Source organism: Xenopus laevis, chromosome 9_10L (genome assembly GCF_017654675.1).
Source record: "Xenopus laevis strain J_2021 chromosome 9_10L, Xenopus_laevis_v10.1, whole genome shotgun sequence".
NCBI classification, from domain to species: domain Eukaryota; kingdom Metazoa; phylum Chordata; class Amphibia; order Anura; family Pipidae; genus Xenopus; species Xenopus laevis.
Genome location: NC_054387.1, coordinates 37160154 through 37232242, shown reverse-complemented (window position 1 = coordinate 37232242; position 72089 = coordinate 37160154). Strand labels below are relative to the sequence as shown.

Sequence of the window (72089 nt, the reverse complement as noted above, 5' to 3'; positions counted from 1 at the left end):
AGCCATTTTATTGCATTAGCTCTGCATAGATGTTGTTCACTTGTTTCTCTCCCTAAAACCTATTTGGCCGACCTAAAATATTCAAAATATAATTCTGATGGCTGAATACACTAGTCTGAAAAAAAAGCATTGATTTTTGTGGTTTTGTTAAATTTCACACTGTTCTGTGTTACTTCATTTTACTCATGTAAATTGTATCTAATATATATCCATTTGGGGGTCTCTGTACATAGGTTTGGTAAATCTATGCATATTGGGCATCAAAGTGTTCAGTAGACCTGTGTCGTTCAAATTTAGGATGTTTTTTTTTTATTGACTTGATTTTTATTAGTCATAACAATGTTGTTTTACAGCAGATAAAAACAAGCATTGGTACATTGCAGTTGCTTTATGTATATGAAAAGAAAACAAACGAGTAAAAAATAAGGAAAAACATAGCATCACTATTATATATTTGACCTTAATAATCCAGGTCTACTGTTTATAGAGGAGGGACTGTCAAAGTTCAATATTCCAAGGTTAGTAGCTCCCAAGGTGCCCATACCTCTAAAGAGAGAGGGATATTATTGCGAATTTTGGCTATGCCATATTGGCTATGCCATAATTAAAAATCTTATGAGCCTTAACTCGGCGTTTAACTTCCCCCAGGGTTGGCAAAATATTAGATCTCCAATGGGACACTATTGATATTCGAGCAGCAGTCAAAATCTGATTTATCAAAGCTTGAATGCTTTTGCTCACTCTGGGTAATGGTCTGCCCAGCAGAAAGGTACACATGTCCATTGGGATGGGGATGCGTAAAATATTTTGCTCAATAGATCTGAGACCTCTGTCCAAAGTGGAGTCATTGCCGGACAAGTCCAAAATATATGTGGAAGGGTGCCTATTTCACTACAATTTCTCCAGCATAATGGTCCCGGTAAAGCGTATGGAGTTTGGTTGGAGTATGGTACCAGAACATTAATATTTTATAAATGTTTTTTGCCTTGAACATGTTGACATCTTCCTTGCAGCCCAGTCTTGGTCCAGTAACTGTTGGGTAAAATGAGCATCCCATTTGATCATATATTTCAGTCTGGGGGGTGGGTAAACCTGAGGTTCAGAAAGCAGTTGGTAGATTTTGGAAATTATATACATATTCAATGTCTCTGCCCCAATGTGTTTAAAACCTTTTGAAAAAAGACAAAGTCCATCAAGTTCAACCCCTCCAAATGAAAACCCAGCATCCATATACACCCCTCCCTACTTTTAATTAAATTCTATCTACCCATACCTATACTAACTATAGAGCTTAGTATCACAATAGCCTTTGATATTATGTCTTTCCAAAAAATCATCCAAGCCATTCCTAAAGGCATTAACTGAATCAGCCATCACAACATCACCCGGCAGTGCATTCCACAACCTCACTGTCCTGACTGTGAAGAACCCCCTACGTTGCTTCAAATTAAAGTTCTTTTCTTCTAGTCTAAAGGGGTGGCCTCTGGTACGGTGATCCACTTTATGGGTAAAAAGGTCCCCTGCTATTTGTCTATAATGTCCTCTAATGTACTTGTAAAGTGTAATCATGTCCCCTCGCAAGCGCCTTTTTTCCAGAGAAAACAACCCCAACCTTGACAGTCTACCCTCATAAGTCTTCTGTCTCTCTAACCAATTTAGTTGCACGTCTCCCTCTTAAGGACTGGAGTCCAAAACTGAACTGCATACTCCAGATGAGGCCTCACCAGGGACCTATAAAGAGGCATAATTATGTTTTCATCCCTTGAGTTAATGCACTTTTTTATGCAAGACAGAACTTTATTTGCTTTAGTAGCCACAGAATGACACTGCCCAGAATTAGACAACTTGTTATCTACAAAGACCCCTAGATCATTCTCATTTAAGGAAACTCCCAACACACTGCCATTTAGTGTATAACTTGCATTTATATTATTTTTGCCAAAGTGCATAACCTTGCATTTATCAACATTGAACCTCATTTTCCAGTTTGCTGCCCAGTTTTCCAGTTTAGACAAATCGCTCTGCAAAGTGGCAGCATCCTGCATGGAACCTATAGTTCTGCACAATTTAGTATCATCTGCAAAAATAGAAAAAGTACTTTCAATGCCCACCTCCAGGTCATTAATAAACAAGTTGAAAAGCAAGGGACCTAGTACAGAGCCCTGCGGTACTCCACTAACAACATTGGTCCAATTAGAAAATGTTCCATTTACCACCACTCTTTTTGTAGTCTTTCTAATCTTTTAGCCAGTTCTCTATCCAGGTACAAATACTATGTTCCAGGCCAACATTCCTTAATTTAACCAGTAACCTTTTGTGTGGCACTGTATCAAATGCTTTAGCAAAGTCTAAGTAAATCACATCCACTGCCATCCCAGAATCAAGGTCTCTACTTACATTCTCATAAAAAGAAATTAGGTTAGTCTGGCAAGATCTATTACGCATAAAACCATGCTGGCACAAAATCATAGTATTATGATTTGCTATGAAGTCCAGTATCTTATCCTTTATTAACCCTTCGAAAAGCTTTCCTACCACTGACGTCAGACTAACTGGCCTATAGTTTTGAGGCTGAGCACGGGATCCTTTTTTGAATAGAGGCACCACATTAGCAATTCGCCAGTCTCTTATGGAGGTTTGGAATGGAAATCAGAGGCTTAGTTAATGTTGGCAAAGCGTCATCCGCAAAAATGGATATCTTCAAGGTGAATTCTTGGACAGAGATCCTTGAGATGTCTCGGGAGTTACTAATAACAGCGGCAAGGGGTTCAATGCTTATTGCATACAAAAGGGGGAATAAAGGGCAACCCTGCCTGGTCCCATTTATTAATGTATATTAATGCCTTTAGAAGCTTTGCCAGGCAGTTTTTATTGTAGAAAAGCTGTATAGGCCTCTGATGGCTTTCAGAAAGGGACCCAAGAAGTTAAGATGTGACCGTTAGGAGAACAAGTAGGACCAACTCAGGTGGTCAAACACCTTTTTTGTGTCAAGGCTTAAAAGAATTGAAGTATGTGGGCAAGTCTATTCTCCTAAAACTTTTGAAAATGGTTTGAGATCCGAATTAAGAAGGGCTATAGGCCTGTAGCTAGAGCAATTGGTGAAGTGTTTCCCTTCTTTAGGAACAAGGGTGAGATAAGATCCCAAAATAGAGGGTGGAATAGGGGTCCCTTTAAGAAATTCATTGAAAAGGTTTACTAAATATGGATTAAGAATATGAACGAAGGTGTTATAATAAATAAGGGATACGTCAGGGCCCCAGGGATTTACCGATTGCCATATTTTTAAGCACAAAGGCCAATTCTTCTGTGGTGATGGCACTATTAAGGGCCTCGTTATCATCTTTCGATATTTTGGGTAGGTTAGCCTCCCACAAAAAAGCAGCTAATAAAGGAGAATCCTGAAGTGGAAAAGGGGTCCCTGGGTTTACCTTATGCAGGTTGTACAGATGGGAATAGTATTTATGGAAAGTGTCACCTATCGATTCTTGATTATATGTCATCTCACCTGTAGGAGTTTTTATGGAAGTAATCCTAGCTTGGGTCTGTTGTTCTTTGGTTTGCTAGCCTGAAGGTTGTGCTGTTTGTCGCCTTGTTCATAAAACTTTTGTTTCGTTTACATACCGTATATACTCGCGTATAAGCCGAGATTTTCAGCACCCAAAATGTGCTTGAAAATCCTACCTCGGCTTATACGCGGGTCAGCTGCCTTACCGGTGAATTTGTAGGCCCGCAACCCATCCATGGGACCCCGATCCTAAGGAGCCAACAAGGAACATCCCCCTCCCAGCCAGAAACACGCCGCGAAGAAAAGCGCAACAGCGCAAGGAGTGTGTGTCACGCTGCTGGTGGTGCGCACGCTGACGTCATCAGCTCAGCGACAACTCCGGGCCGTAACAACTCCGGGCCGGCCCCCCGCAAAAAATCTTGGAGGGGCCCGGCTGCAGTAAGCATGATCCCCGGCTCTCCCCTTCTGCCTGCCAGCATCTCCGGGCTGCCCCTACCCCAGCGATCGATTAAACTTTGAAGGGGCCCAGCAGCAGAGAGCAGCTTCCCCTCCCAGCCACTAACAACTCTTTGGAGGCGATCAGCGCCTACTACAGGGAGCAGCTTCCTGACTCTCCCCTCCCATTGGAGCAAATTTACCGGTAAGGCAGCTGTCTTCTTAATATATCTATTTCATCTACCAGAGGTTTTTTTTTTATCATTGTACTATGAATTAATGTTTTCAGCATCATGGCTTGATTTTTAACATTAAACCGACTGTTTGATATTTCTGAGACTTTTCTGAGTTGTGTCTAGGCTTATACTCGAGTCAATAAGTTTTTCTGGTTTTCATAGGTAAAATTAGGTACCTCGGCTTATACTCGGGTCGGCTTATACACGAGTATATACGGTAATAGCTTTTTCTGTGTCCTTATGTTTATGTTATGTAAGTTGTTTTCTTGTCTCTAAATTTGAGATAAAATTCTTTCAGAATAGGGTTTGTTATATTGGGATTCAAGGTTACTCAGTTGGGTTAGGAGGGTTGTATATCTAGTGCATGCCTGTCTTTTTGTACTAGAAGTTAGTGGTATGATACGGCCTCTTAATTGTGGCCTTATGTGCTTCCCATAAAGTTGAAAGAGATTAGACTGAGCCCTCATTAACTGCAAAGTTTCTATCTGTTTACATATGTCTGAGTCATGTAGAATTACTTCATTAAAGAACAAATACAGTTCTCTGGGAGGTCATTTGGCTTGGTCTAAAGGTAAAGTAATAGGGGAATGATCAGACCACGTTATTGGGTGAATTTCACTGGTATAGGTCAGACGGAGATAGGCTTGTGTCATTAAGTCTAAATGTAAATGTATTTTGTGTACTGGAGAGTAAAAGGTGTATTGGCTATGTGTTGGGTGATTCAATCTCTATCTGTCAACGAGAGAGCAAAATGATTTATTAGCTTCCTAAATTCCCAGGAGAGAATATGTGCCTGCTTGTCTAGGGAGGGGTGTGTATGATCCCTCGTTTGGGAGAAAATTAAATTAAAGTCACCTCCTAAAATTTGGTAAATGGGAGTTTGGATTGTGAACTTATTCAGTAGTGATCATAAAAAGCCTATATGGCGCCTTTTGGGGGCATAAACATTGCATAATGCTAATGGATTGTCCATATACTTAACTACCAAAATTATGTACTGTCCATTGGAATCACAGTGCACCTGGTTTATAGTCAATCGGCAATCTTTATGGATCAGTATTGCTACTCCTGCCATTTTAGAGGATGTAGAGGCATAATAAGCAGTAGCGTAATACCTTGATTGTAACTTATAAGGTTTATCTCTCTGAAAGTGGGTTTCTTGGATAAAAGCCACGTCTGCCTTAGGACTTCTAATTTCTTTTAGTACTGTATATCATTTAGTTATAGTATTCAGACCTATAGCGTTGATAGATATAATTCTAACCATGATATTTTAATTTATATTCAGCTAAGATTACCCCAGTTAGTCGATATGCCCACCAACCTGATACGTGGCTACTACCTGGTGCCCCGTGATTCCTTAAATAACAAACATCAAAAAAAAATTCTCCATAAAAATAAACCATAATAAGTATAGCCAAGTAAAGTTACTTTTGAACCATAAGAAAATTTGAAAAAAATAATGATGAAACAACAGTTTTTATATATAAGTTTTGGTTACTTTTGAGGGGAGGTGCTGGTAGACCCCTCATTGCCCAAGAATAAATATAAGAAATAACCAGATCCATTTACCGTGGTGATTTAGGCGAGTGGGTCTAAAAGGAGGCTCCAGACTCTCATGAGGAGGGGGTCATAAGTCGAGGCATAGAAAAAATTTCAACATGGAAATGAGAGGCTGAGCAGAAAGGCTCAAAACAGGAAAATTTGTAGAGGTATGGGCCAAATAGCCATATAATGTGAAGCACAGTAAGGAGGCCTGGTAGTCTTCATGGTGGCAAATCTTCCTGTTGTGGGGAGGGAGATAGAGCAAGGCCGGAAAGTTGAGGGGAACCCGGTACTCTGGACCATTGCGGCCTCGTCGCAGGTTTACAAGGTGATGTCAGACCTTTTCTGGTGGTTTCCTTAGGTTTTAATCTAAGGGCTAATAGTTTTGTACCATTATGTGGATGTGTCAGCATGTATTTGACACCTATGGGGTATAACCAATTTAAAGGAGAATCCCCAGTGATAGGGAATATTGCATTCTCTTAAAATATGAGTAACTGGCCTTAACCTCCTCCTCTTAGCCAGGGTAACTGGTGACCGATCAGAGTAGATTTGTATTTCATGGTTGTGAAAGTCCAGAGAATTCACTATGCATGTTTTAGCCAGTACTATTTCCTTGCCTTCATAGTAATGGAAGCAAACTATGATGTATGGAGGCTTAGTAGAGGGAGGTTTAGGGGCAATTGATCTGTGTGCTCTGTCTACTTTCCATAACTCAGTTGGGCTATCTGGGCCCCCAATATCCTCCAGGATTCCACTGTGACCTATTCTCTAGGTCTTCACATGTAACTTTAAGATGTTCCATTTCCTCTCTGTGAGAGTTCTGTTCCAAAGTGACCATTCTTTGGGCTATATTATCCGTGTGTTTCTAATTTATCCGTCTGTTCCCCTAGGTCAACCACATCTCTCTGGAGACTGCAGCAGCTATTGCTGTTGTAACAGACTGGGTTATGGATGTGTTAAGCTGAGCTTGTAGCAGAGCCAGCTGCTCCTGTAGTACCCTGGTTCTTACTGGGGCTTCATCTGGGGGATGTTCCTGGGTTGCTGCTCGGGTATTAAACTGACCTGGGGAGACTCTGGCCTCCGGTGTTATTTGGCTTGATCTGGATGAAGGCGTAACAGATCTGTATGGCGGAGATATGGATGGAGTGTGTTGGCTGCCACCATCCTGGCTATCGTCGCAGCTCTTCGCGCCCGCTGTTTTTATATGGAGAAAGTGTTGTTTTCTGGTCCCACTGCCTTTTCTATTCCATTGCGAATGAGCCACCGGAGTCCTCTTGTGAATGCAAAATTGTAGGCTTATGGAAGCTTAATATTGGGCTATTTTACAGCCGTTACCACAGAGTCTCTAGAAGTTGCATATGCTGGTTTCATGCCAAGCCATGCCCCCATTTAGGATGTTTTATGCTGATACATTACAAAATGTGGGGCATATGGGGTAAAATGTAAGCTTTGTGACGATTTTGATAAAAACCGTTACGTTCTGCATAGTTTTACGGTTTGGTAGTTTGCAGTAGAAAGATGTATTTACTCATTTTGCATTCACCAGAATGTGTACTTTCTGAAAATATATGGTTTTTATACAGTAAGGGGGTCTTATGGCACATAATACACAGCGGGTGCTTGTATTGCTGCAGCCAGAGTGACACTACTGTCATTTGGGTGCCTCTGTATGCCGCATAGAATGGTACATCTATGCATATTGGTTATAAAACTGTTCATTGGACCACTGGCATTCATATTTAGGATGTTCTCTCTTGGTACCTAATGCTATGTGAGAGAGAAGATACTAGAAATTGGAAGATTTGAGGGGATTTTCAGCCATTTCATCAAAACTGACCGTTTTCGGAAAACTTTCAACTCAGTAATTTAAAGTAGAAAGACATGTTACCCATTTTTGAATGTGTACTTTCCAAAAATATATGGTTTTTGGGGGTCAATATACCATTTTGTGTTTTTACCCTGCAAAAAATGTAAATGTGTTGCTTTTTTTTCAACTGACCTCCAGGACAATTTGCATGCGCTAACTTCATTTTCGGGGTCTCTAAACACCAGATACTTTGGTAATCCTATGCACAATGGGCATCAAACTGTTCAGTGGACCCTTGGTATTCATATTTAGGATGTTTTTTCTTGGTACCTTATGAGGGAGATAAGATGGTAGAACGTGAAAGCTTTGAGGTGATTTTCAGCTATTTCATCAAAACCAACAATTTTTGGAAAGCATTGCGACTCAGTAGTTTGAAATAGAAAGACGTGGTTAACCATTTTAGATTTTTCTGAATGTGTACTTTCCAAAAATTGTTGGTTTTGGGGGGTCAACAAATTTTTTGTGTTTTTACCCGGCAAAAAATGCAGTAAATGTGATGATTATTCCGAAGCTGAAGTCAATTCTGGGGCAAGTTGTATGCCTCGTGAGCCAAATGTGGGCGACTTCGGAAAACAAAGCACTCTGAGTGCAATCCCGCCGGCGATTCTCATTCTAACCGGTGGGAAGGAAGTTCGGGGAGATTAGTTGCCCCGAAGAAGAGGAGATTTGTCGCTGGGCGTCTAATCAACCCGAATCTGCCTGTGTGTCTAAAAATTGATCTGTTAACGGTCTAGTACCGGCTCATTATCTTACCATTACTTATTTCCATTGACACTAAAGCACTGACTGTTTGGAAAGCTGGTTGGCTTAAATAACTGCATTTATTACTTAATTCAGATGTGTCTGTGGCAGATATAAAACAAGCAAGTAATGACAGAGAAAACCAATGAGCATTTTAGGCCCACAACAGAGGTTTCAGGGAGTATATGAAAGAGACTTTAGGGAAAGTTTGTAATAACATTCGGTTATGAGTGTTGAGCACTGGATGACTGGTACATTTAGGGGACTATTTATTAAACCTCGTTTTTTTTCTGGTCAATTTTTTTTTTTTTTTTAATATTCTTTATTTTTTCCGTTTCTCATATTAAAAATATACAACAAATAGGGGGGAAAACTCAGTTTTCATTACACACATATTTTCAATATCCTTTACCCATTAACCTCTTATTGGTGTATAGAGAAGAAAAAAGGAAAGAAAAGAAAAAAACAAGAGAGAGAAAGGGAGAAAGAAAAAAGGTAAAGAATGTAGAGATGTAGCCATCCCATCTTGTGCAGCATGTTTCTGGCAGTATAGCATTTTTATATTCTGTTGTTTCTTTGTACATTATCCATGTTGTCCATATATCTGTATGTTTCTCTTTTGTTCCATTTGTTATTGAGACTTGTTCCTCCATTTTTCTCGTTACTTCTTTTTCCTTAATTCAGTCTGGAAGGTGGTTGTCTCAGTTTCCAGCACCTGGGTATTACAGCTCTTGCTGCTTGTAGTGCAAATCTTATAAAGCCTTTTTTGGCATTCTTCATGGATCCTGTACCATGGATAGTATCATTATTTCTGGTGTTGCGGGTAGATCTACCCCTGCAGCTTGTTTCAGATGTTTGATGATTTGTTCCCAAAATGATTTAATACATGGGCATGACCACCAGATGTGAAGTATAGTGCCTACTTCCCTTTTACATCTCCAGCATTGATCTGTGGGCTTTGTTGCTATACTCATCTTATGTGTAAGGGTATAGGCCTTTTGCCAGTCATTATCTGTAAAGGAGCGTCCGATTCTTTTCTCCCATGTTATGGTATATGCTGGTCGTGTTCTGAATTTTATTTCATTTATGATTTTGACCCCTAGTGCTACTGTATGTATTGGCGGAGTAGTAGCCTGAACCAACTTCTCAAAAGGCGTCACATTTAAATTTCAACCTTTCCTTTTAAAGCTCCATCATACCAATATATGAATTGGGCATATTGAAAGCTATGCATTGGCTTCAAATCTGGTAATAATATTATTTCATTTAGGGGTATCAGTCCATTCTCATTTAACACCTCATATGCTCTAATACATTTATTTTCTGTCCCATTTAGGAAATCTCTGGTTGTCATGCCCGGTAAGAACTGGGGATTTGCAGTTATTGGCATAAGTGGGCCATCTAGATTTATGATTTTCTTATGCTGTCTTCTTATTTGGTCCCAGTGCTTTAATATGCTCTGTGTTATCAGTGGATATTTGTCATGGGCCATACGGCTTGGCTTGGGTATCCATGGGAGCGCTGCCAACATTGTTTTAACCTTAGTTTGTTCAATCTGTACCCAGTCCTTGTTGTGTTGATGGTGTTGCCAGTCCACTATCCTGGCCATTGTTATGGCTTGAGCGTATGTTCTAATATCTGGGAGTCCTATTCCACATTTTGCTTGTGGTCTCACCAAGATTGTTCTCAAGACTCTGCTAGATCTGCTTCTTCCCAGAAATTTCGTAATCAATTTCTGCATTTCCACATAGAATACGTTTGGGATCTGGCATGGAAAACCTTGCATTATATATAGAAGCCTGGGAAGTATATTCATTTTAATTACACTTGCTTTTCCGAACCAGGAAAGCTGCAATTTTCCCCAGTCTTTGAAGTCTTTCTTTATTTGTTGCAACAACCTATTGTGGTTCAAAGCATACATGTCCGCTGCCTTCTTAGGGACCATGACTCCCAGATACTTCATGTATGTCTGTGACCATATAAAGAGGAAGTTCGTTTTTAGATCTGCCAGTGTTTTAGGTTGTAAGGTTATGGCCATTGCTTTTGATTTGGTGATGTTAACCTTAAAGTTGCTGTACGCCCCAAATCTTTCCAATTCTGTCATTATTTCTGGTAGTGAAGTTAGTGGTTTAGTTATTTATAATAACAAGTCATCTGCATAGCTTGCTGTCTTGTATTCTGCTCCTGTTTGAGGTATTACTCTGATGTTACGATTTCCTCTTATTGCATTGGATAGATGTTCCATTGTCATCACATATAGTAACGGCGAGAGAGGGCACCCCTGTCTAGTCCCATTTCTAATTTGGAGTCGTTCTGATAGGGTCCCATTAATTTTAAGCCTAGCTGATGGATTTTTATACAAAACAATAACTTTGCTAGTGCTATATTCCCCATGCCTATCATGTTTCAGTGTTGCTTCTAGAAAGGGCCACGATACCCTATCAAATCCCTTTTCGGCTTTCATGGACAGGATCATTGCTTCCTCTGTTCTTGAAGTCATCTGTTCTATCAATGTAAAGTTCTTTAGTATGTTGTCTCTCCCCTCTCTTGTGTGGACAAATCCAACTCGGTCCTTATGTATAATTCTTGGAAGTATTTCTTGGAGTCTGAGTGCTAAGATTTTTGCATACATTTTTAGATCCACATTTAATAGAGATATTGGCCGGTAGCTTGTTCATGTCTTTACCAGGCTTTGGTAGCACTGTAATATGAGCTTCTAGGAATGCATTTGTGGGGTTTGAGTTTGAACCAATCTCATTAAAAGCCTGCTGCATAAATAGTCTCAGATCTGTTATGTTTTTGTAGAATAGGGCTGTGTAACCATCCGGCCCTGGACTTTTAGCTAGAGGTGTTGTTTTGATTGCTTGATTAGCTCTTCGGCCGTAATTGGTGTTACTAGGTAATTAATTTCCTCTTGAGTTACTTGTGGGAGGCCTGTTTTTCTTATGTACTTATCTGTTTGTTCCGTTGAATTCTTTAAATTATATAAAGATGTGTAATATTTATGAAGAATTTGAGCGATTTCCATTGTAGTATGGCATAGTTGCCTGATGAATTCTTCATCATGGGTATATGTGTTAGAGCTTGTTTTGTTTTTAATGCCCTTGCTAACAATTTTCCACTCTTATTCCCATATTAGTAAAATTGTTTTCTGCACGTGCTATATAGTATTTGTTTTTTATCGAGTTACGTTTGGAGCTGTTGTCTCAAGTATGTGAGTTTCCCTAAAGTTGCTCTATCCCTCGTTGTCTTGTGTAATTGTTCCGCATCCTGTATTTTTTGAAGGAGGTTTGCTACTCTGTTGGCTCTTTCCTTCTTAAAGGGGACCCGTCACCCAAAGAAATGATTTAAAATTCTATTTTATCACATTAGTCAAGCCAAATGAACTTTAATTACACTATATAAACTATTTGAATCTTTTTTTCCTTCAGTTTGGGAATTCATAATTATAGCAAGCCGGCAGGAGCCATTTTGTGGACACTGTTAAAACAAGTCTTGCATCAGCTCAGAATGGTGGACCTGATGTCCATCCCCATGTCCTGGCTACACAATTAAACAGTGAAGAGAACAGGGGGAATCTCGGGAGAACAGTGACATCTAGGAATTGCTGAATGGAAAGTGAAAGTAATTGTCTGCCCCGCCTCTATGCCTAGGCATAGAGGAGGGGCAGACCATAATTGATTGACAGCTGAGATTTTTAAATGAGTTTACAACAGCTATGAATGCTTTAATAAAAAATAAAACATGGATTCCATGTTTAATTTGAAAAGGACTTTTATTATACAGCTTTTTGTGTCTGGGTGACAGTTCCACTTTAAGTCTTGCACCATGTTTGATTAGAGTCCCCCTCAACACACACTTTAGTGCCTCCCATTTGATAAACGTTGATGTAGTATCAGCCCCATGTGTAATTTTTTATTCCTTTATATCCTCTATTAGTTCTTTAGAGCAAAGTGGATCTGCTAGTAGGGAATCATTCAGTTTCCACTCCCATTGTTGTTTTTTTGCTTTGTTCATTTCTAAAGTAATATAAGTTGGTGCATGATCTGAGGTGGTTATGGTCCCAATCTCTGCTTGTGTTAACTTGTTCTAATGAGTAGTGTGAGACCAATAGATAGTCTATCCTACTATACGAATTATGGACTTGTGAGTAAAACATGTAATCCTTGACCAGGGAATGCTGTACTCTCCATACATCTATTAACTGTTCCTGATGTCGTCGCTTTTTCAGAGCCTTATGCAATCGATACGAAGTTGCTGATTTGCCTGTTGTTGTGTCCAGCAGGGGATCTAGGGCTATATTAAAGTCTCCTCCAAATATTATTAAAGGGATCCTGTCATCAGAAAACATGTTTTTTTTCAAAACGCATCAGTTAATAGTGCTACTCCAGCAGAATTCTGCACTGAAATCCATTTCTCAAAAGAACAAACAGATTTTTTTTATATTCAATTTTGAAATCTGAAATGGAGCTAGACATTTTGTCAATTTCCCAGCTGCCCCAGGTCATGTGACTTGTGCCTGCACTTTAGGAGAGAAATGCTTTCTGGCAGGCTGCTGTTTTTCCTTCTCAATGTAACTGAATATGTCTCAGAGAGACATGGGTTTTTACTATTAAGTGTTGTTCTTGGATCTACCAGGCAGCTGTTATCTTGTGTTAGGGAGCTGTTATCTGGTTACCTTCCCATTGTTCTTTTGTTTGGCTGCTGGGGGGGGGGGAAGGGAGGGGGTGATATCACTCCAACTTGCAGTACAGCAGTAAAGAGTGATTGAAGTTTATCAGAGCACAAGTTGTTCATTTGTTTAGTCTCTGTTTCTCTGCTTGGATGGGAAACTGTGTTCAAGATAAATGCACTTACTACAGTACTGTATGTTGAATAATATAGTAATATTTTATGCATGTAATGTATTGAGAATTTAGTACCACATATAACTTATCCAATTAGCTCCTCATGGGAGGTGTAAGCTCAGGCACTGCACTGGCCATGAGGAACATGTCTATTGCAGTGGGTACATTTTGTTTTTCATTTATCTTTCCACCACTGCTTTATCTGGTCTTTTCATGGTTGCTTCTTCAAATGCCATTTTCTTTGGTTTTTTCCCCTTGAATAACTCTTCCTATGTGCCCCTTCCATATCTCTTCCCTGCGGGTTTTCTTTTTAATGTTCCATTTTATGTGGCAATCTTTCTTTCTTTTACCAAATTGCCATTCTCTGTTACTTTTCCTCCTCTATCCATCATTCTATCCTCTTTTTTATATGTACCATTCTTTACACCTTTTCCATGTCTCCTTCTTCTCCCCTCTGTCCCCTCTCCTTATGTGCAAATCACTATGTCTGTATGCCCCGGTATCTCCTATGACCACTTCTCCATTTGCCAGTCTCTGCTTTCCGATCTTGAGTTCCAGTGAATCAGTCTAGCCATGTGCCAATCTCTCCCCTGTCTGATTCTCTCAACATTTAAAGGGCTGGTTAGCTTTGTGTTTTACAGTGGCTAATTCTAAATAACATTTAAATTGGTCTTCATTATTTATTTGTATATATATATTATTATTATTCATTCATTATTATTTCATTTGGCTCTTTCCAGCTTTCATATGGGGTCACTGATCTCATCTAAAAACAAATGCTCTGTAAGGCTACACATGTATTACTTTTAATTACTCATTGTTCTATGCAGGCCTCTTCTATTCATATTCCAGTCTTATTCAAATCAATGCATGGTTTCTAGGGTAATTAGAACCCTAGCAACCAGATTGGTAATTATCTGTGTTGACGATGAAGTTTGCAGTCCGATTTTTGTTTGAATCTGTGGAAAAGAATCAAGTCTGTGATCGCCATAGAGTGATGCAATCTCAAGTTTTTCCCGGGAAGATCAACTCTAGTTGGATTATCTGAGGAAGTAGTGAGACGCTACCGATTAAGTAGGGCAGCAATTTATGGCCTTTATGAGGAGTTGGAGCCTTGCCTACAGCCACTAACACACAGAAGTCATACTGTCCCTGGCATGGTGAAACTTCTATGCTCCCTTCATTTTTTCTCAAACAAACAAAAAACAAAAAGTTGGAGGAATATATGGTGGAGTGTCGCAGCCCACATTTTCACTGTGCCTTGGGCAGGTCCTGAATGCACTACATGCTGTGTTGGGAATTTTATCAAGATTCCCGGGAATAGGAGGCTAGAATACTGTAAAAAAGACTACTCTGTCAGTGGCATCCCAAATGTCTTAGGTGCTATAGATTGCACAAATAATACGTGACAATATTGCATGGTTTAAAAAAATGCACAAAATATTGGCATGCTATAAAACAATGCACACAGCTCATCCAAAATTAACAAAGAAATTGCTTCTTAAGTCAGACAAGTGAACTTCTACTGAATTGATTGTTAATTCTAAAAATATAAGAAGTGATAATTAACACCTTTTGTGAATCAGAGGAGGACATAACAATAGATATTAATTTTAAGAGAATAATATATGTCTGCCGAAAAAAAGCTGATCAATAGAAACAAAGGCAACGTATCAACCAAAGCTTTCAGTGTCAGACTTGTGCTCATAAAATCAGAATGAGCCTTCCTAGCCTGTGTGCCAACCAATACATATATGATAGGGTTTATGCAAATGTTGCTAAAGGCTATGCTGGACACAAGTGGCATCGCCCAGAACATTTTATACATCAGTATGACCTGCTCACTATAAAGAGTGGCCAGCAAAATAATCTGCGCTGTGATCAATGGGGTCCATGTTAAGAAAAAGAACAGGACTACCATAATTCTAATTCTATATAGTCTGAACTTTTCACAGATTGAGATTTCCCCTCTTGCTGAGCAATGATTAGTTTAGAAATTAGAATGATGGGCAATGGGATAAAGTAACCAAGATCTATTCACCGAATAACAATGCAGCTTGTTGAAAATGCCTGATCTCCCTGAGGTTAACAGTACAATATATCATTGTTGTACCATTCTGAATGATCGAAAAATATATCTACCATTAGAATTATATTTAGATTTTACAAAAGGTATATGCTTTCTGGAATTCACCTTTTGTTTCCGTGGCAATTTATATTATTTTCTGCACTTTAAGCGGCAGATTTATTAAGGGTCGAAGTGAAAATGTGATTTTGAATTAAAAAAATTTTGGTCAAAACTCCTAAATACGAATTGTGAATTATCCAAACTTGATTTGAGTTTTAATTAGAATTTCGAGATGTATCATACTCTGGCCCTTTAAGAACTCAAATTTGACTATTCGCCACCTTAAACCTGCCGAATTGCTGTATAAGTCAACGGGAGAGGTCCACGGATCAATTTGGTGATGTTTGCAGCCTTCTTGACACGCGTCCTTTTTGGAGAATAAAAAACTCAAATCAAGTTTTTTTTAAATTCGATTTGTGTTTTTCTAATTCGAATTGAATTTGATTCGAGTTTTCGGGTTGTTTCAATTTGTCCGAGCTGGGAAATTCGGTTTTATTAATACATTTCGATTGGTTTCGATACGGGCATTTTTAGTAGTTTTGGAAAACTCACATGAATTCGACCCTTGATAAATGTTCCTCAAAGAGTAGAGTCGGTTTCATTACCATTTACCACTCCATTGAAATTGGCTTTATTTAAAGCTACTGAGCCAGAGCCTTCTGTGTATCCCAGGCTGTTGTTCATTTCTCTTTTACTAATATTATGGGTAGCATAGGAAAGTTTAGCAATGACTTCTGCAATGCATTTTGTCACCGTACTGAATTTCATCACTTAATAGTAACACTGGAAGGCTGACCAGAGCTGTTAGTATCCAAATAGCCGCACAGGTCCAACAACAAACCCTTACAGAGAAATACTTATGGTGCTATATTGTTTTGGCCACTGATAAGACACAGTCAACAGTCAGAGCCGTGATGCTGAAAACACTTACATACATATTACACGTTGAAGCATAATTAGAGATTTTACATAAATACGATCCGAATTGCCAGTTTTCTCTAAAAATATGAGCATACAGCCCAAGAAGGAGGGAAAATGGAAAATCAGCTGCAGCCAAGTTCAGAAACCAGATTTTACTATTTTTCTTCATCTGATGACCGTAGCATTGCCCACTACTCCTAGGACACAGGAGAGCGTAATAAACATGAATGACGTGTAGCAAGTTGCTTCTAAGACTCCAGGTGAGTAAGGCCTGCAATTGCAAAGCTCTTCTGGGACTTCCATCACTTCCATTGGATCCAATACTTCCATAGTCTCTATTTATTCCATCACCTCCATTATCCGAACTCAAGCCCGGACTGGCAATCTGTGGGTTCTGGCAAATGCCAGAGGGGCTGCTATAAGGTGCCATAGAAAGTCAGTATTTAGTGGGCTGGTGGGGGCTGTTTGGGCCTCTGTGTACCTGAAATGCCAGGGCCTATTTTAATTCTCAGTCCGGACCTGTCCGAACTTGTATGAGATCAGAAATGAGTGGTGTGTGTGAGACCCAGTAACCTGCACTGGGTTTAATTCCATTTGTTCTACAGTATGTATTCAGAATTTATCTGGATAATTTTAATTGGTATTTTAACATTTCACATTGAATTATATAAACCAAAATTTTTATCCATACAGTAACATAACACAACAGATAATTAATCTTTATCTGAAATTGTATCTGAAAAAAGGAATCCCAAATATATACTGTACATTATTCTCGATTAACAGTCTGCTTTATGGGGGGATTCACCTCAGTATGTTATTGCATGGCCAATTGTAAGCAACATTTTTAATTGGTCTTCATTATTTTTTATAGTTTTTAATTTGCCTTCTTCTGACTAACAACTTTCAAATCGGAATCACTGTTCCTGAAAATGGCTTATTTTTCTATTCAGGCCCTTCCCATTTCAACAGTTTCCTATTTAAACCATTAAACCAGATGGCTACTGGAATTCTAAACTGGAGTTGCTGAGCAAAAAGTGAAATAATTCAAAAACTGCAAATAATAATAAAAAGTAGTGATGGGCGAATTTATTCGCCAGGCGCGAATTTGCGGCGAATTTGCACGGCTTTAAAAAAAATTGTCAAAAAAACGGATGCCAACGTCTCGGCAGTTTCGCAAATTTTTCACCGTTTTGCGAATTTCGAAGGGAATTTTTCGGCGAAGCGAAAAGGCGCAAATTTGCCCATCACTAATAAAAAGTAAAGACATTGCAAATTGAATATTATTCTCTTCATCATACTAAAAGCTAACTCAAATATGAACAACCCCTTTAAGAACTGAGAGGGAAGGAACAGAGGCATAACTGCTTCTAGTTTTTATTATAAATGATTTTATTAATTGCATAAATTAACTGATCATAAGATTTGGTTTGGGACAAGACAAAGGACCAGTGCATAGTATAAATTATAGATAGAAATAAAGAGAGGAATGGGAAGATATAAAATGTTCATGGTAGAGTGGCAATAAGCCCTGCATTAATCCTTTACCTGCCAAGAACGTAGGTACTAAGTTCTTACAGGGAAAAGCCCCAACTGCCAAGCATGTAGTACCTACGCTCTTGGCTGTAAAGGGCTCCTCTCTGCATTAGCAGTGATTTTGCAGAGGACTCTGGTGCTCTCCAAACCCCCTAGGCAACAAGCAGGGCAAGCAGAGGTGGAGGTCACGTGGGTCCTGAGACTCGCAGGACCACCCTTTGTTTATGCAGACTTGTCTGCTCCTCTGCTGCGTCTCTTTTCTGCTAGTTAAGCTAGCCTGCGACTTCCTGCTGTGTGGACTCGGCTTGAGGTTTCCAAGGACCCTGGCTTCCAAGGACCCTCCTGGATTTCAAAACGGCAAGTTGCCTTTATTTTTCACTTTTATTCACAATTACATTCTTTTCAGGCTTTTTTTTTTTTTTGCAGTTTTGCACATATGTGTGTGTGTATGCACACACTGTTGCGGTTTGTATAGCCAGGGTGCACAGTTAGGACATATATATCGTAGTATTCAAGAGAATAAAATTGTTTACATGGGAGTGCTGGTTCTCTTGTAGGGATGGGCGAATTTATTAGCCAGGCGCGAATTCGCGGCGAATTTGTGCAATTCACCGCCAGCGAATAAATTCGCGAAACGCCCGCGAAAATTCACCGGCGTCAAAAAAACGGGCGCCGGCATCAAAAACGGGCGCCGGTGTCAAAAACGAGACGCAAATTTGCCTATCACTATTCTCTTGAATACTACGTTATATATGTCCTAACTGTGCACCCCAGCTATACAAACCGCAACAGTGGGTGCCTTGGAGTGCGGATACTAACTGGACTGTGATACTCCACCATGTGGCAGTGAGTGCTTTTTCTGTAGAGGTAGGATTGTTGCATCCTCTGTTTATAGGAATACATTCCACATTCCAAATTTTAACACTTAATTCACGTAGCTTTCTACACAAACATGGTCCACCAAATGTTAGCAATTTGTCATATTCTCACTACCAGCCACTTTATTTTCATTATAATTTCCTCAAATTCATTAAAGGATAATACTATAAAATAAAATTGTTTTAAAGTAATGAAAATATCATGTAAGTTGCCCTACACTGGTAAAACGGATCTATTTGCTTCAGAAACAAACACTACTATAGTTCATATAAACAAGCTGCTGTGTAGCAATGACTGAAATTGAAAAAAGACTATATGGCGCAGGTTATATAGAGGATAACAAATAACACCATTATGTTCTACAGAGCTTTTCTGCTATCGGCTATGTAACCTGAGCCTTTTCTCCTTTGAATGGCTGCCCCCATTGCTACACAGCAGCTTATTTATATAAACAATAGTAGTGTTTCTGAAGCAAACACAGCAGTTTTACCAGTGCAGGGCAACACTGCATTATGTTTGTATTAGTTTAAAACACTTTTATTTTTTGATGTAACTGTTCCATTATGATCAGGTATTTTACCCTCTGGATCCTCCACATTTGATTCTTCCTCACTTATTTCCATGGTTCTTTAGAGTTCTGACACTAGCTGTTAATTTCCCCTTTTTTATAAAAGGGACTCGCTGTCTTCAATAAGGCAGATGTTTTTTATTGGGCCGAAGGTTTTAGTTGTTTCCTTCAAATTTTTTAAACTAACTTTCATTCTCTGTAGAATTCCTTTGCAATCAGTCTATTGGCTGCCACTGAGATTTGTCTTCTCTGTACCCTTCACATTAAAGGACCAGTAACATCAAAAAAAGTTTAAAAATTCGTTAGTGCACAACAAAAAATAAACACCAAGACAAATGAAACTTTTAAATAGCAAAGCCTTTATTAAGAAATAACTTACAGAAAGTCCACTTCCTGTCCTCTTCAGAAACGGCGAAAAGGCGACCATCCATACTGCAGTGATCGATTTCTCCTCCCTGGCTATTCCTCTCAGTCTCCTCCTTGCCCCGAAATCTAACTGATCCCCACACACACAGGGGCTGCTTATTTTGTGCTTATTTCAAGGGATGTTTCTTGTTTGCAGCAAAGGGTTAATCGGTCGCCCGACAAGGAAAAGCCAGAAGCAGCCAAAGTGCGCTGAACTGGAGCAACCCCTAGCGCAAGACGAGAAAGCAGGATGTGTATTTATTAGTTTATCATCTGCCTCTTCATTCATTAGGGACAAGAGAAAAAAAAATGAGGAGAGGCAGCAAAGGGGCTTCAGTAAAGGCTGACTGCGCCCGGCTGGAACTAAACTGCGCCCAGGGAAGTCTTGCGCTCTGTCCTGGCAGCACTATTATAGCTACTACAGCTACTAGCAGGAACAAGTGTGCGTCGGGAGACTCTAGTGGAAGGGAAGTGAGAGGACCCGCTGCTGTTAGTTGATCGCGCCAGCACAGGAACAAACTTGACGCCGCTGTCACACCAGGAGCCGGGAAATTGCAGGAGAGCCTGTGACACTGCTGCTGCTGGACACTGGGAGGAGGATGAAGGCGATGCCTTTTCAGTGAATAGCCAGGGAGGAGAAATCGATTGCTACAGTTTGGATGGTCGCCTTTTCGCCGTTTCTGAAGAGGACAGGAAGTGGACTTTCTGTAAGTTATTTCTTAATAAAGGCTTTGCTATTTAAAAGTTTCATTTGTCTTGGTGTTTATTTTTCGTTGTGCACTAACATATTTTTAAACATTTTTTTTTTTTTTATGTTACTGGTCCTTTAACACTTTTTCTCTTATACGCCTCTGCATTGGATCTTATTGCTTAAAGTATGTTTATTTATTGCTTTGTTTTTCATATATGCTGACATCTACTGAACTAGTCCTTGTTTCTTTCATGTTTCTTAACTGATGTGACTTTCTCAACTGTTCCAGTGATTGCTTTCATAAGTTGAGCCCAACTGTCTTCTATACGTATGACCATGCGTTCTTCCTAAAGTTTTTCATCAACTTTAATTTGGAACATTTCCATTAAAGGCATGGTTCACCTTTGAGTTAACTTTTAGTATGTCATAGAATGACAGTTCTAAGCAACTTTTCAACTGGCCTTAATTTTATCCTTTTATAGTTTTTAAATTATTTGCCTTTTTCACTGCCTCAATCTAAAACAAATGATCTGTAAGGCTACATATTTATTGTTATTGCTATTTATTTGCTTTTTATCACTTTCTATTCAGTCCATCTCTTACTCATATTCAACGCTCTTATTTAAACCAGGCTAAGTTGAACCCTAGCAATTCGATTGCTAAAATTGCAAACTGCAGAGTTTCTGAATAAAAGGATAACTCAAAACACATAAATAAAAAAATGAAAGCAAATTGGCTCAGAATATCACTCTCTACATCATAAAAAACGAATCAAAAGGTGAACAATCCCTTTTGATTTTGCTTCATCTTATTTCATCTCTTGCTTTTATTTAGTACTTTTGAGATTTGTTTTTCATTGCTGCTGTCAACAAAAAAAAAAATAATCTGAATTATGGTTTAGGATTTTTCATGTCCCTAAATGTATTCTCTTATATTCATAAAGTGCTGCTTATAGCTGGCCTTCAGTAAGTAAGTTAGGTTGGAGACATGTAGTAAGACATGTCCATTAGGTTCAACCTTTTCTGTCTTTATAAAACATGCCTCTCTGCTAGTTGATCCAGAGGAAAACAAAAAAAGCCTCTGAAGCCTCAGAGTAGGAAATAATTCTTTCCAGACTCCAAAATGACAGACTAGACTAGTCCCTGGATCAACTTATACTATGAGCTATTTTCAATAACCCTGTATTTCCTCACTAGCTAAAAAGCCATCCAACCCCTTCTTAAAGCTATCTAATGTATCAGCCAGTACCACGGTTTCAGGGAGAGAATTCCACAATTTCAAAGCTTTCACTGTAAAAAACTATTTCCAAATGGACATCATGCAATCCTTGCTGTCCTGCTATGTGATCATAATGATGTACCCACGTAAGCACTGAGTTTACCTAGAATTATAATAGCATCAATACTGTCATAAATTATGTCTAGATATTTGTAGAAGATGAATATAATCATCTCTCCTGAATCATCTGTGGGTGCCTATGTATAAATGCAAGTCATAATCAAGAACTTACCCATAATTCTTATTCTGCAAAAGCCAAACATAATCTTCTTTACTACTGGCACCAAATCCTGCTACATAATGGCTACAGCCACTCTAACTTAGGGTATGATAGTTTTTATTGATGGCCCTGCTACATTTCCAACAAGGCTTCAAATTGTACTTTATATTTCTATAATTCTGAAGCTATGTCTTGCATCTTGCCACATTTCAAAATTAGTACTAATCTCTTATCCTGGAAACCCTGGCTAAGTTTTGGCTTGGACATCCTTCCATCCTGCACCCCCAACTTGGATGACCAAGATTTAGCTTAAGGGTGTTCTTACATAGAGTATTATCTTTCACGTTCCTCCTCCTGTTCACAGTTGCCTAACTTGGCTATGTATGCCATTATGTTTACTTGGAAACACAACCTGCATCAACTATGTTCAGTCCTGCCAGACTAGTGCCTAAATTACCTTCAGCCACTCTGACAGGACACCCGTCTCCCATTAGCTTGCCAACCCATCCTGCTAAAGAGATTGGTTATCTGAAACTTAGGGTGCGCCTGTCTTCAATTAGGTGAGGTTGAAGTAGAAAGAACATAATATAAGACTCCTTGCTTCATGCTACAATGTTATCAAACATAAAAGTGGGGGTTCCTTTCAGGTAGTAATTTTTTCTACAACCCAAAACTGGATTTGCCTGTTTTTTTGATGCAATCACCAGATGAAAACAAAATAATACCCAACGCTAAGATTTTATAGTTAAGTATGAACTTTACCTAAAACTATTAAATAAAGGTGTAGTCTGGAAATTGTCACATTGACACATGTTTTATGATTTCCATTGGGTGGATTGTGAAATGTACAGCTCTTACCCAATGTACTGGTTAGAACCAGGATATAAGTTAATATGGACCAACCAAGAGCAGCACAGATTGATCTCATGATGATCACAGGACAAATCTGTGCACAGCTGTATTAAGCACATCAGTAGCAGGTATGTACCACCTGCCTGGGGTGGAGCAAGGTGCATATATGTAACCCTTTACTGGCCAACTATGTAGCTCCTACATGCTTGCATAAACAGATTGTAAGTGTCAAGCAGGTAGGAGCTACTTCATCTGCCAAAAGCTCCTGCTCTGCGCACGATCAGTTTTAACGCAGAGGAGCTTCCAGCACCACAACTCCCTAGGCAACAAGTATACTCAACTGTCAAGTCCCTCTATGCTGACGATCGTCCCCAGGGCGACTCCCGATGTCACTGCTGCACTCTTCTTTTCTGCGCACGATCGGTATCAACCGATACGCATAGGGCTGTCTGCCCCTAGGCAACGAGCATATCCCCTAGTCAATGAGCCTGATGTCTGATGTCACCACCATGTGCCTGCTGCAGGGGTACATAACCCAGATATTGCAGCACCTCCCTCTCACTTCCTTGTGCCAGTGGATGTTCATGGAGCCCTCCTGCTGGCAGCTGTGATCCTCCAGTATCCTGTGCCCATGAGATCTACCTTGCCTGCTCCCAAGTACCTCTTTTACACACCTATTATAAATACTCTATACACTTACTGTATATTTTCAATTTTTGTGTATTTTTATTTGCTGGTTTACACTTGTCTACTTATTGTGCACTCACATACATAGGCCCACTTGCACACACTTATACACACTCATACACACACAAACATCTTTGTAGGTGGACACACATACATATTTTTTACTTTGCCTTTATTTTTTATTTTCCAGTTTCTGCCTTGCTTTTGACGTAAAAAACTGTTTTTGTATTTTTTGTGATTTGTATTGAGTTTTCAGTTCTTGTTTCTTCTTGTTGCATTTGCTTATTCTTGCAGTTTCTTGATTGTAGACGCCATAATCTATTTTTCTGATTTCTGTTTTATCGCATATTCAGTTATTGCATTACAGTTTTAGTTATGTGCTGCTGTTTATTTACTGCCTTTTGCTTGTTCTGGATTGTTCTTAATCTTGCTTGATATTGATCTCTTGATTGTATTTACTGAATTTTCAGTTCTGTGTGGCTCTTTATTATTTTTTTTTATTGCTTGCTTTAGTTATATTTCGCTAGTGATCAGCACATTTTACAGCATATTCAGTTTGCTATTGCAGTTGATTACTTGTTTTTTGCCCATGAAATTGATGTTGCATATTGTGTGTTATACTGATCAGATATTCACAAGTCACACTAAATGATCACTGCTCAATCTGTTTTTAGATTAAAGTTGTTGGTTGATAAGAGTTGTATTTGGTAGTGATTGGTGGTTGATATGTAATAATTATTGTAAGTGCTATAGTGAGATAGGTGTGTGTTCCAGGGAGTTCAGTGTGTTGGGCTTTTTTTTTTCTTTGCCAGATTTGTTTATATTTATTGTTTTTTTTTCTAGTCTCCGCCTTGCTTGCATGGGTTACAGTAGATTAACAAGTGTGTGCATAGATGTCCGCTTTTTCTAACTACTGATTACATTGAAATCAGTGATTGTCAGCTCTTTGACTAGTGTGTGTGTGCGCATATATTTTGTTGGCAGCATGACAAAAAGGTTTTATTCAGTTAAAGAGTAGGCTGCTCTGTGCATCTAGCTCAGAGGACTTTAGCAACTCTGATTCTAAGTATGTGCCCCCTGCATCAGATAGTGACTTGTCTGCAGGCGAGTCACTGGGTGGTAGTAGCAGCCCCCTTACTACCCTTGAGGAGCCCATGGAGCTTGAGAGGATGTGGATGATCAGGGTGTTGATGTGCAGATATGCTCAAGCACACGTATAGCATCCCACAGATATTAACAAAATGAAGAAGTTTGTGGGCCTCTCTTGTCTTGACTGGGTCTTGTAAAAACAAGTTATTTGAAGTCCTACAAACTACAACTACAGTGTTTTCTATCCCTGTTTTTTCAGCCATGATGCCTAGAAACCAGTATCAGCTACTGCTCCAGTTTCTTCATATAAACAATAATGACATGGCTGTACCCCCTAATGAGCCGGGAAATGACAGGCTTCATAAATTGAGGCCCCTTATATATGGCCTGTCAGAGTGCATTTGAGAAGTGTACACCACCATCAAAAATATTTGTTTAGATGGTTCACTTATCCTTTTCAAAGGGCGCATAAAATTCCAGCAGTACATCCCAATCAAATGTGCCTTAAAAGGGATCAAATTTTATAAGCTCTGCGAAAGCAACTCAGGGTACACCAGCTTTTTCATGATATATGAGGGCAAGGACTCCTAATTAGACCCCCTGGTTGTCCCCTTGATTTGACTTGTCAGAGGCAAAATTGTATGGGAGTTCAAAACTCCACTTCTGGGCCAAGGTTACCACTTATATATGGATAAATTTTACAGAAGCATCCCCTTATTCAAAACCTTAAATTGTTTGGACACCCCAGCCTGTGGCATCATAAATCGTAACCGAAAAGGATTTCCCAGGGATCTTGTAAGCAGTAGAAAAATGTATGCCTGGAGACATGATGAGCTCTTTGACATCAAATACTGTGACACAAAAAATGTATTCATGCTAACCTCAATCCACAACGAGTCAGTAATTGCAGTATAGAGACCTGGTAGGCCCCCTAAAAATAAACCTCTCTGTTGCAAGGAGTACAGTAAGTACATGGGTGATGTTTATAGAACTGACCAACTGTAACAATGCCACCCGGCAAACAAAGGCCTGGTATAAGAAAGTTGGCATTTATTTGATTCAAATGGCCCTTCGAAATTCATATGCTGTATATAAGGCAGCAGTACCAAGCCCCAAATTATCCTATTATAAATATCAGCTGCAGATACTCCCTGCCCTGTTGTTTGGTGGCTCTGAGATTCCCTAGATGCCTGCTAGCGACAATGTGGCCTGTTTGATGGGGAACCATTTTATAGACACACTTCCACCCACTCCTGGCAAGCAATTCGCCCAAAAAGCTTGCAAAGTGTGCCACAAAAGTGGTGTCAGGCGAGCTACACAGTACTGTTGCCCAAAGTGCCCTCACAACCATGGGTTATGTTTCAAACCATGTTTTGAAATATACCATACGCAGCTACACTATTGAAATAATTATGTGCACTGATTTGATTTATAAGAATTGGTATCCCACTTTGCAAAATTTATATTGTACTTATGCTTTATGTGTTCAGGGCAATAATACAATTTTTATGTTAGTGTTTAGTTTGGATTTTTCTTTCCGCGCTGCTTTGGGAGGTGTAACAAAAGGGTCCAAAGAAGCTCCACTATACAGATATAGGTAAGTAGAATATTCAGTAAGTTTTTACTTGTCTTTGGGGAATTAGCTAGAAATGTAATGTTGAATCTGTTTTTTTTTCTCCTGTTCGGCTTTGGAAGCTATTCTTCACAGAAATGCACATTTCCTAAGTGAAGCTTTATATGTTCAGTACTTGTCCAATTTGTGGGTTATTTCACAGGTAAAAGGGGAAAATCTGCAGGGTGTGATCTGAGCCTCAAAAAGTGTTTGGTGGCTGCATCTTTAGGTGCTCCCATACATACAGGGTATCATAGTGTTCAGGAGAAGTTGCAGATTGATATTTGGCAGGTTTTCTTTAGTTTTTATGGCAATTTTGTGGAGAAATCTAACTTTGGAACTTTTTATTTCCTTGTTCAGGCCAAACTGCAAATTTCTATGGAGAACTGCGCCCACAGATCCGCATGCAGGAAAGCAAGGATGGCGCTGTTAAATAGCTGCAGGTGTGCACTTTCAAGGAATATATCATTTGTGAGGGTATTTAAGGTAAGAGGGTGTTTAAACTGAAGAACTGCAAGGTGTGCACCTAGAGCGCGGGGTATAGTTTTACTCAGGAGAACTTGTTCTTCTATATCGGGGCTCATTTGAATATTTTTATTAAAGTAATTTTGTCAAATTCACTTCTGACTTTATGTCTGTGATATTGTTTCAGAAAAAGAAAATCCCCAAAAATATTGCTGATCTGTATGATGTAAATTAGTAGCAGCAGGCAAACCAGAAGAATGCCCACCTGAGAGGTTCTTGGCAGAGACATTTTTGTCCCACAATAATAGATGTGAATCTGATGAAACAAGAAATGTTGCATGGACAATGGTGACAAATTCTGCAAACCTCCAGCACAAGGTGAGTTTGGGGCATATAGAAAGTCTTCGGGGTCTTTCCTTGCAGTGCATCTCTTCTTCACCTGCTGGACCTACAGACATTTGGCAATGTCCCCCTGATTTTTTTCTTCTTAGATGCCTGGGAGTATTAGTGATTTCCAACTACTGAGAACCTTGGCCCGGTAATAATGTTTTGGTCTGTATTGTAGAGGTTTCTTCACTTCCAGAGACTGTTTGCCATGGACCTCTTTTTACGGCTTTAAAGCAATCACAGCAGCCATATGTGGCTGGGATTATAAGAGTTTTGGGACTCTGAGAATACACTCGTGACAACAGGAGTCACAGAAGTGTGCAAGCCATTGTGGGAAATGGAGTCTTGTTCTAATGCATTGGGGAGGCACAATCTACAACAGGGCCCTCTTCTTCTATAAGGACAAAGCTGTGCTGTAACTCCTAATGCTGCTCTCTGCAGAAGATTGTACAGGTATGGGACCCATTATCCAAAATGGTCGGGACCTGGGGTTTGCCAGATAAGGTTTTATAATTTGGATCTTCATGCCTTAAATCTACTAGACAATCGTGTATTATTACATCCAATAGGCTGGCTTTGCTTCCAATAAGAATTCATTAGATCTTGGTTTGGATGAAGTATAAAGTACAGCGCTGTTTTATTGGAAAGGAAATCCATTTTTAAAATTTGGATAAAATTCTATGGGAGTCAGCTTTTCTGAATAATGGGTTTTCTAGATGATGGATTTCTGGATAACGGACCCCATACTTGTACAAAACTGGATTTTTGATTTGAGGCTTGGTGCAGAGAGCAGCATGTCTGGGGTGCAAGTGCTAGAGGACCCCCCTGAATTCTCTATGACTGTGTCACAAACAGCCAGTGCAGCTTCTCCAAAGTCACTAACTGTCCATGTGTAACTGACAGAGAGGCCTGGCACCTGTCTCTATGGTACAAATCTGCCACGTGCTACTGATTTCTCTACCTCAGACAGTGAATGCGCTGATGGATCCAAATGCTGCTTCAATGATGGTGGAAAGACCTGTCTGCCTTTTGTAAAAGGTAAGAAAACTAAAAATACTTTAAGCGCCAAGCACGTGCTGGCGGTTCAGGTCTCAGGCTGTCAAGAACGTACACTGTACGTTCTCCTGCAGCTGACCCCTTCTCTCTGCTTTAGCGGCTTTTGCCGTCTCTGCAGAGAGTCAGGAGGGTAGACAGCCTCCTGGGCAACGTGGCTGGGGGGCTGTCAAGTCAAATCTGCGACAGATCCGACTTCAAAGTAGCAGAAGCGCAATGGAAGCGCTGCTGCTGCTTTCCTTACCTGCTCCACATTGCACACTTCCTGCGCAGTAACTCCGCTGACACGCTGCCTTGGAGTCCTCCTTCGGTTCCTGCAATCCTCCTACAAAAATGGTAAATGCACGTTTTTTTACACACTTACCAGAACTTACACATACTTACAGTACATTTACACACTTACACACACATTTTAGTAAAGATTGGAATTTTTTATTTTTTTATTTTAGCACACTTGGTCCCTTTTGTACACTTATTTACACTTATTTACATGTATTTGCACACTCAGACAACTTTTAGAAGTGCACAAATATGTATACACAAAAACTCACAAACTGGTGTTTTTTTTTTGTTTTTTTTAACTTATTTATTGTACCATTTGTTTTGCCTAAAAACATGTTTTCCTGGTCACGCCATATCAGCATTACACCCGGGAAGGCCCCTCCCATTCCTGCCCCTAGCTCAGATAGTCCCTCCCTCTTTAGCCTTTAAAGGTACCCCAGAAACTCACCTCCTTGTCTTTTTCTTTTCTGTTTCTGTCTATAGCAGGAGGGCTGGCTTAGTTCCCTGTTCCGGTTGCAATCCATGGCAGAAGAACATATAGGTAGAGTGAGGGAGCCCTTCCTCCGTTCCTTGTGAAGGTTTGGAGAGGGAATGGTGAAAGAAGGGCTGACACATAGTGGAACTATATAGTCACCTTTTCTGTTTCCCAGAGGCGTGTCAGGTGGGTGGCTTGGGAAGTTGCTCCTGTCACAGATGATCCGTAGTTGAGGTTGGTTGGTTTACACCTGTTGTAGCTTGGTCCCCTATAAGGGGGTCTTTTCCGCACTGGGGTTTTCATTGTGACCCTCACTTGACCCTCTCTTTTGTACATACAGTTCTTATTGTGACGGAGCTTGTCTCCAGATTTTCCCCTCTCTTCCCTTCCCTATCGGCTGCTTCGTGCACCTTTCTTCCTCCAGAGTGGCGCCGGTCAATGACGCGCACAGGCAGGGATCTGCTTGTCTAGCAGGTTAGGTTGCGCGTGCAGCGCAAAGGAGGGAGGCGGGAAAGTGAGGTTTCTCCTTCCCTGTCGGCTGCTCTTTACCGCTCTCCCTCTGCAGTGGCGCCGGTCTATGAGGCGCACAGGCAGGGATCTGCCGGATTAGGAGGTTGCGCGTCTAGCGCAATGGAGGGAGGGGGGAAGTGAGGAGAACCGATGAGGTATCCGGTCGGGTAGGCGGGTCAGCGGTGTATGCGCTTGCCTTCCCGTGAGATGGTTAGTTTTAGCGTAGCCGCAGTGGTTGCCTCTTCCAAGATGGCGGCTCAGTCAGGACATTAGATCCAGCGGCGGCCATCTTGGGGGCAGGATTACTCGTGTAGGAGTTTATTTATAGTGTCTGGGTTATTCCCTGAGGGAAGTGGCTGCACTGTTCTACTGTGGAAAGATTTTCTACCTGTCCTATCTACTAGGTGAGTGTTTGCATGGATAAGTTGGTCATTTGGACTTGTATTGTTAGTGTAATCTGGTTTTTGGTGTTTTTTAGCTGTGTGTGTTGGGATTGTTGAGATGGATCATTCAGCCTCAGGTGCCTCTACCTTTCAAGCTAGGTAAGTCCCTTCTTAATGTTATGATTAATTTCTGTCTGGTTGGTTTTGTCTTATCTCTCTCTCTTTTCTTTTTCTTGTTCTTAGCTTGCCTGATAACAGTCTTCATAGAAAGCGCAAGACTAAGGGGACACCTATGTCCGAATGTGTGGGATGTTTCAAACCACCTCTAGTGGGCAAAAAGTTTTGTGAAACTTGCTGGAAGGATCTATGCAGGTCAGCTTCTGACTCCGCTGGAGGAGATAGAGAGACCTTAGAGGAAGGTCAGGTGTCCATTCATGAGACATGGGGCACGAATGAGGACTCTTCTGAAGAAGAGGGCCAGGCTACCGGTATGGTAGAGATCCTTACAGACTCTGATGATGATTCCGAAACCTTGCATGAATCGTTTGATTTTGCTTTAGTTTCCCCACTTATCAAGGCCTTGAAGCTCACACTTGGAGTAGAGGATGAAGTGGAATCTTCCAAAACTCCCAAGGTGTTACCTACTCCATCTAGGAATCGTCAGACCTTTCCTTTGTTTGGGGAGGTGGCGGATCTAATTAAGGCAGAATGGCAGAAGGCGGCTAAGAAGGTCTCCTTTGTTTCTCCAGGTACCAGGTTTGCTAGACTATACCCTTTTAAGGAGACGGAGGTTAAAGATTGGACCGTACCTCCATCAGTAGACCCCGCGGTCATCCACTTGGCCAAAAAGACAACCTTGCCAATCGATGATTGTTCTGCTTTAAAAGATCCTATGGATAGGAGAGTGGAATCGGATCTTAGAAAGGCTTTTATGGTGGCTGGAGCAGTATGTAAGCCAGCGGTCGCCTGAGTATCTGTAGCCAAAGCCATGTCTTGTTGGATAGAATCCATCGACAAAGCGTTTAATGAGAATGCAGATGTTAAGGAGATTTCAGCAAGTCTAGCAGAGCTGAAGATAGTGGCAGGGTTTATTTCCGAAGGTGCAGTGGATCTTACAAGACTGTCTGCCCGCTCAATGGCTATTTCAGTTGCCGCTAGACGAGCGCTATGGCTCAGGTCATGGTCAGCGGATACTTCATCCAAGATGAGTTTGTGTACTCTCCCTTTTGAAGGCTCTCGTCTTTTTGGGGTTAAGTTGGATGAAGTTATTACTAAGGCCTCAGGAGGAAAGAGCCAGTTTTTGCCACAGGAAAAGAAGAGACCGCGATTTCAACCTTTTAGGTCTTTTGGTTCTCGTGGTGCGGCAGTGGCAGGCTCCTCTCACCATTCCTTTAGAGGAAATAGAGAGTCTTTTAAACCCTTTGCGTGGAAGAGGGGTCAGTATGCCTTTCCAAGAGGTTATAAGTCCAGGCCAACTCAACAGCCTAAGAAATCTTCCTGACTATCCGTTGGCGGAGGGAAGAGTGGGAGCCAGGCTGGGGGAGTTTATTCGTGTCTGGCAAGATACCATCTCAGACCAATGGGTCCTAGACATTCTGAGAAGAGGATATCATCTGGAATTTACTTCAGTCCCACGAGAGGACAGAGTCATAATATCACCTTACCCAGCTTCCAAAGACAAAAGAAAGGCTTTGGATCAGTACGTTCAGTGGCTGTTAGAAGTGGGAGCGGTGGTTCCAGTCCCACTAGAAGAACTAAAAAAGGGCGTGTATTCTACCCTGTTTTTAGTGGAAAAGAGTTCAGGAGGTTGGAGACCGATTCTGAATCTTCAGGAGGTCAACAAACATCTGAAGTATCAGAAGTTCAAGATGGAGTCAATTTTCTCCATCATTGCAGCAGTCTTGCCAGAAGATTGGCTTCTGTCCATAGACCTGCAGGATGCGTATCTTCATATTCCAGTCATACAGGCACATCAGCGATTTCTTCGCTTTTCACTGGCAGGAAGACACTTCCAGTTTCGGTGCCTTCCTTTCGGTCTATCAACTTCTCCAAGGGTCTTTTCCAAAGTGTTGGTTACCCTGATAGCAGCCTTAAGATTGGAGGGGATTTCCATATGGCACTATCTGGACGACATTTTGATGTCGGCAAAGAGCAAAGAGACTCTCATTCTCCACCGAGACCGTGTTTTGCAGTGTCTGCAAGCCCATGGCTGGTTAATAAATTGGGAGAAAAGTCAGCTTATTCCATCACAGACACTGCAATATCTAGGAGCGATGTTCGACACCATTGGGGGAATAGTATCACTTCCTCTTCAGAGAGCCCAGGCTTTGAGGTGTCAGACGGCAGGTGTTCTGGAGAGGACACTTGTCACAGCCCAGGAACTAATGTCTTTGATAGGTTCCATGGCGGCAACCATCCCAGTCACGAGATGGGCCAGGTGGCACATGAGACCAGCGCAATGGTTATTTCTGGATCAGTGGGACAGACTGACAAAGGATTGGAATCAACAGATTCAGATTTCTCCAGAATTCAACCAATATTTCAGGTGGTGGCTGTCAATAGAGAATCTCTGCAAAGGCCTCCCTCTAGTCCAACCGAGCTGGAGGATTCTAGTCTCAGATGCATCCACGTGGGGCTGGGGAGCACATCTGGAAGAGGAGTGGATTCAGGGTCTGTGGTCGTCACAGCAGAAGGGAGTACCTTCCAACATACTAGAAATCAGGGCAGCAAAGAATGCCCTGTTTTCTTTTGCCCATGTTCTTCAGGGGTCCTCTGTCAAGATGCTGATAGACAACACTTCGGCAGTATCTTATGTCAAGAGACAGGGAGGAACAAAGAGCAGGTCTCTACTTATGGAAGTTCAGCCGATTATTTCTTGGGCGGAGAAAAATCTAGTTCTTTTGACAGCGGCTTATCTGCCAGGGGTGGAGAATCAGAAGGCGGATTTTCTGAGTCGGAATGTTCTGTCGGTCCACGAGTGGTCCTTGCATCAAGATGTATTCGGGTTGCTGGTGGAGAGATGGGGTCTCCCAGAGATCGATTTAATGGCATCAAGCAGCAACACCCAGTGTCCAATTTTCTTTTCCAGAAGGTTTTGTCCCAGAGCGGAAGCAGCGGACGCTGTCCTACAGAACTGGAAGTTTCAGCTGATGTATGCCTTTCCTTCGATTCCTCTCATCTCTCAGACCCTTCAGAAAGTTATTCAGGAGAAGGCAGAGTTAATCTTGATTGCTCCAAGATGGCCGCGCAGACCATGGTACCCGCTATTGTCAAAGTTGGCGATTGCTCCACCTTGGCCTCTCCCCAGGAGAAAGGATCTGTTGAGTCAAGGTCCGATTCTACATCCAGATCCAGGAAGCTTATCTCTTCAGGCCTGGAGACTGAGCGCAAGAGACTGGAGGACTTGGGGTTTTCAGAAGGTGTAATTGAGACCCTGTTAAGATCTAGGAAGCCAACTTATTACAGAATTTGGGAAAAATTTTTGGAGTGGAAACAATTACAGGATGATTCAGTAGAGATTTCACTGTCTCATATTTTGGGCTTTTTGCAGGAAGGTTTGGATAAGGGTCTACAATATAGAACACTTAAAGTCCATGTGTCGGCCATTTCAGCGTTAACTAACAGATCTTGGGCGGAAGATCCTATGGTGAAGAGGTTCTTTACGGCCGCTCTCAAACTGCGACCACCAGGGAGGTCTGCTTCGGTAGTCTGGAGTCTTCCATTAGTCCTGAAGGCCTTAGCCTCGGAACCATTTGAGCCATTGGAATCGATTTCTCTATGGTGTTTGATGATCAAGACTCTTTTTCTGGTGGCTATTGCTTCCGCATCCAGAGTGGGGGAGTTACAGGCACTTTCCTGTAGTCCGGGTCATATTTTATTCTTACATGATAAGGTCATTCTAAAGCCGGATAAAGCTTTTTTACCAAAGGTGGTTTCTCCATTTCATTTAAAGAAGGAGGTCATTCTTCCTAGATTCATGTCAGATGATGCGGTGCTGGAGGAGATGCAGAAGATTGACCCAGTACGATGTCTTGTCCGCTATTTGGAAATGACTAGTCATTTTAGGATCTCAGACAGGCTGTTCATAGTTCCTGCAGGTTGTCATAGGGGACAAGCGGCCTCAACTTCAACGATCAGCAGATGGATCTGTCTTTGCATTTCAAAAGCTTATCAGTCTCAAGGCAAGCTAGCTCCGGAAGGTTTGAGGGCTCATTCGTCTAGGGCAATTGCTGCATCCAGGTCCCAACTTCACAGATTTGCGAAGTAGCTTCTTGGTCATCAGCTAAGACCTTCATTAGACATTATTCATTGGATGTTTCAGTCTCCAGCAATCATGCCTTCTGAAAATTATCTGAAAATTAAATTCTTTTTGGCATAATTTGGTGTCGGAGATATGTTTTCTTCTTCCCACCCTAGATTATTATGGCTTGGTATATCCAGGTGTAATGCTGATATGGAGTGACCAGGAAAAGGGAGAATTGTTTCATACTTACCGTAATTCTCCTTTCCTGGTCACTCTCCATATCAGCATTTCCCACCCTAGAAGGTTAAACTTGGTACTAGACAAGGAGGTGAGTTTCTGGGGTACCTTTAAAGGCTAAAGAGGGAGGGACTATCTGAGCTAGGGGCAGCAATGGGAGGGGCCTTCCCGGGTGTAATGCTGATATGGATGTGGGTAATACGATGTTGCAGGGTAGAAATTTTGAGGTGATTTTTGAAAATGTCACCAAAATCACCAAATTTAGGAATGGTTTGCGGCTTGGTACTTTGGAGTACAGACATGCATACCCAATTTAGATTCAGGGGAATGTGTACTTTCCAAAAATATATGGTTTTCTGGGGTGAACGTACTTTTTTATACCTTTGCCCCCCCCCCCCCAAAACGATGTAAATGTGTTGATTTTGCTGTATCTGAAATGACAGACCAAATGGGGGTCTTCCTTTTGGGGCCCCTATATGCCACGTGCTTGGGTACACCTATACATATTGGGCATCAAACTGTTCAGAGGACCCTAGGCTTTCATATTTGGGGTGATTTCTCTTGATACCTTAAAGTATGTGGGTAATACAATGCTGCAGGTTAGAAATTTTTAGGTGATTTTTGGAAATGTCCCCAAAATCACCAAATTTAGGAATGGTTTGCGGCTTGGTACTTAGGCACAGAAAGACATGCATACCCAATTTGGATTCAGGGGAATGTGTACTTTCCGAAATTATATGGTTTTCTGGGTGAACGTACTTTTTCTATCTTTGCCATCCCCCAAAACGATGTAAATGTGTTCATTTTGCAGTATCTGAAATGACAGACCAAATGGGGGTCTTCCTTTTGGGGCCCCTATTTGCCTCGTGCTTGGGTACACCTATACATATTGGGCATCAAACTGTTCAGTGGACCCCAGGCTTTCAAATTTGGGTTGTTTTACATTGATAACTAATGATGTGTGGGAGATATGTTGCTGTAGAGTGGAAGCTTTGAGGTCATTTTTCAAAAAATTCACCAATTTCTATAAAACATTATAACTTTAGGAAACAATTGCAACTTGGTAGTTTGGAGTACAAAGATATATCTACCCATTTTTTATTCACCAGAATCTGTTCTTTCTAATAATGGGTAGTTTTCTAGGGTAAACCTACTGTTAGCAGAATGTTTGGCCTTGAAATCAAAAGTATGCCGTTTGGGGAACGGTGCTTTGGAAATTTGGTAGTGTTCTACTTGTAGATTTTGATCTATACAAGTGAGAAATCTCCATAAAACTATATGTATTTGGTATTGCCGCGTTCAGGAGACATAGACCTTTCTAAATCGGTTCTCGTACATAAAATAAATGATGTTTCTGATATATGTGATTGTTCTTCGTGAAACATGATTTTTTTCATTTTATTAGACATATTGTGAAAGTTCAGGTTGTCCTGAAAAAAAAAATATATTGTTTTGCTGGGTAAACTAAAAGACCACCCCAGGAAAGGCCCTTAAAGTGAAAGAGTGCAAAATATCTAAAAACTGCTTGGCAGTAGATGTTCGCATCTAGGACAAAACGGCTGGCAGGGAAAGGGTTAAATGCTGTAGTCTCTTCTCAAGTGCCCTTACCTTGTGCTCCATTGTATTCACATAAGCCTTTACTTTAAAATATAAAAGGCCTAAATATCTCTCTCTCTCTCATAAAACTATACATATCTGGCATTGGCACGTTCAATACACTTGATGCTTTTCAAATCAGTTAAATTCTTGTGCATAAAATAAAATATTTGTCTAGAAGTGGAAATACACAAACAGCTCATGTTCTCCCAAAACAAAACCATGTATAGTTTTCCTAGGTTAACACCCGGCCCCACCAAGGAAATGTACCTAAAATGAGAGAGCACAAAATGTTCAAACAATGTGTGAAATTCTGCTGGCACTTAAAGAGTTAAAGGGGTGTTTCACTTTTGTGAACTTTTAGTATGTTATTTCATTCTTTTCAATTGGCCTTCAGTTTTTTCTTTTTTACAGGAATTGAATTATTTCTTCTGACTCTTTCCAGCTTAAAAATGGGGGTCACTGACCCCATCTAAAAACAAATACTCTGTAATGCTACACGTTACACATGGTATTGCCGCTTTTTTATTACTCCTCTTATTAAATCAATGCAATCTTTGCTAGGTTGTTAGGGTAATTTGGATCCTAGCAACCAGATTGCTGAAATTGCAAACTGGAGAGCTACTGAATAAAAATGAATTGAAAATTGTCTCGGATATCACTCTTTACATCATACTAAAAGTTAATTTAAAGATGAACAACCCCTTTAAAGCAGCAATTTCCACATATTTTCAGGCCAAGAAACTGCTTAATTCATCACAAAGCTACGGACATATGTTATCAGCCATTCAGTCATAGTTCTAAGAAAATTTGCAAATATACAGTACATGCAAGAAAGCAAGACAAGGTTCTGGCCTGGACAATTTGGAAACCACTAGTTTAAATGGATGAAAGGACACATCTGCTAGGACTTTACTTTAAAATATACTGCTAGCTTAAGCAGCCCCTATTAATGTCAGCTGTTGGGAAGAGTGAGTAAACCATTAAAGATATGACTGCTACAATATTATGAAACACAAAGGGTGGGTTCCATTAATGAGCAATTCGATTTCTAAACTCATATTTTTATGTGCATTGGATGCTCTGTCTCTTTCTTGCAATCACCAGGTGACTACAAAGCAAAGGGTTGCTCTAACATTCCACAACCAGTCATTAAACATGCAACCTGGGAATTTTTATTATGGTGTGAGCTTTATGCTTTCCTTTGGGCGTATAGTAAAATTGATAGCTCTTGCCCAATGTACTGTTTAGAACCAGAGTATAAATTAAGATGAACCATCCTAGTACAGCACAGACTGATCTCATAATGATTGCAGGACAAATCTGTGTTTTTGGGCTGCTGCTCTGCACAGCTGTATTAAGCACATCAGTACCAGGTATGTACCACCAGACTGGGCCAGGATTTAGATGCTTATGTTCAATGCTAAGATAAATATCAATAGAGAGAAAGCATAACGTTGCTACTGATATAAAGCAATAAATCCAGCAGCACTCTGATATGTGAATCAATGATTATCTATTCATGCCATTAGCAGAGCGACGTTTCGGGCTATTCCAGCCCTTTATCAAGCTTGATAAAGGGCTGGAATAGCCCAAAACGTCGCTCTGCTAATCATTGATTCACATATCGGAGTGCTGCTGGATTTATTGCTTTACAGTGGAGTTATTCCTTGGCAGAGAGGAACACAGCTGTGCACCCGACACTGCAAAAGGCGATCCAGTGTAAGTGTGGCACCTTTACTGATTTGATTATGTTGCTACTGATATAGACATTAAAGAAAATGTATTATTACTGGGAGGTGCCAAAATGTTAGGCAATCCCCACTGATTATAATCACATATCTGAGACCCCAGGCACCAGCACCATCTCTCGAGAGCTGAAAACTGGTTTGGGATAGTTCTTTAGGAGCGTCACATAGTGATCTTATTTGTTTTCTTAGATCTTGCCTTTGGCCCCAGACCAGTGCCCATGCGCAGTAGAGTATGAAGCCGGCTTCTTTCCTCTCTATGGCAAATGAGCACCCGGACCAGAACAGAAGAAAATGAAGATAGTGGCCTGGAGCTCTTGTAGTAGTTCCTAGGGCTGGTGCCATTTTGGTGAACAGAAGGGTCTGGGGATATCAATTAAAGAATTGTAATTATTGCAATGTAACTAACATTTTGGCACCCCCACTGATATGCCCTTTCTGTCTTCTTAAACAAACCCCACTTTCTTTACATTTAATTGGAATCTAACTGTAATGCACATGGATCTCCTATCACTTCATCTTGAATGTATATTATTGTAGCAATCTGTCTTTTAATAGCAATTCAAAACAGATTTTTGAAACGCAAACTATTATAATGTATATTGCTTCTTATTAAAATGTAAAAAACAAACAAACAAACAAACAAACATGGTATTGGTGGTATAGACTTGCTAGGAAAATACAAATTTCTTCTATTTACTTCAAATTTTAAAGTGTGTTGTTAAATCGTAACACTCACATGGCACCGTTTTGAACTTAAGACACGACAAAGAACATTTTTTACAAGATGTTTATGGTGCTTTTATAATAATATATATTGTGTATTTGTAACAGCAGGCAGACCAGGAAAATGCCCACCTGAGAGGTTATTGGCACATAATGATTTCTCCAAATCTAAAAGATGTGAATCTGACTATAATTGTGAGGGAAACAAGAAATGTTGCATGGACAATGGCAAAAAAATCTGCAAACCTCCAGCGCAAGGTGAGTTTGGGGCATATAGAAAGTCTTGGGGGTCTTTTCCTGCAGTGCATCTCTTCTTCATCTGCTTGAACTGGGAAAGCTGTCCATGTACTGCCTCCTATGGTACAACAACAATGTTGTGTTGCAGTACTGCTGAATGCAGCACATGGTCTGTCCTTTGTACTTCACCGCACTGCTGTTTCTGACTACATGTACCTATGCAACTATGTTACACAATGATCCTCTTTCCACACCTCTCTTTTAAAGTAACAGCCCGGTGTTGGTTGGAGCGGTCGGCGCCTCTCCTACTTGAATACAGCAAGGATACCAGACACACGATGGCTAGTGAAGCGGGGATAACCCCTGCATGTTCGAAACGTTACATTTGACGCAATAAACACGCAGGGGTTATCCCCGCTTCACTAGCCATCGTGTGTCTGGTATCCTTGCCCTATGCAACTATGTACCATCTGAACTAGTTGGCATCCCTCCAGAGAAGCCTACAATTCCCACATTACTGTGCAGTTCATGTGAGTAAAGTATGTGTGATGACGTAAGTGTGCAAGACTTTGTGGGAAATGTAATCTTGGCTTGAGGGCATCCATATATGTACTAAGGACCAGCAGGTATACATGTATTTACTGCTTTCAATTGCAATTCTGTTTACTAATTATTTTAAAATCAATAAAAAAAAATGTATGTATATTGGAAAGTTGTTTGGCATTCCCTTCCATTTTCATGGAAAGTTACTTAGAAAACCATTTTCTTTCCTTATGTAAAATGTTATGTTTAAACCTCAAATTCAAACTGTAAGCCCCCTGTATTGTTCACACCTGTAACACCTCTATTGTTCACAACCCTAAAGCCCTGTACTGTTGACATCTCATACCCAGACTGAAAGTGCCCACATTGTTTACCTGTTCACACCTCAAACTGCTGGAGGGACACCAACATTGTGCCACGCTATGAAGGGCAGTATGAACTGTTCATCTTAGAGTGGTCCTGATAGGTTTCCCTGTCTCCTGCTGTATTCTGCCTTCTCTATGCTCCTAGTGTGTACCATATTCTACCTTTCCTATGCTCCCTGTGTGTTACATACTCTGTCTGCCCTATGTTCCCTGTGTGTGCCCTATTCTGCCTGCCCTGTGCTCCATGTTTGTGCCATACTCAGCCTGTCCTATGCTGTGTTCAGTCTTGCCAGACTAGTAATTACCATCAGCCAATCTGGCAGGACATCCATCTCTCGGCAGCTTGCCTACCGATCTTGCTAAAGGGATTGGTTATCTGAACCTTGGGTTGGTTTTCTTAATCTAACAGGGCCTACCTTCGATTAGGTGAGGGTGATGTTAAAGTGGAAAGACTAAAAAACTTTATCAAACATAAAAGTGGGGGTTCCTTTTAGGGAGTAATTTGATTTTCTACAACACAAAACTGGATGTGCCTGTCTTTTTGATGCAATCACCAGGTGACTCCAAAATAATAGCTTACACTAAGATTTCATAGTTTAGTATGAACTTTACCTAAAACCTTTAAATAAGGTGGAAATTATTACATTCACGCAAGTTTTACGATTTCCCTTAGGTGGATTTCGAAATGTACAGCTCTTACCCACTGTACTGGTTAGAACCAGGATATAAATTAACAACCTTTCCAGAGCAGCACAGACTGATCTCATGATAATCACAGGACAAATCTGTTTTTTGGCTGCTGCTGCTCTGCACAGCTGTATTAAGCACATCAGTAGCAGGTATGTACCACCAGCCTGGGTGGAAGATGCATATATTTGATAGAGAAAAGAGATGAAGTATAAAATAAGTGGACGTTGGCAAACACCATTAGACTGCTATCAAAATGTGGTGGTGGTGTTATTGAGGTGCTCATAAAATTTGAAGATTAAAATACAGAGATATTGGAATTCAAGTGCATTACTGACCTTGGTGACCTTACTAAGCACAGTTTAGACAGCACCAAAAATATATTTTACAGAGCATTCATGGTGCATTTATAATAATATTTACATTTGTAACAGCAGGTAAACCAGGACATTGCCCACCTGAGAGGTTCTTGGCAGAAACATATTTTTTCGGTAAAATATGTGAATCTGATAGTAATTGTGAGGGAAAGCAGAAATGTTGCATGGACAATGGTGATAAATTCTGCAAATCTCCAGCACAAGGTAAGTTTGTGGCATATAGAAAGTCTTGGGGGAATTTTCCTGCAGTGCATCTTTTCTTCACCTGCTGGACCTACAGACATGTCCCCCTGATTTTTTTTCTTCTTAGAGGCTTGCTCAGGAATAACTAACTTTGGAAAATTTGCAGGGAGTTTCCAACTACTGAGAACCGTGGCACGATAAAAATGTATCCGTCCGTATTGTAGAGGTTTCTTCACTTTATCTAGAGACTGCTTGCTATGGACCTCTTTTTATGGCTTTAAAGAAATCAAAGCAGCCACCTGTGGCTAGGATTATAAGAGTTTTTACTGCTTTGGGACCAGAAGAGCTTCTGCAGCCTGAGATCCATTATTAGATGATGTGCATTAGTCATATTCAAACTGGTACATGGTTGCTATTATCATTGACCCTAAAAAGTAGACCATAGGTTTATATTCCTGTCTAGCATTTCAACCAAATGTTACTTCTGTTGAATACAGTATAGGTTTTTTCCATTGCTGTTCCTGACCACATGTACCAATGGAACAATGTAGCGCTAGTCGGCATCACTCCAGAGAAGATTACAATTTCCATATTACTAAGCATGTTCTGTGAGTACAGCACTTGTGACAACAGGAGTCACAGAAGTGTGCAAGCCATTGTGGGAAATTGCGTCTTGCTGCAAGCCATTGTGGGAAACTGAGCCTTGCATGTAGCCCCCCTCTCCTGCTGCTGCCAATGCACTACATGTACACTTAACTGTGCTCCATTTTGACATGCAAGTTGTGGAGCTTCATGTGACACAACCTACCAGGGCCCTCTCCTTCTATAAGGACAAAGCTGTGCTGTAACTCCTAATGCTGCTCTCTGCAGAAGATTGTACAGGTATGGGCCCCGTTATCCAAAATGGTCGGGACCTGGAGTTTGCCAGATAAGGTTTTTTCCATAATTTGTGTCTTCATGCCTTAAGTCTACTAGACAAACATGTATTATTACATCCAATAGGCTGGCTTTGCTTCCAATAAGTATTCATTGGATCTTGGTTTGGATCAAATATAAGGTACAGTGCTGTTTTATTATTACAGAGAAAAAATAAATCACTTTTAAAAATTTGTATAAAATGCAGTCTATGGGAGGCAGTTTTTCTATACTGTGGAGCTTTCTGGATAATGGGTTTCCAGATAACACATCCCATACCTGTACAGTACTGGATTTTTGATTCTCCACTTGGTGCAGAGAGCAGCATGCCCTGGGGCACAAATGTCGGCTGTAGATACCCCATTAATTACAGTCTTGTGTGAGATGTGTTATTACATTGGAAGACTGCTCATAAGAATAAGAGCAACTAGTCATTGTCAGTGATAATCTAAATTTGCAGTACAATTTGCATTAATTCTCTATGACTGTGTCACAGAAACAGCCAGTGCAGCTTCCCCAAAGTCACTAACTGTCCATGTGTAACTGACAGAGAGGCCTGGCACCTGTCCCTATGGTACAAATCTGCCACGTGCTACTGATTTCTGTACCTCAGACAGTGAATGCGCTGATGGATCCAAATGCTGCTTCAATGATGGTGGAAAGACCTGTCTGCCTTTTGTAAAAGGTAAGAAACCTAAAAATGCTTTAAACAAAAATGTTTGTCTCTCCTCAATTGCCCTTACCAGATGTGGGAGTTTTACTATGAAAGCAGCAAGTAAGTTGCAGGTAATGTACAAAAATGGGGGGATGTGCACATTCCCTGGTCCCCTGTCTCAAAAGCAAGTTTACAAAACAGGAGTTTTTAGTTACAAAGTTACGATCATAAAGTTTGAATACCACGTCAAGGGTTTACTTTGACGTGGTATGGTGGCTTTTCAACTTTATGATCATAACTTTGTAACTAAAACCCCTGGCTTTTCAACTTTATGATCATAACTTTGTAACTAAAACCCCCTGTTTTGTAAACTTACTTTTGAGACAGGGGACCAGGAAATGTGCATTAAAACTAGCACTTCCATTATACAGTCCATTCCACACCCCCCCCCCCCCCCATTTTTGTAAGTTGCAGGTAAAACTTAGTCCCTTTTGTAAAATGTATAATGAAGCAATAGAATTCTTAATGAATCAGATGAAAATTGAAAGTAGCACTTGCCAGATATGGGATGACTTTGACGTAGTTGGCCAGCTTAAATATATTGCAATATATGGACAAACAATCCCTGTTTTGTTTAAAGGGTAAGACATTTTTCAGTAGCAGTATGCACAAAATGTCTCTGTCTTATTTATATTGATAATGGGTTGAGTGCAGAGGACTCTTGTATTTGTCTATAGGTATTTTGTGGTCACGGCCTCATTGCAGCCCCGCCTAATGGTTTTAAAAATTAGTGGTGAGCACAACTTTCCCGCACACATAGGACTTGTTAGTGCAAAAAATAAAGGTTCCAGTATGTGAACCGAAACGTCGGAATAAAACATTTTTCATTTTTTGCACTAACAAGTCCTATGTGTGCGGTTTTTGTGGAGATATGTACAAGTTAGTAATTTAACCAGCACCTGGGCAGTTGCCTTAATTGAAGAGTGTGCTCCAGTTTTTGGACTTGCTATATATATATATATATATATATATATATATATATATATATATATATATATATATATATATATATATATATATATATATATATATATATATATATATATATATATATATATATATATATATATATATATATATATATATATATATATATGTACACAAAAATAAAACACCAGAACCAAGGGTCTTTCTATATCAAAAAAAGAGAATGTATTGTTACATAGTATGTACAACGATGTGTTGTTCCCCATTGAAACGTCGGTTGTACATACTATGTAACAATATTTTGCTTTTTGATATAGCAAAGCACCCTTGTTGCTGGTTTTTGTTTTACTATATAAATAGATATAGACGTATAATAGATATATAGGCTCTGAAGGGTCCCAGTATTGATTTAAATATCTGCGATCATTCAGTTAATTCCCCTTTATAGGCTATGCCTTCTTCTCTGAATTACTTTTATATTCACTGCCTTTCTTACATCCATTAATGTATTGCAGAAAAGATGGGCTCCTGTCCTCCTAGAAATATAATCTATTGCTTTGTTCCGGTGAGGAACACTTGTACATCTGACTCCACGTGTCCTGGAGATTATAAATGCTGTCCATCTGGATGTCACAGAGAATGCCTGGTATGTAGTTCAGATGGAAGAATAAAATAAAGTGAATACATACTTCAGTAAAGATCATATAGGAAACGTAGGGGCTCATATATAAATGTTGTGCAGCATGCCATGATGGCACATCACTCGGTGTATTAATTTTGCCTCCTCTAACCCAGACTAGACCTTACTGCTGTTAGATAATGTGCATGATAGGGCTATATGTATAATAATGCCTACCAGTGGTAGAGTAACCATTATAGAAATGAGAGTGGCACACAGAACTACACCTGTTGTCTGTATACTAGCGTCACCTCCTGGCATTCCACAAAAGTCTATGATACACAGTGTTAGAAATATGGGATGGCATACTTTTGTGTTTGTAAAGAAGTCCTGACAAGAACACCAACAAGGGTACAGTTAATCAGCTATACAGTATTACAAAATATATGGAAAATAGCACTTGTTGTCAGTTTATTAAAGAATATGTCTGAGCTCCAACTTTTAAGGATACAGAGGTAATTTTTCATTCCCTGGGATTTAAGCACTCACCCTTTAGTGCTCCCTTATCAAGCATTTGTGCCCCAGATCAAAAATCCAGAGGACAATAAAAGGATAAATAAGGCTAACTTTGGCAGTAGTCATGGTGTAAATGTAATAGGAATAAGATGTCATTTATGTAAAGGAAGTATATCTCTTATTACCTAGACGCATACTACAAAGAAATATGTAGATGTTCATTATTGTGTTCTTTTCTTTCTTTTCCTTCTAGAAAGCGGTATAATAACACCAGAATATCCATCTTTTTACTTGCCTCTAGAACATGATCTAGTTCCTGTAATAAGAATCATGTCACTGATCACATATAAAGGATGTTTCTGTGGGTGCATTTACATGTTGTAAAGTTCTTGCTGTAAACTTACAGTCCCCATATGTATTATTCTGCGTTTGGGGTACGTCAATGAAAAATAAAGTTCTGAAGTGTAAACAATAAGTTCTCTGGCTTATTATGTGAAAAACAAAATATTTTGTACTCTGTAAAGTAGAAATAGAAAAAATGTTAGGGTCCCACTTCAGTTCTTAAACAAATTTAAAAACATTTATACATTATTGGTCACATGCCCCAACAAAGGTGACAAATTTCCAGAGCAGATAACTTTAAAGTTTTAATTTTTATAGTAAATCTGTAGTTTAGGGTCTGCAAGTAGAAATTGATTACTCACCACACTGTGGAAGAGGCCCAGGTGCACCTCCCTGAGCCCTCAGCACGGGGAGCGGACAAACCAGAAAAACTTTTAGGAAGCAGGCACTCAATGAAGGCAATCTTCCACCAGGCAGATAAATTTAAAGGGAAAGGTTTAGTGTACCTCATCTTCAGCTAGTATGAATAGTACCCACTTGCACAAATAAAATGTGGAACATGGGAGTTTAACGATATACAAATATTATGATCTACAGTCTGTGACATCACAAGTCGGTCATATTGGGTCTGGCAAAGTACATTGGCCAACCAGCACTCCCTGTCTCACCATAACTCCCCCCCCAGCAGAACAAAAGCCAAAGTGTAAAGAGAGAAGAAACCAGAGATGGAGAATAACCAGTGCCAATGGAAATTGTTTCCCCTTTACATTTTACCATATAAATAGTAGATATTGCATAAAAGAGTATGCTGTAAAGATCATAGATCTATAATAATATGATATGATCTGTTGCTTAAGTATTAATTTTGGGGGTATAGTTTTCCTTTAATTCATCTCACAGACATGTTTTCAGCTGTTCAGTTATAGTTCCAAGAAAATTTGCAAATATACATGCAAGTATCTATGAGCTCTTACACACACGTTATTTCATGTGTTTCCTGCTTGGTGGCTTATTTTTTTTTGCATTCCACCACAAATAAACACAGGAGTCAATACAACCAATTCTTTTCTACTATGCCTGTACCCATGGCATCGCAATGAATCACCATATGTTTACCGGTGTCCCCATGCGGAAAAAAGCTGATGCATCCCATGGAAAGACATGTCCTAGTGAGAAAATATACAAAAAATATACATTTGCCAAAATATCTTCTACCTAGGCATTTAGCCTTGATTCACTGAGCAATGGCCTGGATAGTTTGGGAACCACTTTAAAATCTACTGCTAACACAAACAGCCCCTATTAATATCAGCTGTAGGGAAGAATAAGCTAACACAATTAAAGATATGACTGCAACAATATTATAAAACACAGATGTTTGGTCCCATTAGGGAGCAATTAGATTTCCAAATTCAAAATTGGATGCTCCTGTCCTTTTCTTGCATTCACCAGGTGACTTCAAAGCAGTAGGTTGCTGATTTACCTGAGATTGCTTAAAGGGAAATGCCACAAAAACATAACTTAGGCTTTTTTAAAAGTAAACATAATTTCAAGCAACTTTGCAACATACATGCAACATACATCAATCAAAAAATATGCAGATTTTTCATGATTTTTAATGGTTTCTGACAGTTAAGACTAGCCTCCTGCTCTCCTGCTGATCTCTCTGACTACTTTGCTGAGCTGACTGACTACTGTTACTTTGTATCAACAGCCAGCTGTCCTTAGACTGCATCCTCCAAACCCCACAATTCCTTTCACACGTGATTTCAACAAGGATTGAACCATCACAGTGCAATGCATTGTGTAGTTCCTGCATGCTGTCTGTAAGCTGTTGAGTAGTTGTTCCAATTTATAACATCAGTGTCTTAGTCTCTCATTCCCTGCCAGGATTTCAAATGATGCAGAAAGAGAAGAACTGTTTTCAGCATAGAAAAATTGCATTTATTCTTACTTTTTGACGAAACATTGTGATGGGTATATTAGGGGTGTCTGTGTTGTGTTGCCTCTTTATCAAATTTTAGTTTGAAAGTCCTTTAAAACCAGTCAATAAAGATGCAACCTTGGAATTTTTATTTTGGTACAAGCTTTATGATTGTTTTTGGCGTATACAGGCTGGGATTTGTGGTGATGCCACAAAGGCCTGGGCCTATGGCAGCAAGACTGTAGGGGCAGCATGCTGTCCAGCCACATTCTAAGCATTCCAGAAAAATTGTTGTACTTTAGTGGGAGCACTTACCGGACACTGGACTCATCGTGCTGCACACCCTGCCGCCATCCCATGCGGTCAATTCATTCCAAGAAAAAGCAAAAACAGCGGAGCACTGTGGAGTCCAGTAAAAGTATAAAAAATGAAATTTTATTTAGTATACATATAAAAACAAATTACAGCAGCAGTGAGCCTATGCTGCCCGCTTAATGTGTTTCGTGGCGTCCTGCCACTTCATCAGAAGCTCATTCTAAGCATGCACACAATCCTGGGGGGGGGGGGCAGGGCATTGCGCTTGAAGTTGGCAGGCACTAGCACCCTGTGGAGTGAAGTTAGGCCTGGGTGTATATTAAAATTCATAGCTCTTGCCTAATGTACTGTTTAGAACCAGGATATAAATTAAGTTGAACCATCCTAGTGCAGCACAGACTGATCTCCTGATGATCACAGGACAAATCTGTGTTTTTGGGCTGCTGCTCTGCACAGCTGTATTAATCACATCAGTACCAGGTATGTACAACCAGCCTGGGCCAGGAGCTAGATGCTTATGTTCAATGCTAAGATAAATATCAATAGAGAGAAAACATAACTTTGCTACTGATAAATAGACATTACATAATAGTTATAATTGCTGTGAGGTGCTAAAATGTTAGGCACTCCCCAGTGATTATAATCACATATGAGACTCCGGGCTGGTGCTCTTGATAGCTGAAAACTGCACTGGTTTAGATACTTCTATAGGAATGCCACATCTTGATCTTGTTTTCTTAGGCCTTGGGTTTGGCCCCTGGCCAGTGTGCTTGCTAGAGTCCTGTGCGGGTCCATTTTTTTGGAACCCACAACCTGTAATCCGCAACCCGGACCCACAATCCGCATTTTTACCCACTTGGACCTGCTGCCCGACCCAACCTGCAAGTACCTTATCTGCGACTCGCTGACCATCAAGAAGTGACATCATCGGAAGTAGGTGTGATCAGAAAACAGGAGTAAAAATCGTGTGGTTCCACAGGTTTTTGCAGGTATCCCGCGGGGACCTGACCCGCGGCAGAACTATAGTGCATGCGCAGTAGAGTAAGAGGCCGGCTTCTTTCTTCTATGTCTTGTCCCTCATTAAATCTGTTCAGGCTCCTTACACTGGCTTTGCAGGAAACTCTGAAGCATGTGGATAAGACCGTGAACCAGAGCACAGGCACACACATGAACTGGTCTTGTAGAGAATAACTTTTACTAAGGGTTAACGCAGCAACATATAACTGCACACTGCAAAATGGTGGCTTAGTCTTCAACACACTCTCAGTACAGGAAGAGGAAGAAGAGAGAACATGTGAGAATACAATCTATGTCTTTATTATAAAATGATTGTTGTAAAGGACTTTGCTAGGGAACTCTAACTCAGAAAATAGTCCTGTAACTTAGCAGGCTTTATTACAGTCCTTCCAAAGCAAGTGCTTCTTTGTTCTCCTGTTGGCTGGTGACCTGATGAGATTGGCTCATTAGCTGTAGAGTCATCAGTCACAGTTGGTGCTATTGGAGATTCCACTGGATTTATGGCAAATGTATTGTTCATATCTGCCGGTAGATGCACCTCATCTTCAGCTATTGGAATAGTAGTGTCACCTCTCAAATGATGTCTATTTCTGCGGAATCGAACTTCGCCTGGTGTCATTACCGTATATGATCTTGATTCTGCTGTCGGTTTCCATCCTTAGGAAGTCTGAATCCTCACTCTCCCCTCTGAAAGATTGGTAAATCTTTAGCATTTCTGTTATTGTATTGTCCTTGAGATTTTTGTAGCTTCATTTTTGTGAGCTTTCTCCGGGACTTTTCCCATTAGTAGTTGAGCAGGAGTGATGTTGGTACCTGAGATAGGAGTATTCCTTAAATATAGAAGTGCTCAATGTGGATCAGCTCCAGTGCTGAACGATTTTTTGAAAAGTAAAACAATATCTCAGCTTGACCTTTAGATGTCCAGGACTAGAGTGAGTCAGTTGAATTCCCCACTGGGATGCAAAATTATCTATCTCTCTGCTGGAGAAAGGCATGTTGTCTGAAACCATCTCCCTTGGGATGTCATGTCTGGCAAACACAGATTTAAGTTTTGCAATGATGGAGTGTGAAGTTTTATCCAGAAGTTTTAGGATTTCTGGATATTCGGGAAAGAAGTCCACATTCAAAAAAAAAATGCTTGACCTCTATAGTCAAAAATGTCAACTGCTAGTTTTAGCCATGGAAGTTCTGGTATATCATGTTATAATAGTCTCTTTGTAGTTGGGTGGTCTATTTTCTTGACAGACTGCACAGTTTTCCACCATCTTTTCAATGACCTTGGACATACTGGGCCAACACATTATCATTCTTGCTTTGGAGTGTTGTATGTCTTGGTGAGCACTATAAAGTTGTTTTAGCATTTCTGCTCGAGAGCCTTTTGATATCACAACTCTGGATAGTGTATCAGCAATAGCCATCAGTTTTCCTAGTGTATGATACAGATATGTTATATTTTTACAACTGCAGTAACATACTTATCCTATAGACCTTGAGAGAATGGCTTGCAGAGGCTTGTGATCTGACTACTTTCACATTGGCCCCATAGATGTACTAATGACATTTTTTTGTTGCAAGCACAATTGCTTGCAGTTCTTTTTCAATTTGTGCATAATTTTGTTCTTCATATGATAGTGCTCTCGTAGCATAAATGACTGGTTTTCGAGTCCATCTTTTGATGCATTAGCTTTTATTTCCAGTTGTTTGGCTGGATCAAAGTAGGTGAGAGCTGGAGCTTGTGTCAGGCTGCTCTTTAGTGAATTTAGGGCTTTGTCCTGCTCTGGCCCCCATTGTCACACAATATCTTTATAAAGGAGCATTCTCAAAGGTGCAGTCAAGGATGCTTCTTGAGGAATGTATTGTGTTAAATACCTGGTCATGCCAATGCGATTGCATTAGACTATTCTTATCATGTGATTTGAGGAGGCCCACATAACACACAAACCCCTAATATATCCATCAGTTACCTGTTTCTTCAAAAAGTATAAACAAATGCCATTTTCTATGCTGAATCCAGCTGTTTAACAGTTAAGATGGCCATAGATGTTGAGATTTTTAAAAGATCCGATCATCGTGAGACTGATTATCTCGGAACGATCGTACGATTTGTCTATCAACTAAAAAGACCAATTTGCCAGGAAAACAAAGGGGAGCTGCCTGCTTAGCCCTGCAAACATAGATAGATTGCACTGGGGCCGACAAAGATTTTTTAACCTGGTCGATCAATTTCCTGACTGATGTCGGCCAAAAAATAGTAAGATGTTCGATCGTTCGAATCCCACTAACCACACGATAATTTCGAAGGATTGGCCGGCCAGCTAAAATCGGTCGTTCGGCAAGAGAAATCTTTGCGTCTATGGGGAGCTTTATTCTCTTTCGACATCATTTGAAATCCTGGCAGGGGGACTAAAACACTGTAACAACTTGTACTCCACAGCTTACAGACAGCATGCAGGAACTACATAATCCAAAATATGTTGCACTGTGATGTTCCTTTCCTTATTGAAATCACCAGTCCTTAAGAGGGATATAAATGAGCTGGAGAGAGTGCAGAGACTAAGTGCAACTAAACTGGTTAGAGGGATGGAAGACTTAAATTATGAGGGTAGACTGTCAAGGTTGGGGTTGTTTTCTCTGGGGAAAAAAGGCGCTTGCGAGGGGACATGATTACATTTTACAAGTACATTAGAGGATATTATAGACAAATGGCAGGGGACCTTTTTACCCATAAAGTGGTTCACTGTACCAGAGGTCACCCCTTTCGACTAGAAGAAAAGAACTTTAATTTGAAGCAACGTAGGGGGTTCTTCACAGTCAGGACAGTGAGGTTGTGGAATGCACTGCCGGGTGATGTTGTGATGGCTGATTCAATTAATGCCTTTAAGAATGGCTTGGATGATTTCTTGGACAAGTATTGATTGAAGTACAGCACCCAAAAAATTTTTCTATAGATAAAAATGCCTTTATTGGAACACTGGCAGGACCTGGATAAGCGACGTTTCAGGCTACACAGAGCCGTTTTCCAAGCTTGTGGTGCTGTACTTCAATCAATACTTGTGAAAGGATTGGAATGTGGCCAGTCAGGGTACGTGCACCAGGACCCACAAATTAACAAAGTCTGGGAGCTGATTCTACTATACAAGCAAGTATGATTTCTTGGACAGACATAATATCAAAGGCTATTGTGATACTAAACTCTATAGTGAGTATAGGTATGGGTATATATAATTTGTGTGAAAGTAGGGAGGGGTGTGTGTATGGATGCTGGGTTTTGATTTGGAGGGGTTGTACTTGATGGACTTTGTCTTTTTTCAACCTGATTTAACTGTGTAACTGTGTGCAGGGAATTGTGGGGTTTGGAGGATGCAGGCTGAGGACAGCTGGCTGTTGATACAAAGTAACGGTAGTCAGCCAACTCGGCAAAGTAGTCAGAGTGATCAGCAGAAGAGCAGGGGGCTAGGCTTAGGGAATGGTCAGACGCCATTAAAAATCATGAAAAGTCAGCATATTTTTTAAATGATATATATATTGCAAAGTTGCTTGAAATTGTTTATTTTTCAAAAAGCTTATGTTTTTGTGGAGTTCCCCTTTAAGATCTCTGGGATCCAAGCAGACTCTGAGGTTTACATTTTTCTTTTTTGTTATTACAAGACTGTTCACCCAGGGTGTAGGTACAGTCACATGACTCACAACTCTTTAAGTTCTGAAAGCGTTTGCTTAAATCTGTCTATGATGGCATAGGGAATTTACCTACAACCATCTATGACAGGTTACACTGTAGAGTCTACATATAGATGATGTTTTTTACTGTGCATGAGTACAAGATATGTGACAATGGAATCATAGAAGCGTGCAAGACTTTGTGGGAAATGGATTCTTGGCTTGAGGGCATCAATATATTTTTCCCCCAGCATCAAGGGAAGGACATATATGACTAAATGTGGTCAATTTTGACTTAAACAACTTAAAAGAGAAAACTAGTGTGCATATCATGGGGTTATTCACAATGTAGAATTCAGTGTGCACTTTGCACAATACATTCTGCAAATGGCCACAGGCCTCTGCTCTCTAATAGCCCCTAGAACACAGTGGTAACACGTAGTCTCACATGTGGGTTGCATCATTACATGGGGAGTCTACTCATTAGAATAAGAGCAACTTGTCACTCTCAGTGGTAATCTAAATTTGCAGTACAGTTTGTGTGAATTCTCTATGATAGAGGCAGTGAATGTAACCTCCCCAAAATCACTAACCTCTCTCTCTATGTGTAACTGATAGAAAGGCCGGTACCTGTCTCCCTGATACACGTGCCACACTCTACTGATTTCTGCACCTCAGACAGCGAATGCCCTAAGGGATCCAAGTGCTGCTTACATAATGGTGGAAAAACCTACCTGCCTTCTGTAAAAGGTAAGAAACTTGCTTATGTACTTGTTTTTTCTCAAATGCTCTAACCATGCTTTACGGCTCTGCTCAGGCAATTCCATTGCTTTTATATACTGCTTTACCATACCATACTCCCACTGCTGAGATACCTGATAAAAGGGGCCTTCAAATGTTTTTACTTTTGACCACACCCACTGGACAGCAGTTCATTGTTGCTTTGTGACCCTCTTTCTCAACTGACTTTTGATACTGTGCTAGTAGAAATAATAGAAGAAAATGACGGCAGTTCTTAGGTGAAGGTTTTTTGAACTCCAAACAAATGAAAGGAAAAATCCTTCTGTAGTACAATGCTGATGAGGCAAAACATGATCCAGCAAAGTAATGTGACTGTTGGAAGCAAGATGGAAGTGTAGTCTTCTCTACAGGTATGATAGCTCTGTTTACTGGTCACCTCCATGGAAGCCTCCTGTCAATAAATATAACCTTGGTCTCTTATCAATTTGAGCCCTACTCTTGGCAATTACCCTCAAGAATTAACTTCACACTCCTTGGTGGAGCATAGAACTGCTCTTGCCACTTACATAGTTGGGTAGAAGAAGACCAACAAGTTCAACCCCTCCAAATGAAACCCAGCACAGACACAATCACACTGACACTGACCCCTCCATACACTCACACAAACAATATATAACAAAATATATATCAAAGCCATCCAACTTGTGGCCTGCAAGCCCCACCTTGTGAGGCCCCCCTTACCTTGTGTAAACTTTAACATATATCAGTACTGAGAGTAACTGGCCCTTGCATTGTTGCAGTGTTCACATCTGGTATCTGGTATCCCACCTGCACTGATCACACCTGTCACACTTCTGCTGTTCACACCCCTAAAGTCCTGTACTGTTCACATCTCAGACCTAGACTGAAAGTGCCCACACTGTTCACCTGTTCACATCTCATACAAACTGATAGAGGGGCACCAGCATTGTCACTGTATGTAGCTCAGTATGAACTGTTCATCTTAGAGTGGTCCTGATATGTTAACCCTGTCTCCTACTGTATTTTCCTTTCCCTATGCTTTCTGTGTTCCCTGTGTGCCATACTCTGCCTGCCCTATGATCCCTGTGTGTGCCATATTCTGCTTGCCCTGTGATACATGTGGAACGTGAGCCTGGTAGGGTTTGTTTGTTAGCATTTGGAAATTGTTGTTAGTACTAATACATTACTTACAATACCCTCTCTTAAGTCATTAATGAACAAGTTAAATAAAAATGGACCCAATACAGAGACCTGAGGGACCCCACTAAGAACTTTACTCCAAGCTGAGAATGTCCCATTAACAACCACCCTCTGTACCTGATCCTGTAGCCAGTTTCCTATCCATGTGCAAACAACTTCATTAAGCTTTAGATTAGAAAGCAGTCGTTTGTAGGGCACTGTATCAAATGCTTTGGCAAAATCTAAATATATCAAAACTACTGTTCCCCCACTTTCCAACATCTTACTTAAAGGGGTTGTTCACTTTTGAGAGAACTTTTTTTTTTTTGTTTTTTTAATTCATTTAAATGCTTCCAATTTTAAGAACATTCAGTGACTTGCTAATAGTTCTCTTACATAATATCATATTAAGAACAGTAAACACATGACTTGACATGTCCAAAGGTTCATATTAAACCTGGCAAATGTGTCCTAAAAGGCTACCTTATTACGTATGTATATTAATTATTGGTATCCTCTTGAATCTATAAAAAGGAACCAGTGATGCCATTTACGAGAGAACTGTATTTGTTGTATTTGTTCCAATTTACTGTTTTTTAAGCTTTTCAAACTGGCAATTTTCCTGTACTTTAAGTAGCCATTCTCTAATTGAAATATTTGGAGATTTCCAGTATTTTGGAATGAGACTTGGCTGCATTGATAAGAATAGATGCCACAGTTTGTTTTGTATTGAGGTGTAGTCAATGTATTTTTATGCAAAAGAAAAAAGCAGATGAGTCCTCTATGTCCATATCCGTAAATTTGTTTAGTAAACATTGTAGTTCAAGCCAATAAGACCTTGTTCTATGGCACTACCAAAAAATATGACAAATTAACTTTCGGCTGGTGGCATCTCCAACAATTATCTGTTGTATTCTCCTTCATTTTTACCAGAACGATGGGAACTCTATATCAATGTGAAAGTATCTTAAAGTTAGTTTCTTGAAATTTGCAGCAAGAGGTGATTTACGCTTATTTATACGATTTCACTCCAGATCTGTAAATGTTACACCTAGTTCCTGTTCACATTTTTAACGGAATCTACACGTACTTAAAGGGTATTCCCTATATTCCATTAGAATCTTGTATATTAGTGATATTTCTTGCATTGGTCTATACTGACCCATAAGCAATCACTCAAATGATGTTAAGTGGACTATTTATGTTGTATTTGCATCAGCTGTAACCTGTCTACTGCAGACATTAAATCAGCAGATAATATATTCTGTAATGATTTCAGTTTTCTGCCAGTCATACGTTGATATGCGAAAAAGAAACCTTTAGTAGGCCAATCTTTAAAATTTTCAGGACTTTGGTCTGGTTTGAAGTCCAGGTTATGAAGAATAGGAAGAGATCTTAACTTTAAGCTCATTAAATGTTTTTTATATTTTACAATGTCCCGTTTTTTAATAAACCCAGACATAACAGGACCCATTTCTATTTCCCGTGAACAATTATGTTTTGAAAAAAATACAAGAACCGAGAGAGCATGTCCTTTTTTAAATATCTGAAATAACCACGAAAAAGAGAAAAAGAAAACCAATAGCAAATTGTCTCAGAATATTTGTCATGTCACTAAGTTAAGCCCCCCATTATAACACTCTATAACACACCCCCCCTCAATAATACAATCACATCCTTTATAACACAATCACAGCCTCAATAACACATCCACACCCTCTAGGACACACAGGGCCTGGCCAAGGTATTTCGGCACCCTAGGCAATGGCTTCAATCAGCGCCCCCCCCCCGTTCAGCGGTTACCATTTCCCACATACCATTAAGGTTTTATTTTTTAATAAAGAAATCTTACAAGACAATGAATGAAAGTTTTCATTTATATAAATATGTAATGTTAACAAACAAAAATAAAGTACAATAAAAATGTAAAAACAATCAAAACACCATTTTCAGTAGGATAAAGGGTTCACTTAACACCAATACTGGAATGTCCACAACATGTCAGCTGCCATCATTTAGCCACATAAAATTAGCTCCCCCTTCTTCATTGCCCCCATATACCAGTGCTAGCAACCATCATATTGCCCCCATCTGTATCTATGCCAACAGCAGCCAATCCCTCATATTGCCCCCAAACTGTACCTGTTCCAGGCTGTCGGCAGCAGCCACAAATCTATCATTTTGCCCCAGTCATCTGCTAACCTATGCCAGCAGCAGCCAAACTATTACCCCCAAATCTGTACCTATGCCAGCACCAGCCCCTCCATATTGCCCCCAAATCTGTACATGTGCTAGTAGCCACCATATTGCAGCCTTCATGTACCTGTGCGAGCAGTCATCATATTGCCCCCTGTACCTGTTCCAGCAAGCCCAGTAGCCATCATATTGCCCCCAATCTTTACCTGTGCCAGCAAGCCCAGTAGCCACCATACTGCCCCTCTGTACCTTTGCCAGCCAGCCCAGTAGCCATCATACTGTCTGTGCCAGCAAGCCCAGTAGCCATCATGCTGCCCCCTGTACCTGTGCAGCAAGCCCAGTAATCATATTGCCCCCCCTGTACCTGTGCCAGCAAGCCCAGTAGCCATCATACTGTCTGTGCCAGCAAGCCCAGTAGCCATCATGCTGCCCCCTGTACCTGTGCAGCAAGCCCAGTAGTCATCATATTGCCCCCCCCTGTACCTGTGCCAGCAATCCCAGTAGCCATCATACTGCCCTCCCTGTGCCAGCAAGCCCAGTAGCCATCATACTGCCACCCTGTACCTGTTCCAACAATCCCAGTAGCCATCATACTGCCACCCTGTACCAGCAAGCCCAGAAGCCATCATACTGCCCCCCCGTACCAGCAAGCCCAAAAGCCATCATACCGCCACCCTGTACCTGTGCCAACAATCCCAGTAGCCATCATACTGCCCCCCCCTGTATCAGCAATCCCAGTAGCCATCATACTGCCCTCCCTGTACCTGTACCAGCAAGCCCAGAAGCCATAATACCGCCACCCTGTACCTGTGCCAACAATCCCAGTAGCCATCATAATGCCCTGCCTGTGCCTGTGCCAGCAAGCCCAGTAACCATCATACTGCCCCCTGTACCTGTGCCAGCAAGCCCAGTAGCCATCATACTGCCCCCTGTACCTGTGCCAGCAATCCCAGTAGCCATCATACTGCCCTCCCTGTACCTGTGCAGCAATCCCAGTAGCCATCATACTGCCCCCCCTGTATCAGCAAGCCCAGTAGCCATCATACTGCCCCCTTATACCTGTGCCAGCAATCCCAGTAGTCATCATACTGCCCCCCTGTACCTGTGCCAGCAAGCCCAGTAGCCATCATACTGCCCCCTGTATCAGCAAGCCCAGTAGCCATCATACTGCCCCCCTGTGCCTGTGCCAGCAAGCCCAGTAGTCATCATACTGCCCCCACCCATACCAGCAATCATACTGCCCCCCCTGTATCAGCAAGCCCAGAATCCATCATACTGCCCCGCCTGTGCCAGCAAGCCCAGTAGCCATCATACTGCCCCCATCTGTACCAGCAGGCCCAGTAGCCATCATACTACCCCCCCCCCTGTACCTCTGCCAGCAAGCCCATCAGACATCGTATTGCCCCCAATCTTTACCTGTGTCAGCGGGAAGTGTCAGAAAACTAGCCCAGGCGGATTTTCTCTGCTCTACAAATGTCTTTGGTGTGAGCCACACCAACACTCTGCCTCTCTCCGCTGCCCAGTCGTGTCATCGATGTAATTGACACATGCACGCACGGCGCGCCACCTACTGTTGATGCGTCGCACTGCAGCATGTTCAATAGAAGGTACTACTACTCGCCGGCACAAGGGTGGCCGAGGGAAGCGGGGTGCCAGTGGGGAGGTGGATTCCACCCACAGTATTCAATTCTGTAATGCTACAGAAGATTGGGGCAGGCAGATTATTACAGTAAATACTATTAAAGGCCAAGCAATTTATAAAATGAAAAAGAGAAAAAAAGAATCCCCCTTAAAAGTGTGCCCCCCCCAATGATTGCGCCCTAGGCAGGAGCCTACTCTGCCTACCCCTAGTTCCGGCCCCCAGGACACATATACCCTATAGGACACATACAAGCCCTATAGAACACTAGGGATGTAGCGAACTGCCGATTTGGTGTTCGCGAACTTCGAACACCCGCTAAAATCGTTCGATTCGAACGATCGAAGGATTTTAATAATTCGATCAAAGGATTTTCATTCGAATCGAACGATCGAAGCATTCGATCGAATGCTTTTCATTCGATCGAATGCTTTTCATTCGATCGAATGCTTTTCATTCGATCTAATGCTTTTCATTCGATCGAATGCTTACAATCGTTCGAACGAATGGAAATCGTTCGATTTTTAGCGGTCGAAGGAATTCGAATGGTCGAATGGTCGAACGATTTGTATTCGAATCGAACGCGAACTCAAAATGCGAACGTTCCCAAGCGTTCGCCAACATCCGGCGGACGCAACGGTCGAAGTTCGCACAAACTAGTTCGCGGGCGAACTAGTTCGCGGGCGAACAGTTCGCTACATCCCTATAGAACACATAAACCCCCTAGGACACATACACACATTATAGGATACATATACACCCTCTAGGGCACATACACACATTATAGGATACATACAAACCCTCTAGGACAAATACACACCCTCTAGGACAAATACACACCCTCTAGAACACATACACACCCTCTAGAACACATACAAACCCTCCAGGAAAAAGTCACACCCTCTAGGACACAACCTCTAGGACACATACACACCATTAAGGACACATATACACCCTCTAGGACACATGCAAACCCTATAGGACACACACACTCTATAGGAAACATATACACAATCTATGAACCATACCCTCAAGGACACATACACACCCTATAGGACACATACATACATATCAGGACACAGGTACACCCTATATACCACATACACACCCTATAGGACACACATACTACACATACTCTCTAGAACACCTACATACCCTATAAGCTACATACACACACTATACGACATATACACACCCTATAGTTCACATACACACATTATAGGGCACATACAAACATTAAAGGACACATAAACACATTACGCCACATAAACACCTAATAGGACACATACACACATTCTAGGACACATACACACATTCTAGGACACACACACACACATTCTAGGACACATAAACACATTATAAGACACACATACACAAACATTATAGAACACACACACCTATAGGTCACATACATACATTATAGGGAACATACAAACATTAAAGGACACATAAACACATTACGCCACATAAACACCTAATAGGACACATACACACATTCTAGGATACATACACACATTCTAGGATACATACACACATTATAGGACACATACACACATTCTAGGATACATACACACATTCTAGGATACATACACACATTCTAGGACACATACACACATTCTAGGACACAAAAACACATTATAAGACACACATACACAAACATTATAGGACACATACATACATTATAGGACACATACACACAGTCTAGGACACATACACACAGTCTAGGACACATACACAAACATACACACAGTCTAGGATACATACACACCCTATAGGAAACACACACACACAATCTATGACCCATATCCTCAAGGACACATGCACACCCTATAGGACATATACACAACACATACATATACTCTAGGACACAGACACACCCTATATACCAAATACCCACACTGGAGGACAGATACACACCCTATAGGACACATACTAACCCTTTAGGACACCAACACGCTCTCTTAGACAACAACACGCTCTCTTAGACAACACACTCTCTTAGACAACAACACACTCTCTAGGACACAAACGCACTCTCTAGGACACAAACGCACTCTCTAGGACACAAACGCACTCTCTAGGACACAAATGCACTCTCAAGGACACACGCACTCTCTAGGACACGAGCACGCCCTCTAGGACACGAGCACGCCCTCTAGGACACGAGCACGCCCTCTAGGACACGAGCACGCCCCCTAGGACACGAGCACGCCCTCTAGGACAAGAGCACGCCCTCTAGGACACGAGCACGCCCTCTAGGACACGAGCACGCCCTCTAGGACACGAGCGCGCCCTCTAGGACACGAGCACGCCCTCTAGGACACGAGCGCGCCCTCTAGGACACGAGCGCGCCCTCTAGGACACGAGCGCGCCCTCTAGGACACGAGCGCGCCCTCTAGGACACGAGCGCGCCCTCTAGGACACGAGCGCGCCCTCTAGGACACGAGCGCGCCCTCTAGGACACGAGCGCGCCCTCTAGGACACGAGCGCGCCCTCTAGGACACGAGCGCGCCCTCTAGGACACGAGCGCGCCCTCTAGGACACGAGCGCGCCCTCTAGGACACGAGCGCGCCCTCTAGGACACGAGCGCGCCCTCTAGGACACGAGCGCGCCCTCTAGGACACGAGCGCGCCCTCTAGGACACGAGCGCGCCCTCTAGGACACGAGCTCGCCCTCTAGGACACGAGCACGCCCTCTAGGACACGAGCACGCCCTCTAGGACACAACCTCTAGGACACATACACACCCCGTATACCCCATAACACACCCTATGGGAGAAATACACACACTATAGAAGACATACAAACCCTATGGTACAGATAAACACACTCTAGGACATACACATACATTATAGGACACATACACACATTATAGGAGACATACACACATTATAGGAGACACACACACTATACACCACCTACACACCCTAAATGTCACATACACACCCTATAGGTAACATAAACCTCCTACATAACACATACACACCCTCTAGGACACACCCTATAGGTCACATACACATATTACAGGACACATACACACATTATAGGACACATACGTTATAAGACACATACACAAATTATAGGACACATACACACATTGAAGGACACATACATGCATTATAGGACACACACGAATGTTACAGAACACATGCACACGTTAAAGGACACATGCACACGTTATAGGACACATACACACATTATAGTATGTATACACACAGTCTAGGACACATGCACACATTAAAGGACATATACACATATTATAGGACACAAACATACATTCTAGGATACATACACAAATTCTAGGACACATACACACATTATAGGACACATACACAGTCTAGGACACATAAACACAGTTTAGGACACATATACACATTATAGGACACATACACACATTATAGGATACATACACACATTATAGGACACATACACACAGTCTGGGACACACATATTATAAGACACATACATACATTATAGGAGACATACACACCCTATAGGAGACACACACACTATACACCACCTACACACCCTAAATGTCACATACACACCCTATAGGTAACATAAACCTCCTACATAACACATACACACCCTCTAGGACACACCCTATAGGTCACATACACACATTACAGGACACATACACACATTATAGGACACATACGTTATAAGACACATACACAAATTATAGGACACATACACACATTGAAGGACACATACATGCATTATAGGACACACACGAATGTTACAGAACACATGCACACGTTAAAGGACACATGCACACGTTATAGGACACATACACACATTATAGTACGTATACACACAGTCTAGGACACATGCACACATTATAGGACATATACACATATTATAGGACACAAACATACATTCTAGGATACATACACAAATTCTAGGACACATACACACATTATAGGACACATACACAGTCTAGGACACATAAACACAGTTTAGGACACATATACACATTATAGGACACATACACACATTATAGGATACATACACACATTATAGGACACATACACACAGTCTGGGACACACATATTATAAGACACATACACACATTATAGGACACATGCACACGTTACAGGATACATGCACATATTACAGGATACATACAGACATTATAGGACACATACACTCATTATAGGTCAGATACACACATTATAGGTCGCATACTCTCTAGGACACACACACATTCTAGGACACATACACACCCTATTGACACATTCACACCCTCTAGGATACATGCACATGCTCTAGGACACATGCAGACGCTGAAGGACACATGCACCCCCTCTACGACACTAGGACATACACACAAATTCTAGGACACATACACACCCTATAGGAGACATACACACCATCTAGGACACCTAGGATACCCACACTATATATCACATAAACACCATATATGACACAGACCCTATATGACACATACACACGCTATATTAAAACACACACCCTATATAACACATGCATACCCTCTAGGACACACCCTATAGGTCACAAACACCCTCTAGGGCACATGAACACCCTCTAGTACACATGCACACATTAAAGGACACCTGCACACATTACAGGACATATCCACACATATTATAGGACACAGGAACAAAGTTTACAACACATACAGACATTATAGGACACATGCACACAGTCTAGGACACATGCACACTGTCTAGGACATAAGCACACAGTCTAGGACACAAGCACACATTCTAGGTCACATAAATACATTCTAGGACACATACACACATTCTAGGACACATACACACCCTATATGACACATACACACCCTATATGACACATGCACACCCTCTAGGACACATGCACACCCTCTAGGACACATGCACACCCTCTAGGACACATGCACACCCTCTAGGAAACACAAAATAGGACAGATACACAACCTCTAGGAGACATGGGCACATTCACACACATTATAGAACATATACACACCCTCTTGGACACATACACACATTATAGGACACCTATACACATTATGGGACACCTATACACATTATAGGACACCTATACACATTATAGGACACCTATACACATTATAGGACACCTATACACATTATAGGACACCTATACACATTATAGGACACCTATACACATTATAGGACACCTATACACATTATAGGACACATACACTAAGTCTACGACACATACATACATACATACATTATAGAACACATACAGTTATTAATGGATATATGCACACATTATGGGACACACCCACTAGGACACATACACACATTATAGGACACACACACACACTTTATAGGACACATACACATGCTCTAGGACACATATACACCCTCTAGAACACATACACACCCACTAGGACACATACACACTTTATTGGACACATACACACTTTATTGGACACATACACACTTTATTGGACACATACACACTTTATTGGACACATACACACTTTATTGGACACATACACACTTTAATGGCACATAAACACATTATAGAACACACACATTATAGGACACATACACGCCCTCTAGGACACATACACACATTATAGCACACACTCATTATAGGACACATACACACATTATAGGACACATGCACACATTATAGGACACATGCACACATTATAGGGCACATACACACATTATAGGACATATACACACATCATAGGGCACATACACTCATTATAGGACCCCTACACTCATTATAGGACCCATACATACATTATAGGACCCATACACACATTATAGGACACCTATACACATTATAGGACACCTATACACATTATAGGACACATACACTAAGTCTACGACACATACATACATACATTATAGAACACATACAGTTATTAATGGATATACTGTATGCACACATTATGGGACACACCCACTGTTACAGCACAAAGCTGTGAGAGGACGTGGGCATAGGGTAGGACTCACAAACAAAACTCCTTTTAGGGAATGAGCCCTTTATTTAGCATGGCAACTTCACGTAACAGGTTTTTCTCAGAGTCTAGATGGTAGCCAGCCTGCATTCATTGAGTCTGCATGAGGATAATGCCAGGGTTGGGCACTGCTACTGCTGGTCACTGGAACATGTGGGTACAGCTGTGATGGTTTACAGCTGGGCAGTCTCAGTGATCTTCCATTTGTATATAAGGACTAACAAATTGGAATACTTAACAGCCACCTTTGTAAGCCAGAAAGGGAACAGCCCCTGTCGTAAATGCAGAACAGGGTTGAGTCCTTCTGCCAACCACAAAGGCAGCCTCCACAAGGGCCAATCACATGATAGGCCAGGCATGCCATTATAAGGACCAATCCGACCATGAATTATAATGGCGCCAATCACAGCTAATACTGTTTGGCCAATGGGATGCCATTTGGGGAGCATGCCCAGTTTAGTCTGAATGTAGGATCCAGACAGTACACATCTCTTGGGGTCATCTATGTGTATTGAGTTACAGAGGGTGCTGGTTTGTTTGCCCTCACAGTAGGGGTCACTTACCAAAGAATGCAGGCCTGGCTATCCAACATCAAAAACCACATAGGGAAAGGAGCAAAGGTTATCACACACATACCATTTGTTGAAGCAGTTAGAAGCAACTAAGCCATAACATAATACTTGACATTTTTCCCTCCCGATTAAAAGTTTGTTTTATCACACCCACTAGGACACATACACACATTATAGGACACACACACTTTATAGGACACATACACATGCTCTAGGACACATATACACCCTCTAGAACACATATACACCCTCTAGGACACATACACACTTTATTGGACACATACACACTTTATTGGACACATACACACTTTATTGGACACATACACACTTTATTGGCACATAAACACATTATAGCACACACTCATTATAGGACACATACACACATTATTGGACACATAAACACATTATAGGATGCCTACACACATTATATGACACATAAACACATTATAGAACACATACAATCGTTATTTGATACAGACACACATTATGGGACACATATACACCCTCTAGGACACATGCACACCCACTAGGACACATGCACACATTATAGGACACATACACACATTATACGACACACATTATTGTAAACACACACACTTTATAGGGCACATACACACACATTATAGGACAGATACATACATTATAGGACCCATACACACATTATAGGACACACGCGCATTATAGGACACACGCGCATTATAGGACACACGCGCATTATAGGACACACGCGCATTATAGGACACACGCGCATTATAGGACACACGCGCTTTATTGGACACACGCGCTTTATTGGACACACGCACACTTTATTGGACACACGCACACTTTATTGGACACACGCACACCCTCTTGGGCACACGCACACCCTCTTGGGCACACGCACACCCTCTTGGGCACACGCACACCCTCTTGGGCACACGCACACCCTCTTGGGCACACGCACACCCTCTTGGGCACATGCACACCCTCTTGGGCACATGCACACCCTCTTGGGCACATGCACACCCTCTTGGGCACATGCACACCCTCTTGGGCACATGCACACCCTCTTGGGCACATGCACACCCTCTTGGGCACATATATATCCTCTAGGACACACATAAATTATAGGACACATACTTTATAGGGAATACAGGCAGTCTTGGACACATACACACATTATAGGACACACACATTACAGAACACATACACATATTATAGGACTCACACATTATAGGACACATACACACATTATAGGACAAACTCATTATATAACACACTCATACATTAAAGGACACATACAGACCCTATATGACACATACACACCCTCTATGACACCCCCTCAAAGACACATGTACACCTTCTAGGACACATGCACACCCTCTAGGACACAGGCACCGTCTAGGTCTAGGTCACCTACACGCAGTCTAGGACACATACACACCCTAATGGACACATACACATATTATAGGACACACACATAATAGGACTCATACACACAATATAGGACACATATAAACATTATTGGACACATACACACTCTCTAGGACACACACACGCCCTCTAGGACACACACACGCCCTCTAGGACACACACACGCCCTCTAGGACACACACACGCCCTCTAGGACACACACACCCTCTAGGACACATACACACATTATAGGACACACTCATTATAGGACACATACACATATTATAGGACCCATACGCACATTATTGGCACATACACACTTTATTAGACACCTACACACATTATGTGGCACTTACACACATTATAGGACACATACACAATGGCTACGACACATACACACATTATAGAACACATACAGTCATTATTGGATACATACAAACATTATGGGACACATACACACCCTCTAGGAAACATGCACACCCTCTAGGACACATGCACACCCTGTAGGACACATGGAACACCCTCTAGGACACATCCACACATTCTAGGACACATCCACACATTCTAGGACACATCCACACATTCTAGGACATAAACATACATTATAGGATAAAATAACACTAATAACACTACTATTATTGGACACGCACATTATAGGACACACAAAATATAGGGCACATACACGCAGTCTAGGACACATACACACATTATGGGACACACTCATTATGGGACACATACACATACTATAGGACCCATACACACATTATTGGAACATAAACACCTTATTGGACACATACACACATTATGGGATACATAAAGAAAGAGATAAGGACCGCACAGCTCACCGTTCCCCCCTCGCAATTCAGGTGCACAGTCCAGCAGTGTCCCCGCTGTAGATTCCACGAAAAACTCCAAAAAAGAGACGGCACTTCTGAAAATTGGGATTTATTCGAGTTCCTGCAAAAAACCTTACGCGTTTCGGGAGTTATCCCTTAGTCATAGGTCAAGAGTTCACTTGTTACAACTGAATTATTTATACACAAGGTGATGACGCCCTCTAGTGGGCTATCCATAAAATTCCAACTTTATTTAGATCCCTTAAAATCTGAAACGAAGTGAAACATAAAAACATATTAAAAAGGAGAATTTCCTGAAAACAGTGTTCATTGGGTAATTAAAAACCAAACAAACTATCGAGACGGCTTCTGTAGCTGAAGTAGTACGGGTATCCTACCTCTCTGGTGAAAATCACTAGCCACTAGAGGTCTAGAGTCCTTGCTATTTAAATGCGGCTTAACAGATATATTCAATAGGGGCCCTTATAACAAACTTATTAGAACAGATAACTGATATCATGTCTATAATTTAGACCATTCGGGATCCTTGTATCCAATTTAAGGATCCAGAACGCCTCTCTGAGGTTTAATTTGTGAATGATGTCCCCGCCTCTAATGGGGACCCATACTTTTTCAATAACTTTCACTTTTAGGTCTTTTAGACCATTAGGTGAACATATCTTAAAATGTCTACCTACCGGAGTGTTCTCCTCTCCATTATTGATACTTCTGATATGTTCTCTTACCCTTTCTTTCAGCATGCGGGATATACGGCCCACATACTGTTTGTTGCAATAGCTGCATTCCAGTAAATATATCACGTTCCTCGTATTGCAATTGTAGAAACCAGTGTTCTTGAAAGTCTGTCCTGATACATTAGATTTAAAATCAGGCCCGACTGAAATCACTTGACATGTCTTACAGACGTTCGCCCCGCATTTGTAAGTACCCTTTACTTTTAACCAGTTCCCTGCCTCTTTAGAAGGAACTGATGAAACTAAGCTCGGTGCCAACATATTCCCTAGAGTTGGGGCTTTTTTTGGGACATATTTCACCTCAGTTTGAGCCAAGATTTCGGACATTTTCGCATCACCATTCAGTATAGGTAAGTATTTTTTAATGATCTTACTGATATGGCCAAACTCCTCACTATATTCAGTGACGAAAAACATTTTCTGTTTATCTGGCTTAGTTGGATCAACACAATCCTGAGTCGACCGACTTTCATCTTTTTTCTCCTTGCTCAATGCTGGCTTGACCTTAGCCTTCTCATATGCACTTTTTATGAGATGTTTGGGGTATCCTCTAGCCTGTAGTCTATGGCCCAACTGTTGTGACTGAAGATCAAATGTGTCGTTCTGACTACAGTTTCTCCGGAATCTGACAAATTGACTGTAAGGGATACTGTTTAGAGTATGTTTAGGGTGACAGCTATTATATTTTAAAATTGTGTTACCGGCCGTTGATTTCCTAAAGACTTCAGTGTCTATACGGTTAGTGCTTGTGTTCCCTTTAAGAGTTAGATCCAAAAAAGTGATAGTTTCCTTGTGATGTATCAGTGATAGTGATACTTTACTGATACTATCACTGATACATCACAAGGAAACTATCACTTTTTTGGATCTAACTCTTAAAGGGAACACAAGCACTAACCGTATAGACACTGAAGTCTTTAGGAAATCAATGGCCGGTAACACAATTTTAAAATATAATAGCTGTCACCCTAAACATACTCTAAACAGTATCCCTTACAGTCAATTTGTCAGATTCCGGAGAAACTGTAGTCAGAACGACACATTTGATCTTCAGTCACAACAGTTGGGCCATAGACTACAGGCTAGAGGATACCCCAAACATCTCATAAAAAGTGCATATGAGAAGGCTAAGGTCAAGCCAGCATTGAGCAAGGAGAAAAAAGATGAAAGTCGGTCGACTCAGGATTGTGTTGATCCAACTAAGCCAGATAAACAGAAAATGTTTTTCGTCACTGAATATAGTGAGGAGTTTGGCCATATCAGTAAGATCATTAAAAAATACTTACCTATACTGAATGGTGATGCGAAAATGTCCGAAATCTTGGCTCAAACTGAGGTGAAATATGTCCCAAAAAAAGCCCCAACTCTAGGGAATATGTTGGCACCGAGCTTAGTTTCATCAGTTCCTTCTAAAGAGGCAGGGAACTGGTTAAAAGTAAAGGGTACTTACAAATGCGGGGCGAACGTCTGTAAGACATGTCAAGTGATTTCAGTCGGGCCTGATTTTAAATCTAATGTATCAGGACAGACTTTCAAGAACACTGGTTTCTACAATTGCAATACGAGGAACGTGATATATTTACTGGAATGCAGCTATTGCAACAAACAGTATGTGGGCCGTACATCCCGCATGCTGAAAGAAAGGGTAAGAGAACATATCAGAAGTATCAATAATGGAGAGGAGAACACTCCGGTAGGTAGACATTTTAAGATATGTTCACCTAATGGTCTAAAAGACCTAAAAGTGAAAGTTATTGAAAAAGTATGGGTCCCCATTAGAGGCCCCATTTATGTTTCACTTCGTTTCAGATTTTAAGGGATCTAAATAAAGTTGGAATTTTATGGATAGCCCACTAGAGGGCGTCATCACCTTGTGTATAAATAATTCAGTTGTAACAAGTGAACTCTTGACCTATGACTAAGGGATAACTCCCGAAACGCGTAAGGTTTTTTGCAGGAACTCGAATAAATCCCAATTTTCAGAAGTGCCGTCTCTTTTTTGGAGTTTTTATGGGATACATACACACCCTCTAGGACACACACACCCTCTAGGATACATAACACACATTATATAACACAGTTATTATTGGATACATACACACATTATGGGACACCTACACACCCTCTAGGACACACACACATTATAGGACACACTCATTATAGAACACATACACAGATTATTGGGCCCATATACTGATTTTTGGACCCATACACACATTATTGGACACATACACACATTATTGGACACATACACACATTATAGGGCACCTACACATATTATAGGGCACCTACAAACATTATAGGGCACCTACAAACATTATATGGCACCTACACACATTATAGGGCACCTGCACACATTATAGGACACATACACACATTATAGGGCACCTACACACATTATAGGACACCTACACACATAACAGTACAACTACACACATTATAAGGCACCTACACAAATAATAGGGCACCTACAAACATTATATGGCACCTACACACATTATAGGACACCTACACATATTATAGGCAGGGGCGCTCCGCCAATGAGGCGAGCTGAGCCACTCGCCTCAGTCAGGCGGCAGCACCAGAGAGGATTCCAGGGGCAGCAAAAAGCTGCTCCTGCACCTTTAAGAGCCGAATTTCCAGTTTTTAAACCGGAAATTCGGCTGAGCTATTGCGAGAGAGCGCAATTGCGCTCTCCGCAATTGTGTTCCTGCCTCCCCTCCCGACAGGTAAGTCGCTGCGGGGGCGGCATTGCAGGAGCCGCCTCAGTCGGCTCCTTCGCCAGAAACGGCGCTGATTATAGGGCACCTCCCCACATTATAGGTCACCTACCCACATTATAGGTCACCTACCCACATTATAGGGCACCTACCCACATTATAGGGCACCTACCCACATTATAGGACACCTACCCACATTATAGGACACCTACCCACATTATAGGACACACAAACAAAGACTACGACACATACACACATTATAGAATACATACAGTTATTATTGGATACATACACACATTATGGGACACATACATACCCTCTAGAACACATACACACATTATAGGACACACACACACACACACACATATTAAAGGACACATACACACCCTTTTGGACACACATACACCCTCTAGGACACATACACATTTTATAGGACACACACATAATAGGACACATACACACATTATTGGCACATACACACTTTATTGAACACATACACACTTTATTGAACACATACACACATTATAGGACACCTACACATATTATAAGACATATACAAACATTATAGGGCACCTGCACACATTATAGGGCACCTACACACATTATAGGGCACATACACACATTATAGGGCACCTACACACATTATAGGACACCTACACACATTATAGGGCACCTACAAACATTATAGGGCAAGTATACACATTATAGGGCACTTACATTATAGGACACCTACGCACATTATAGGGCACCTACACACATTATAGGGCACTTACAAACATTAACAAAGACTACGACACATACACACATTATAGAATACATAGTTATTAATGGATACATACACACATTATGGGACACATACATACCCTCTAGGACACATACACACATTATAGGACACACACACACACACATTATAGGACACATACACAGCCTTTTGCACACACATACACCCTCTAGGAAACATGCACACATTATAAGACACATACATAATTGGACACATACACACATTATTGGCACATACACACATTATTGGCACATACACACATTATTGGCACATACACACATTATTGGCACATACTCATTTTATTGAACACATACACACTTTATTGGACACATACACACTTTATTGGACACATACACACTTTATAGGGCACCTCCAAATATTAAATGGCACCTACACAAATTACACTTTACAAACATTATAGGACACCTACACACATTATAGGGCACCTGCATACATTATAGGGCACCTGCACACAATATAGGACACCTGCACACATTGTAGGGCACCTACACACATAAAAGGGCACCTACACACATAATAGGGCACCTACACACATTACACATTGCAAACATTATAGGGCACCTACACACATTATAGGACACCTACACATATTATAGGGCACCTGCACACATTATAGGGCACCTGCACACATTATAGGACACCTGCACACATTGTAGGGTACCTACACACATTGTAGGGTACCTACACACATTATAGGGCACCTGCACACATTATAGGGCACCTGCACACATTGTAGGGCACCTGCACACATTGTAGGGCACCTGCACACATTGTAGGACACCTGCACACATTGTAGGGTACCTACACGCAATATAGGGCACCTACACACATAATAGGGCACCTACACACATTATAGGGCACCTACAAACATTATATGGCACTTACACACATTATAGGACACCTACAAATATAATATGGCACCTACACACATTATAGGGCACCTGCACACATTATAGGACACCTACACACATTATAGGGCACCTACACACATTATAGGACACCTACACACATTAAAGGCACCTACACACATAACAGTACACCTACACACATTATAAGGCACCTTATACAAATTATAGGGCACCTACAAACATTATATGGCACCTACACACATTATAGGACACCTACACACATTATAGGACACCTACACATTTTATAGGACACCTGCACACATTGTAGGGCACCTACAAACATTAACAAAGACTACGACACATACTCACATTATAGAATACATACAGTTATTATTGGATACATACACACATTATGGACACATACACACATACACACGTTATAGGACACATACACACCCTTTTGGACACACATACACCCTCTAGGACACATACACACATTATAAGACACACACATAATTGGACACATACACACATTATTGGCACATACACACATTATTGGCACAAACACACATTATTGGCACATACTCACTTTATTGAACACATACACACATTATTGGACACATACACACTTTATTGGACACCTACACACATGATAGGGCACCTACACCCATTATAGGACACCTGCACACATTGTAGGGTACCTACACGCAATATAGGGCACCTACACACATAATAGTGCACCTACACACATTATAGGGCACCTACACACATTATAGGGCACCTGCACACATTATAGGACACCTACACACATTATAGGGCACCTACACACATTATAGGACACCTACACACATTAAAGGCACCTACACACATAACAGTACACCTACACACATTATAAGGCACCTTATACAAATTATAGGGCACCTACACACATTATATGGCACCTACACACATTA

At 41.0% G+C, this 72089-nt stretch overlaps 1 protein-coding gene and 1 pseudogene across 4 annotated transcripts; one reads left to right on the top strand and one right to left on the bottom strand.

Moving 5' to 3' along the window:
• Positions 1-15775: 15775 nt before the first annotated feature.
• Positions 15776-16567, bottom strand: LOC121398376 (annotated as a pseudogene).
• A 10131-nt stretch (positions 16568-26698) lies between these two features.
• On the top strand, positions 26699-52193 carry LOC121398178 (perlwapin-like). 4 transcript variants are annotated; one of them, XM_041576997.1, is made up of 6 exons: positions 26699-26888; positions 38259-38408; positions 40417-40563; positions 42008-42142; positions 43615-43745; positions 52108-52193. In XM_041576997.1, exons 1-6 carry the CDS (start codon positions 26849-26851, stop codon positions 52129-52131), a joined length of 627 nt encoding a protein of 208 aa, XP_041432931.1. In that variant the 5' UTR covers positions 26699-26848; the 3' UTR covers positions 52132-52193. The 4 variants fall into 4 exon arrangements, with proteins under 4 accessions (XP_041432931.1, XP_041432929.1, XP_041432928.1 ...); XM_041576995.1 differs by lacking the exon at positions 26699-26888 and adding an exon at positions 36932-37052 and having other exon boundaries at positions 40420-40563; XM_041576994.1 differs by lacking the exon at positions 26699-26888 and adding an exon at positions 36932-37052.
• The last annotated feature ends 19896 nt before the right edge of the window (positions 52194-72089 follow it).

Bases quoted from the DNA above. Each gene is read 5' to 3' on its own strand.
- LOC121398178 (XM_041576994.1), top strand. From the start codon at position 36,947: ATGAACCATCCTAGTACAGCACAGACTGATCTCATAATGATTGCAGGA. The intron at 40,564-42,007 runs GTAAGTTTGTGG...TGTAACTGACAG, and splicing joins CTGCAAATCTCCAGCACAAG to AGAGGCCTGGCACCTGTCCC. The intron at 42,143-43,614 runs GTAAGAAACCTA...AATGTATTGCAG, and splicing joins CTGTCTGCCTTTTGTAAAAG to AAAAGATGGGCTCCTGTCCT.